Here is a 72,089-nt window from a genome sequence, read left to right on the forward strand (position 1 = left end):
TCGACTTAGAAAGAAAACTGAACTAGAGAGGAAGATTCAGGAAGTCAAGGCAAAAACGAAAAATCTGAGGGCAGCACACTAAAACAGACATAGAGAGACAATGCAAAAAGCTGGAGATCTATAGCAATGTAGGCGTGGGTAACGGACCGTTGTAACGATGTGACCCCAATATGAGTATGATCGTACAGCTTTATTAGTCAGCAAAACAAGGTTTATATAGCAAAACTATTACAGCATCTGAATGGTTAAAACCCCAACCCATATATAGGCAAAACTACAGCAACTCGTTGTGATTGGTGCAGAGCTGCATCTCGAAGTGAAAACAGTACTGTGGCAGGAAACAACAACGTGGCAGGAAGGAAGTGACAGTGTGGCAGGAAACGGTGACGTTCCCCCTGCTCCAGTGTCCTGAGCTCGTCGCTCTGCCTTCCCAGCAGGGTTCCATGTCAGCCGCTCCCAAGGCTCACTTCCGGATCGGAACTTGGGTTGCTCAACGCACCAAACTATGTCCCCTCTCGTCCAGCCAGGACTCCACAATTCCCCCTTCTTGTTTTTGAGCAAGCCAGGTTTGCTTCGTCATCTTGGAGAGAGCCTTTTTAAGACAGCTAAAGCAAATACATATTATAACTCCAACAGCAAGTAACACGATACATATGCGCAAAATTTCTATAATTAAACCGTTAAGCCAAGCGGGCAGATTACCAAAGAGCGAGGTGAGAAATCCATCAAAAAATCCCTGGCTTTGTTGTATTTGATTGGCGTGCTGTTCAAGCCATTAAAATTGCTTGTGGATGGACTTATTATGATCGGAGAAGTTCATACAGCACATGCTTTCGAAATCCTCACAATCATGTCCCTGGGCCAGCAGTAAAAAATCAATTGCGGCTCTATTTTGCAATACCGCATGTCGTAGACTACTCTGATCTTCTAGCAGGGATTGCAAGACTTTTGTGGTAACACTGGCTTGCTTCTCTGCCCAGCGTTCCGTGTTTGCCACTCTACTTCTGTAGCAGTGTTCCGTGTTCGCTACTTTCAAGGTCTGTCTCCGTTACCAAGCCTGGGTTGCTCAACAGCACCAAACTATGTCCCCTCACGTCCAGCCAGGACTCCACAATTCCCCTTTTTTGTTTTTTGAGCAAGCCAGGTATGGTTGATGAGGTTGTTGATGATGATGAGAGCTGACATTAATTTTGGTCTTCAGCTTGCTACCACTCTTTCAGAGGCCCACACAAACTACAATACTAACAGTATAAGAACACAAATGCTAGTTGAAGACATAGAGATGTGAAGTGCATACCACAACCTGCTGGATATAAAGAAAGATTAAATTAACTTGAGAATGATTCATACTGATGGTAAATCTGTTACCTAGCATATTGGTGTAGATTGATTTACTTGTATTCAATTTTCTTGCTGGATTTACTTGTATCCAATTTTCTTCCTGTGTGGATGGTGGGACTAAAGTACCGCTTGACCACAACATATCATTATTGTCAATGGGAGGGAATGCATCTCACCACGTCAGGCATCGAAATAGCAGTGTATCGATAGTATGAGTGCAGTAAATTTGCACTTGGGTTATAGGTATACTTATCATATATACAAACATCCATAACATTTAGTATTGGCTATCGATATTAATTACCTAGGTTAAGATCAATGTACCTAGAACTACGACTCATGAACTATATAGGCTAAAATTAATGTACATAAAAGCATAAAGCTGCAAACATCACCACATCTATTCCCTGCTGCATCAAATGCTTCCGAAGTTTTGATAAATCAGAGTCCAAATACAACAATCTAAAGTCAAAAACCAGAAATAGTCAATACCTGCAGAACTTACCAAACCAAAAGACACAAAACAGTTACTTAGTCCAGACAAATCCGTTAGATCACAGAAACCAAATAAATCCATCAGATCACAGAAATACAAACACGGTAACATAAAATCACACGTTCATGGTCGCGACCACACACACACACAGGCACACCAAGTTTTCAGCATAAATCCAAATATTGCAAAGACAGGACTTACAATAATATTCAACATTTACCAGACAAATTCCCAAGCTTCAGTTTCAGGAAGAGTACTCTCTTTTCAATTTTGGATTAGAAAGGACACTTTCCCTTCTCGTCAGGGATATAGCTCAATGCTGTGAAGCTTTTACTATGACTAACAAATAGGCAACAAAAAACAATACTGGAAGAATGCCTTTGCCTTATTAATGGTTCGTGCTCAGAACATTTTGCTCCAGTGATCAGAGGTTCTCCCCGAGAATCCCTCGGTGCCGGCTGGAGGTCCTGCAATCCCTCGGACCATTGAAGTTCAAGAGCAGCGTCCTACCTGGGTACCCAAAATCTATTACTAGAAAACAGCAAAATAATTAACTTCCTAAAACTTAATGTTGGAGTTCTAGAAAGCAGGCATTCTTTACTGCAGTACTGAACGCACAGGGAATAGTTCTACTCAAATGTGTGTACCGAAAAGACACTCTTACTAGATATTTATGCCATGTTAACATACATAATCATTACATTTCTGCAAAGTACTTATCATTCTCCAGTTCTCCCCCCCCCCTTTTTTTTTGTTTTTTTAATATTAATGTCTTTTGTACATGCATATTGGCACCTCTAGGCAGTTGTCAGGAGCCCTCAGGTGAAGGTTTATACTTTTCCTCACGGTGTCTGCTAGTTGGCCTTTGCTCTTGTGCAGACGCAGTTCTAAAATCGTGTATACCGTGTCCTCCAAGAGTGCTTCGTTATACAAAAGCTGTTGTGGGAGATAATTGCCAAATATGCAAGGAATGTATTAATTGGTGTGGGTGGTGCACCCACTGCAGTCATCAGAGTACTTGCTTTTGCTGTAATTTTTTCAGTGTTCCCTGTGTAATAGGATCATCCAGAGTGGATCTCTTCTGCTTCCATGTCAGAGGTTGCTCCCTGAGAGTGAGTGTGGTCACCTCTGGCATCGGATTCTGTATTACGTTCTTTCAGCTCATGATATAGCTTCACATATTTTGCTGGTAAACATCAAGGGCCTGTTGAAAGAAGAACACACACATACCCTCTTCCCCACGTTATTAGTTCTATAGGACTTGTCCATTGTGATTCCCCAAATTCTTTATACCATACTTTTGGTCGAACCACAAATGGAGGGACCATCCCGAATTGACGGTCAGCTGCTGTTGTAAATAATTGATCATCAGAACGATTTTAAAAATTAAGTACATTAACTGTTCCTGTGGGGTAACACTGCCCATAGGATTCCCCCTTTTTTGTTTATTTAGCATAGCTTTGAGGGTCCCGTGGACACTTTCGACAATGGCTTGTGCAGTAGAAGAATGTTGTATACCTGTAACACGTTGTATACTCCAGTCCTGTAGGAAAACAGAAATTGTCCTTTTCTCCCGTATGTGCCGTGGCTACCAGAAATCCTGAGAAAGTATCCACACTAACATGTACACAATGCAGTCGACCAAATGTTGATATATGTGGAACATCACTTTGCCACAACTCATCAGCTCGTAAACCACGAGGGTTCCCTCCTGCACACGATGGTACGGGTGTAATACATTGACAATCAGGGCATGCATGAACATTTTTTGTAGCTTGCCCCTGGGGCAAAGCAAATTGTTTATGCAAGGAAGAGGCGTTTTGATGAAAGAAGTCATGAGATAATCGGGCTTGCTTGAAACCGTGTGGCAGTACTGCTGCCATTGTCAATTTATCTGCTACAACTTTTTCTTCAGTTATTGGTTTTAGTAGAGTAGTATGTAACTATATATGCATTATAAAATATACACGTACACGATTTTCTAATTTCAATAGCAATTTCATCTGCAATGCATTGAACAATACTCACAACATGCAGAATCTGTGACAACATTGAGTGGTTCAGTCGAAAACAATTGAAAAAAAGTGCAAGGCCGCTGATAGCTTAAAAATTTGTGTGGATCCTTCAATGACTAAAATAGATGATTGTTAATCTGATGAATTTGTTTGTTTCCAAAACACTATTCGTGCTCCTTTAATAGGAACAGAAACACGTTGTTTTTTTCGCTGCAATGAAATTTGAGAAAGGGAATGTAACAGCTTATTTTGTGGAAGGGTATAACGTATGTTATTTAAATAATCAGCTAGAGCGGCTTGCAGTGATAAGGATTCACTGTTTAAAGCGACAAAGTCATCTTTAGCCAGCAGCAGGCAAATAATATCAACTTGCTGACAGTGATTCCAACCTTGTGCTATTAAGGACACTATGATGTGTACCTTTGAAGTCAATGTTTTCATGGGCGTATGAGACAAAGAGATTCATTCCAGAGTCTTCAACTGCTGCGTGTTAACACACCACTGATCGAAAAGAGGGTAAGGCTGTAAAACAAAACCTTCATAAATGATATAAAAATTTGTTGGCAATTCGACATTAATTCTGAAGGTAAAGGCAATTGCAATTCTATCTGAAATCTTTTGTAAAACAGTTTTTGCTTTTGTTATTGATCTTCGGGAAAATAATAAATTTGAGTCCCTTTTAACAAAGTAGAGGGGACAAATCTTCAGCTGTAAAGTCAATATTTTCACCTTTCAGCAGAGTGAATAACATCATCTAGGTAGACCATCTGAACCCTGGAAAGATAATAAAGTCCAGCTGTTTGTTCACAAGGAATTCTACTGCAGTAATTGAATTGTATACATTTTTTTGTAACCAAGTCCTTGAATGTCAGAAAGATGGTTCTCGCCGTGCCGCTTCTGGGCTGGCCAGGACGGGCCGGCGCGCTGGGATCCAGGGAAGGGGTTGGGGGGGGGGTGGAGTGAGAGAGAACCACGCCGCCGGTTGCCCGGGGAGGGCCATGTGCCCCACCAGGTGTAAGGTTTGCTGACCCGTTCGATGCGGTGGCTGCTGGCGCGGCGGCTGTACAGCGTCTGAGGGACTGTGCATTTTTATGTTGGAATTCACCTCGTTTTGATCTCAGGTCGGGTACGCCAATTGCTGTCGAGAGACCCTGTCGTGCACTTTTGGGATGCCGGATTTTTACACCCCACTTCCCATTTCTCTGGATTCAAAGGATCGTCAGGTTTTGGCAGATTTACTTCCCACATTTCTCATGTTCGGTAGGAATTTCGTCGTATGTAGGGTTAAATTTCAACAGACTGCTGCTCTGTCCTTGCTTTTGAGATAAGGACAGAGGTATAGCAGCTGCTTCTAAGATAGTCTCTGTAAGTTTTAGAGCATTTAAAGCTGTATGCACTGATTTCCAAGTAATGATTTTCTCAGGGATTTTAAACTGCAAGGCTTTGTTCTTTCAAACTTCACTGTAAAAAAGTTTTTAATGGAGCCTTCGCTCCTTTTTTCGGTGACTGTCCCATTCTCCAGTGAGCCGGAGGCGGGGCGCAGACCCGATTACTGCTCAGGGTCTGTTGGACCCAGCCCCTGCTCACGGCTTTTTTCAGGTGCTACATTTGCAACAAAAGGACTTTTCTGAATGACTCTGGCCACTTTTTTTCTCTGCTAACACATTTTTTAACGCTTCATAAACCAAACGCCAAGTTGTTAATACTCGGCTCGCATTCACGTCACGCCTTGAAGTATGTTTAAAAGGTAAATCTCCTAACACCTTCCAAGTTAAAATACCAAAAACACGCGGTGATTCCACGGGCACTCCATTACTTCTGAGTCAGGCTAACAACAGCTCGAAAAACAGGGGCTAATTATCGCTCTTCTTTGTTGCCAACCTGTATGCACAGAGTCCACGATTCTCTGCCACACATCCAAGTCGAACAACTCATCTATTTCCTGATTTTTTGCACTCGCTGGTATTGTGATTACCCCCCTTACAGTTCACACGCCACTTTAGCTATCCCTCTCCACCGTACCCCCGACCCTCCCCTGGTTCCCAACCCCCCGTTCCATGGCACGGCGCAAGGTGGGGCTGGAAGAGAAAATGGGTTATATGGGTTAGGGACTGGTGGCTCCGTCAGCAAAGTATCCGTAACCTTCTCATCTGTACAACGAGTCACTGGAGTCCTTGGAGACGGCGGCGTAGGCAGAGTAAGTGGAGGATACCGCGGTATAGGATTCGGGGACATGGGACAATCGGAAGGGGCAGCGGCGGCACCCGGCCAACCTGCGGGCGGTGGCGCCTCAGCGAATCCCTCTCCGCGGCACGATGGCGGTGGTGGTGACTCTGGCAGTGGGGGTGGAAAACCCTGTGCCAGTGGGTCTCGCCGCGCGTACTGCTTTTCCTGGACCGCAGGTTTCCCTTCCTCCACGGGCTGCTGACTCGGACCCCCTCCTGCTTTCAAAGATGGCATAAGGAGGCTAGGACCCTGAAACAGCAGAGTTGTTGCCAAGCAGGTCCCTCCCTCGGGTGTTAATGTAGCGAAAGCAGAAGTAACAGCTTAAGTCCTTTCTCGGTGCAGCAGCAACAGAAACTTCAAGGTAGCTGAGTCATATTGTAACCATCTCATGGAGAGGATGGGTTGGAGGAGCTTAACCACTGCTGACTCTTCCTATATCAGTGTGGACCCCATCTCCTCCCCGGCCCAATCAACTTCACGAGTTGCTTTGCCGTTGCGTCTATTCCTCTCTTAGAGAGCATACCGACAAGCAACGTTGCCGCAGCCTCTATCTCCATGCTTGTGACCCCGGCCTCCACGTTCAATTTTAGCTGCGCCAGGCAGCACCAGTGGGGCTCGTTTACTCCCTGGGATGTGGCCGACCGTGTCTGCCCTGCGACGCTGCACCCAGGCAACACCACTCCCAGCCGTTGTTTTCCCACTCCCCTCCTCTAGCTGCTTACCACAGACTCAGAGATTCTGCAGGAAGATGAATCATTTTTTGCCGCAGGAAACTAAACCATCCTCTGCTACCAGTTGTTGGAGTGGGAGACGGACCCGGAGTAACAATGAAATCTCAATGTGAGTATGGTCGTTCTCCTTTATTAGTCAGCAAAACAAGGTTTATATAGCAAAGCAGTTACAGCCTCTGATTGTTTAGTTATCTTAACCATATATAGTCAAAATAGCTACAACTCGCTGTGATTGGTGCAGAGCTGCATCTCGATGCGGAAGTGACGATAAGGCAGGAAGCAACAACGTGGCAGTCCCCCTGCTCCAGTGTTCCGTGTTTGCCACTCTACTTCTGTAGCAGTGTTCCGTGTTCGCTACTTTCAAGGTCTGTCTCCGTTACCAAGCCTGGGTTGCTCAACAGCACCAAACTATGTCCCCTCTCGTCCAGCCAGGACTCCACACACGCTGCGACTTCTTCGGTCTCGTCTGGCGCAGGCAACGGGAGTTCTTGCTTCTCGCTCTTCTGATACTCGGAGATCTCCTCTTTGAGCTGTTCATCCTTCAAAAGGAAAACATTTGCTTGTATTTTTGGTGAAGGTTCATCTTGCTGTCTTAGAGAATTAAGATTCCCCTCAAATTCGCTGTAGATACGCCGCAGATTTATTAATATTAACCACTCAGCTTGAGGGATCGGTTGAGATCATGCGGCTGCTCCAACCGGGCGGCCTCAGACTATTCAGAGAGCTAAAAGCAGTAAAAGGGGGAACGCTGCTATGTTCAAGGGTAAGCGATTTTTCTCCATTTATTTCAATTACTGATCACGCACATGTCGTACATTCCCTTTTACCGAACAGGACTGGGTGCAGAGGGGTAGACAATCACTCTTTCTGAGGATGCCTTTTGGCCTTTGCTGTTATCAATGGGATCAATAGAATACTGTTATTAGCAGGTAACTGTTCACGTCACACACTCACTCACTCACTCACACACTCACTCACACTCGCTCTTGGCTACCAGTCGGAGCAGCAGCCGGGAAGCAAACCCCAGCCATCGACTCACAAGCACGGGGTCGTACCGCAGTGACTTCTGGCCGGGTGTGTTGGTGAAGCCCCGCAGAGGGTGCTCACCTTCACCAGATGCAGGTACCATCCCGTGCTCTTCAAGCATGGCCAGCAGCACCCATGGGTGCCAGCTGAGACTCACGCAGTCGATGCCACGGACCTCACATGGGTTCAGCAGAACACTGCCGTCCCCACTTTATCATTTTTCACAGATTTAGCAGCACTGCTAGTCTCTGAAGCTACCAGCCCTCGCAAAGCGTTCACAGGCCACCTTCTCAGCACGCATTTTTCCTTTCTTCAGCCTCGTGCTATGCCTCCACCCACACCCACAGGCGCCTGGCGAGCCCGCTCACGCCACGCAGATGCCGAATCCTGCAGGGTTAAGGTTCAGTACACCAACTGGTGGAGCACATGGCAGGGATGGGGTCGGTCTCCCACAGACCACCAAGCCAGAGCCAGCCGGCCAGCCTGCTCCTCACCCTGCTGTCCGGAACTCACCGGCAGCAAAAAGACCTCAGGATGCAGAACTTCTGTGTCTCCTAACAAAGTAGAGTTTCAGCTTCTACATACTAAAAATGGTGGGTTTCTAACTTCTGTGCCAACAGTTAAACCTCATTCCTAAGGAATAAAGGTAATTTGCTTTTAGCTTAACAACGTGGTTGGTTGGAAGCAGTCTCACTCTGGCTGCATTTTTTTTCTGTACAGAGAAAACAATATCTTACACTTCTCTGCAAATTTTTTGTGTCTATGTATTTCTCTCTTTATATGTAATAAAAACATAGGTATACACACAAAAGTGTATGTATACATAGCGACCGAAAGAAGCAGTGTGCTAAAGCAAATACAATGTTATCTGGAATTAAAAAAAAGTAAACTGAGCAGTACGAACTAAATTACATAATGTTTTTGCAGACCCAGAAACTGTCCTGCAAATACAAGCTTTGAGATTACAGACGCGCTTAGAGGCTATGCTAAGGAAGAACCAGCAACTTCTTTCAACGGAAGGAACAGAACTACATACTCAAATTTTTAAATCCTCAAATGTGAATAAATTATATTCAAGAAAGTAAGTTTTCAATATTATCATAAAGAGATGGGCATGGTACTGTCAGAGATACTACTTGATTTAAAAATATTCATTTTGATCCGAGAGAACAGCATGACAGCTGCTGAGCTATCTGTGCTGGGGCAGCATATGTAATTATAGGCTGCCGGCAACCAATTACAGGCTGCTGAAGGACTGATATAAAGAATTGGAGTTAAGAACAGACACCAAATTTGTGCCAAATGACACTTTTTAATGGGAAACAGACTGTTGTGTTCATTCACTGTTGGCAATCTCAGTAAGGAACTATCTTGTTGATAGAGACTACTGCATTTAGAGAATCCTAAATTCATTATGTCAAACATTAATGGTAATGACAGTCACTTAAGAAAGCCAACACAAAATGAAAAGGAATAAGTTTATCTGCTACTGAGCAAATCAACGCAGCCACAATAAAAAGCCAAAGAGGTAGAGAAGTATCAAAACATAAGCATAAATTAAAAATTGTTTAAAAATGGCTAGGTATTGGGGTTTAGACTAACTTATTTGTTGTCTTTAATAACAGTCCGTAGGAAAAGATAGGAATGTTGCGTACTCTGTTTGCTCGCTTAAATGTGTGCAGACGTTGGCCAGTAAGAGCAAGCACCGAGCCGATACTGCTCGCGTCTTTCAGGACTCTGCTGCAAGCCCTAAAGCACATACGCAGTGTGAGCCCGCGCAGCCCCCTCCGTTTGGCGAGGCATCGAACCCTTCCTGCACCAGAGGATGCTCTGAGAGCCGCCTTTTTTCAGGGCTGCAGTAACAGCAGCTGCCTTAAAGCACTCTTTGGATAATTATTCTGCCCATTTCCCAAAGTCTGTTACTCCATGAGTCACACAACATCAGAACCGCAACTCTGGAAAGACTTACTGCAGAAAAAGAGAGGGGAAATCAGAGCGGCGAGGCAGGTGAAGGAGCGAGGCGGAATGTCCAGAGCCAGCCCGGGGCTGTCGGCCACGCAAAGGCTCCTTGGTGCCGCAGGAGACCCGGCAGCGGGAGATGGCTACTCACCAAATCAAGGAATGCTTTCCTTTCCAAGTCAGGTGCTTGGACCCATGCTTGCAGCGCCAGGATTTCCTTGTCCAGTCTGCTGTTGTGTTCCATGGCCTTCTGTAACTCAATTTTGTCTGTACAGAACAGGAAAAACACCTGGTCACCAGCCCTGGTCTGGACTTTGACCTCCACCAAGCTCAGAGAGGAATAAGGGTTCACAGGAATAAGGGTTCCAAAATTGCACTGCCCTTATGCACAGGTGTACGCGTGCGACAGCAGAGAGAGGAGTTCCCCAGACGTATGGGAACATCTTCTCTTATTCAAATGGTAGAGGTTTATGTTTCTGGAGATCCAGGCTCAATAGCAGTGCTCTGTTTATTACAGCGGTCCCTCCATAGTTATTCCAGAGACTCAGTTTACCTCTAGAATATGGAAAATGCCTCACCTCGGATATTTAGGTATTGGTTTCACAAACAGCTAGGGTAAGTTTTGAAAAGCCCAAACAGCCATATTTCTTATTTTCATCACAAATTTCATAATTTGCTGCAAACCAAAACACAGTCACAGTTCATGTATCAGTGCTGTGCTAGCACCTATGTTTACGAAATGGCCAGTACAGTAAAAATTGTGGTTGTATACCAACCCTCCAAGCCTGAATCAACAAACATCTGCAACCATCACACCAGTTAATGCAGACTATCCCGTATTTCGAGTGCAAAAAATAGGAAAAGATGTATTAGGAGCAGACTGACAGAAATTTGTCCGCATATACACTGGTATCCTAATCCTAAGCAGAACTAGCAAGAAGACAGTTTTCCTTATAGAAACGGTGAACAAAGATTTTTCCCTTTTCAGCTTCATGCTGGGCACAGGAAATTTCAGCTTAAATTTGACTTTTATTCAGACACAAATAAAAACATACCTTCTTTCTTGGTCCCAATCTGGCAAAAAAAAACAAAAACACAACCCCAAACCTCTGTTTCAAACAAGGATTTTGATATTGGATTTTCAGTTTTGTTATTTAAAATAAAAGGCAAGGAATGCCTCCTACCGAAGCGTTCATTTTGCTGAAGAGCCTGTTTACCGCTGCAGAAAGCCTTGCTAAAATTCTGGATCTTCTCTGCATGTTGACACCGTGACTTAGCGCTCGCTCTCCGCTCGCTCACCCCTTCCTCCCGGTGCTCAGGCGCTTGCAGGGCTGAGCACGGGGCCGGTTCTACAAGGATAACAGAGTTTTGCTGTGTTCAGGTTTGGAAGGGACCTCTGTGGATCATCTAGTCCAACCCCTCTGCCGAAGAAGGGTCACCTAGACCAGGCTGCACAGGACTGCGTCCAGGCAGGTCTTGAATATCTCCAGAGAAGGAGACTCCACAGCCTCCCTGGGCAGCCTGTTCCAGGACTCCGTCACCCTCAGAGGGAAGAAGTTCTTCCTCATGTTCAGACGGAACTTCCTCTGCTTCAGTTTGTGCCCGTTTGCCCCTTGTCCTGTCGCTGGGCACCACTGGAAAGAGTCTGACCACGTCCTCCTGACACCCACCCTGCAGATACTTAGAGGCATTTCTAAGGTCCCCTCGCAGCCTTCTCTTCTTCAGGCTGAACAAGCCCAGCTCTCTCAGCCTCTCCTCGTAGGAGAGAAGCTCCAGTCCCCTCATCATCCTCGTAGCCCTCCGCTGGACTCTCTCCAGTAGCTCTTCATCTCTCTTGAAATGGACACAGCACTGCAGATGGGGCCTCACTAGGGCAGTGTACATGGGAAGGAGAACCTCCCTGGACCTGCTGGCCACACTCCTCCTAATACACCCCAGGAGACCATTGGCCTTCTTGGCAGCCAGGGCACACTGCTGGCTCATGGTCAACCTGTCGTCCACCAGGCCACCTAGGTCCCTCTCCACAGAGATGCTCTCCAGCAGCTCAGCCCCAAGCCTGTACTGATGCATGGGGTTGTTCCTCCCCAGGTGCAGGACCCTGCATTTGCCCTTGTTGAACCTTATCAGGTTCCTCTCTGCCCAGCTTTCCAGCCTGTCCAGGTCACGCTTAATGGCAGCACAGCCTGACGGTGTATCCATCACTCCTCCCAGTTTGGTGTCATTAGCAAACTTGCTGAGCGTACACTCTAACTCTTCATCCAGGTCATTGATGAAGAAGTTAAACAAGACTGGGCCCAGTACTGACCCCTGGGGGACACCACTAGTGACCGGCCTCCAACTAGACTCAGCACCGCTGATGACAACCCTCTGAGTTCTGCCATTCAGCCAGTTCCCAATCCACCTCACCGAACACTCATCCAGCCCACACTTCCTGAGCTACCCTAGGAGGATGTTCTGGGAGACTGTGTCGAAAGTCTTGCTGAAGTCTAGGTAGACAACATCCACGGCTCTCTCCTCATCTACCCAGCCAGTCATGCCATCGTAAAAAGCTATCAGACTGGTCAGGCATGATTTCCCCTTGGTGAATCCATGCTGACTACTCCTGATAACCTTCTTTTCCTCCACTGAATCAGTGTCCCCGAGTGGAGGCTCTCTTCCCAGCCAAGGTCAGCCCAGCGCAGTGTCCCTGCGGGCAGGGACAGAGGACAGGCCATCCCCCAGCGTCATGACGGGGCGCTCAGTGCCCAGGGAGGGACTGCAGCTCCCAGCATGCCCCGGCGTGGGGGAGAGGCACTGCAGCTCTCAGCATGCCCCGGGGTGGGGGAGAGGGACTGCAGCTCCCAGCATGCCCCGGGGCCGGGGACTACAGCTCCCAGCATCCCCCGTGCCCTGCCCAGGCCACTGCCGCCCAGCCCACTCCCAGCCCAGGCCCCGGGCCCTCTTCCAGGCCGCTCTCCATGGAGCCCCCGCCCTGCCCGAGCCCCAGGCCCCCGGCCCCGCAGCATGGAGCAACTCCGTGCAGGGCTCGGCTGCCCCGGCCCCAGGGAGAGCCCCCGGGGACGCCCGCCCTGCCCGGGACCGGCACCGGGCCTCCCCCAGACCCCCCTAGCTGGCCCCCGGCCTGACCCCCGGCCCCCACACCCACGCTGAGGAGAGTCCCGCAGGCCGAGCTGGCCTCCCCCGAGCTGGGACGGCGACCGTGGCCCCTCCAGCAGAGCGGAGACCCCCTCGCTGGAGAGGCAGGCGGGGGGCAGCTGCCAGGGCTCTGCTGTCCCCAGCCATGGAGCCTTGCTGAGCCCCATGCTGTGGGGGCTCACGCAGGGACGCCATGGGAAAGCACGGGAGGATCGGGGCAGACAAACCATTCTGACAAGCTTCCAGGAGTATTGAGTTCCCCTCTAATAGCTGCTGTTGCAAGCGCCACAGTCAGGCGGTGTTGGCCTGCGAGGGCACGTCCTGGGCTTTATTCTGCTTTTGCCAAGGAGCAGGAGATGTATGTGCAGGGAGGATCCCCAGCAGATGCAGTTTCATCTTCACGACCGCACACAACAGATGAACCCACCCAAATGGCATCTGCTTACACTTCAGAGACCTGAGGCCCCCTTGCACTCAAGTGCCCCGTTTTCCCAGGAAGCTCAGCAGAGGGCTTTTCTGGAGCACAAGGTTTTGCACCAGCTTCTGCCTTCCTCCCCACCAAAGCACAGGATCGTCTGTCTTTGAGCAGACAAAGCTCCGCTATCGAAGCCAGGCCAAGAAATTCTCTCAGCACAGCACGGGTCCATCCTTCCCAGGTGGACATAAGTAGAATTTGTCCTGCCAGAACACCTTCTGTGCCCACCCACCTTATGCAGATAAAGCCTCAAAAGCAAATCAGCGCTTTGGGAGCTCAAGACTCCAGAGGAGCAAGGGTCCTGAAATCGGTTCAATTCTTCAAGCCCACCTGACCACTGAAGAGCCACATCTGGAGCTGCTTACCTGAGCCCGATGGGTTTCCGCTCTGTGCCCTGGTCTGGGCCAGACTCTCTGCCTTGCCACTGAAGCATCCGCACCGCGGGTCCTGAGGCCTCTTAGCAACGGCTTCTGCTAACATCTCATTAGCCCTGTGAAAAAGGCAGGAGCATGCAAGAACGGCTGTTACTCATCGTGGCACAAAGGTGTTCCCCAAGGGTGATGCTGCGCTGTTGGACTCATGCACACAAACTTCCCAGACACCCAAAGGTACTGCTTCTCAGGCTCTTCTGAGCAACCTGTCTTATATCTTCCCTTGTAGGACCTTTCCTTGAAGGTGGTAGGGACTGCAGGCTCCCTCCCTCCCCCTGCTGTAAACTCCAACCGACGATGCACCGCCATAACGGCAGCTGAACAAAGTCCTGTTGCCTCACAGACTCCTCTTGTGTCCCCTCTGCCTTTCCAAGTGCGTCTATCCTAAGGTGGAGCAGAAGAGCAGCAGAAATGAAGCTCCTCTTTTCCACCACCATGCAGCAAGGAGAGACGGCTACAAAAAACTGTTTGAAGAAAAAGAACCAAAATGTCCTGCAGACAGGCCTGATTTGTTGTGTTACTTCAGGGTCAGTAAAGAGAAAGGCAAACAGGCCTCCGTAATGGGAGAGCCCAAGGCGTGCTCTTCTGAGAAGTACGCCGTCTTGAGCGTACGCATCCTGCTGACCAGATCCAAGAAAGGGAAGTGGGGTGGAAAAGCCACGAAGAAGAGGGTCGTATTCCCATAACGTGGGGGAAAAACAGAAGACATTTGGACTTACTTTTTTAATGTCTTTGTAAAGCATCTTCTAATTTCCTGGTCCACCAGATAACATTTCTCCCAACTTTTAAGTTCAACCTGCGCACGTGCCATTTGCAGTGCGCTCTTCTCCTGCAAGCTCTGTGCTCTCTCCAGCTCCGATTCCAGAGCGCTCACTTTCTGCTCCAGCAGTTTTCTCCAGGAGGCGTCAGTGGTGCAGATCTCCTCTCTTCTGGCTGGAGTGGCTGCCTGTGTCTAAAGCAGAAGGCGCAACTTCAAGAAACAGGAAGAAAAAGACAACGCCCCCGGCTCTCAAAAAGCCTGCTCTTCCTGTCATTTGTACACAAAAGCTGGTATTAAACAGCCTAAAGCGCTGCATGGACAGGGAGAAGGAAAAGGCGGCATCTTTCTCATGAAGACAGGTCCCACCACACGCACAGAGGCACTTTGATGCAGCCTTTTGCAGCTCCCCATCTTGCCCACCAAGATGCCAGGTGACCACAAGAACACCATGTGCCCAACAAAATAAATGGTGCGTCCCTATGAAGATGCCAGATGGACACCACAAGAAGTGCTGGGTGCCCACCAAGATACCAGGTGGCCACCAAAACACCAGGTGTAAATTAAAAGAATCTCGAGGTGCCCACCAAGGTGCCAGGTGGCCACCAAATTAAATACTGGGTGGTGAAGGTAATACCAGGGCGCCACCTGGTGAAACACTCGGGGTAAGCATTTAGGTGGCCATCAAGATAAAGTCTAGGTGCCCACCAAGATGCCACCTGGCCACCAAATTAAACGCTTGCTGCTCATCAGTATTCCAGGTGGCAACCAATACGCCAGGGGCCCACGAAAGGAAATGCCAGGTGGCCACCAAAACACAATGTGGCCACCTAAACTAATGCTGCGTGCGCACAAAGATGCCAGGTGGTCACTATAACGCCATGTGCTCACCCAGATAAATGCCAGATGCCCACCAAGATGTCAGGTGGCCACCAAAGAGTCATGTGCCCAGGAAAATCAACACTGGGTGCCCACCAAGATGCCAGGTGCCCACCAAAATGCCACATGCCCACCAAAAGAAAGGCTGGGTCCTTACCAAATGTTGGTGCTCTCCAAAATAGATGCTGGGTGCCCAGCAAGATGCCAGGTGGCACCCAAAATGCCACATGCCCACCAAAAGATACACTGGGTGCCCAGCAAGATGCTGGGTGGCAAACTAGATGTCACATACCCAGCAAAATAAACAGTGTGTGCGCACATAGATGCCAGGTGGCCACGAAAAAGCCATGTGTCCACCAAATAAAGGCTGGTTGCCTGTCAAGATGCTATGTGGGCATCAAAAGAAACGCTGGGTGCCCACCAAGATGCCAGGTGTCCACCAAAAGAAATAGCACGTGCCCATCAAGATGACACGTGGCCAGCAAAAGACATGTCAGCTGCCCACCAAAAGAAATCCTGCATGCCCACAAAAACGCCATGTGGCCACCAAAACACCACATGCCCACAAGAATAAGCGATGGGTGCCCAGCAAACAAAATGCCAGGTGCCCACCAAAAGAAACGGTGGGTGCCAACCAAGATGCCAGGTGGCCAGCAAAATAAAAGCTGGCTGCATAGCAAGATGCCAGGTGCCTCCGAAAAGAAATGCCAGCTGCCCACCAAAATGCAACCTGCCAACCAAAATAAATACCACGTGCCCAACAAAAGAAAACCTGGCTGCCCACCAAAACACCATGTGGCCACCAAAACACCACATGGCGACTAAAACATCACATGCCCTCAAGAATAAATGATGGGTGCCCAGCAAACGAAATGCCAAGTGCCCAACAAAACGCCAAGTGCCCACCAATAGAAATGGTGGGTGCCAACCATGATGGCTGGTGTCCACCAAAATAAATGCTGGCTGCGCACCGAGACGCCAGGTGGCCACAAAAATACCACGTGCCCACCAAAACTAGTGCCGAGTGCCCACCAAGATGCCAGGTGGCCACCAGAATGCCATGTGGCCACCAAAAGAAGTGCCAGGTGCCCACCAAGATGCTGCGTGCCCACCAAAGGGAACACCGGCTGCTCACCAAGATGCCAGGTGACCACCAAAATGCCATGTGTCTGCCAAGAGAAACACCGGGTGCCCACCAAGACGCCATGTGCCCACCCAAAAGAAATGCTGGGTGCCCAACAAGATGCAGGGTGCTCAGCAAAATAAAGCTGGGTGCCCACCAAGATGCCAGGTGACCACAAGAACACCACGTGCCCAACAAAATAAATGGTGCGTCCCTATGAAGATGCCAGATGGACACCACAAGAAGTGCTGGGTGCCCACCAAGATACCAGGTGGCCACCAAAACACCAGGTGTAAATTAAAAGAATCTCGAGGTGCCCACCAAGGTGCCAGGTGGCCACCAAATTAAATACTGGGTGGTGAAGGTAATACCAGGGCGCCACCTGGTGAAACACTCGGGGTAAGCATTTAGGTGGCCATCAAGATAAAGTCTAGGTGCCCACCAAGATGCCACCTGGCCACCAAATTAAACGCTTGCTGCTCATCAGTATTCCAGGTGGCAACCAATACGCCAGGGGCCCACGAAAGGAAATGCCAGGTGGCCACCAAAACACAATGTGGCCACCTAAACTAATGCTGCGTGCGCACAAAGATGCCAGGTGGTCACTATAACGCCATGTGCTCACCCAGATAAATGCCAGATGCCCACCAAGATGTCAGGTGGCCACCAAATAGTCATGTGCCCAGGAAAATCAACACTGGGTGCCCACCAAGATGCCAGGTGCCCACCAAAATGCCACATGCCCACCAAAAGAAAGGCTGGGTCCTTACCAAATGTTGGTGCTCTCCAAAATAGATGCTGGGTGCCCAGCAAGATGCCAGGTGGCACCCAAAATGCCACATGCCCACCAAAAGATAAACTGGGTGCCCAGCAAGATGCTGGGTGGCAAACTAGATGTCACATACCCAGCAAAATAAACAGTGTGTGCGCACATAGATGCCAGGTGGCCACGAAAAAGCCATGTGTCCACCAAATAAAGGCTGGTTGCCTGTCAAGATGCTATGTGGGCATCAAAAGAAACGCTGGGTGCCCACCAAGATTCCAGGTGGCCACCAAAAGAAATTGCACGTGCCCATCAAGATGACAAGTGGCCAGCAAAAGACATGTCAGCTGCCCACCAAAAGAAATCCTGCATGCCCACAAAAACGCCATGTGGCCACCAAAACACCACATGCCCACAAGAATAAGCGATGGGTGCCCAGCAAACAAAATGCCAGGTGCCCACCAAAAGAAACGGTGGGTGCCAACCAAGATGCCAGGTGGCCAGAAAAAATAAAAGCTGGCTGTATAGCAAGATGCCAGGTGCCCACGAAAAGAAATGCCAGCTGCCCACCAAAATGCAACCTGCCAACCAAAATACATGCCACGTGCCCAACAAAAGAAAACCTGGCTGCCCACCAAAACACCATGTGGCCACCAAAACACCACATGGCGACTAAAACATCACATGCCCTCAAGAATAAATGATGGGTGCCCAGCAAACGAAATGCCAAGTGCCCAACAAAACGCCAAGTGCCCACCAATAGAAATGGTGGGTGCCAACCATGATGGCTGGTGTCCACCAAAATAAACGCTGGCTGCGCACCGAGACGCCAGGTGGCCACAAAAATACCACGTGCCCACCAAAACTAGTGCCGAGTGCCCACCAAGATGCCAGGTGGCCACCAAAATGCCATGTGGCCACCAAAAGAAGTGCCAGGTGTCCACCAAGATGCTGCGTGCCCACCAAAAGGAACACCGGCTGCTCACCAAGATGCCAGGTGACCACCAAAATGCCATGTGTCTGCCAAGAGAAACACCGGGTGCCCACCAAGACGCCATGTGCCCACCCAAAAGAAATGCTGGGTGCCCAACAAGATGCAGGGTGCTCAGCAAAATAAAGCTGGGTGCCCACCAAGATGCCAGGTGACCACAAGAACACCATGTGCCCAACAAAATAAATTTTGCGTCCCTATGAAGATGCCAGATGGACACCACAAGAAGTGCTGGGTGCCCACCAAGATACCAGGTGGCCACCAAAACACCAGGTGTAAATTAAAAGAATCTCGAGGTGCCCACCAAGGTGCCAGGTGGCCACCAAATTAAATACTGGGTGGTGAAGGTAATACCAGGGTGCCACCTGGTGAAACACTCGGGGTAAGCATTTAGGTGGCCATCAAGATAAAGTCTAGGTGCCCACCAAGATGCCACCTGGCCACCAAATTAAACGCTTGCTGCTCATCAGTATTCCAGGTGGCAACCAATACGCCAGGGGCCCACGAAAGGAAATGCCAGGTGGCCACCAAAACACAATGTGGCCACCTAAACTAATGCTGCGTGCGCACAAAGATGCCAGGTGGTCACTATAACGCCATGTGCTCACCCAGATAAATGCCAGATGCCCACCAAGATGTCAGGTGGCCACCAAAGAGTCATGTGCCCAGGAAAATCAACACTGGGTGCCCACCAAGATGCCAGGTGCCCACCAAAATGCCACATGCCCACCAAAAGAAAGGCTGGGTCCTTACCAAATGTTGGTGCTCTCCAAAATAGATGCTGGGTGCCCAGCAAGATGCCAGGTGGCACCCAAAATGCCACATGCCCACCAAAAGCTACACTGGGTGCCCAGCAAGATGCTGGGTGGCAAACTAGATGTCACATACCCAGCAAAATAAACAGTGTGTGCGCACATAGATGCCAGGTGGCCACGAAAAAGCCATGTGTCCACCAAATAAAGGCTGGTTGCCTGTCAAGATGCTATGTGGGCATCAAAAGAAACGCTGGGTGCCCACCAAGATGCCAGGTGGCACCAAAAGAAATTGCACGTGCCCATCAAGATGACACGTGGCCAGCAAAAGACATGTCAGCTGCCCACCAAAAGAAATCCTGCATGCCCACAAAAACGCCATGTGGCCACCAAAACACCACATGCCCACAAGAATAAGCGATGGGTGCCCAGCAAACAAAATGCCAGGTGCCCACCAAAAGAAACGGTGGGTGCCAACCAAGATGCCAGGTGGCCAGCAAAATAAAAGCTGGCTGCATAGCAAGATGCCAGGTGCCCACGAAAAGAAATGCCAGCTGCCCACCAAAATGCAACCTGCCAACCAAAATACATGCCACGTGCCCAACAAAAGAAAACCTGGCTGCCCACCAAAACACCATGTGGCCACCAAAACACCACATGGCGACTAAAACATCACATGCCCACAAGAATAAATGATGGGTGCCCAGCAAACGAAATGCCAAGTGCCCAACAAAACGCCAAGTGCCCACCAATAGAAATGGTGGGTGCCAACCATGATGGCTGGTGTCCACCAAAATAAACGCTGGCTGCGCACCGAGACGCCAGGTGGCCACAAAAATACCACGTGCCCACCAAAACTAGTGCCGAGTGCCCACCAAGATGCCAGGTGGCCACCAAAATGCCATGTGGCCACCAAAAGAAGTGCCAGGTGTCCACCAAGATGCTGCGTGCCCACCAAAAGGAACACCGGCTGCTCACCAAGATGCCAGGTGACCACCAAAATGCCATGTGTCTGCCAAGAGAAACACCGGGTGCCCACCAAGACGCCATGTGCCCACCCAAAAGAAATGCTGGGTGCCCAACAAGATGCAGGGTGCTCAGCAAAATAAAGCTGGGTGCCCACCAAGATGCCAGGTGACCACAAGAACACCACGTGCCCAACAAAATAAATGGTGCGTCCCTATGAAGATGCCAGATGGACACCACAAGAAGTGCTGGGTGCCCACCAAGATACCAGGTGGCCACCAAAACACCAGGTGTAAATTAAAAGAATCTCGAGGTGCCCACCAAGGTGCCAGGTGGCCACCAAATTAAATACTGGGTGGTGAAGGTAATACCAGGGCGCCACCTGGTGAAACACTCGGGGTAAGCATTTAGGTGGCCATCAAGATAAAGTCTAGGTGCTCACCAAGATGCCAGCTGGCCACCAAATTAAACGCTTGCTGCTCATCAGTATTCCAGGTGGCAACCAATACGCCAGGGGCCCACGAAAGGAAATGCCAGGTGGCCACCAAAACACAATGTGGCCACCTAAACTAATGATGCGTGCGCACAAAGATGCCAGGTGGTCACTATAACGCCATGTGCTCACCCAGATAAATGCCAGATGCCCACCAAGATGTCAGGTGGCCACCAAAGAGTCATGTGCCCAGGAAAATCAACACTGGGTGCCCACCAAGGTGCCAGGTGCCCACCAAAATGCCACATGCACACCAAAAGAAAGGCTGGGTCCTTACCAAATGTTGGTGCTCTCCAAAATAGATGCTGGGTGCCCAGCAAGATGCCAGGTGGCACCCAAAATGCCACATGCCCACCAAAAGATACACTGGGTGCCCAGCAAGATGCTGGGTGGCAAACTAGATGTCACATACCCAGCAAAATAAACAGTGTGTGCGCACATAGATGCCAGGTGGCCACGAAAAAGCCATGTGTCCACCAAATAAAGGCTGGTTGCCTGTCAAGATGCTATGTGGGCATCAAAAGAAACGCTGGGTGCCCACCAAGATGCCAGGTGTCCACCAAAAGAAATTGCACGTGCCCATCAAGATGACACGTGGCCAGCAAAAGACATGTCAGCTGCCCACCAAAAGAAATCCTGCATGCCCACAAAAACGCCATGTGGCCACCAAAACACCACATGCCCACAAGAATAAGCGATGGGTGCCCAGCAAACAAAATGCCAGGTGCCCACCAAAAGAAACGGTGGGTGCCAACCAAGATGCCAGGTGGCCAGCAAAATAAAAGCTGGCTGCATAGCAAGATGCCAGGTGCCCACGAAAAGAAATGCCAACTGCCCACCAAAATGCAACCTGCCAACCAAAATAAATGCCACGTGCCCAACAAAAGAAAACCTGGCTGCCCACCAAAACACCATGTGGCCACCAAAACACCACATGGTGACTAAAACATCACATGCCCTCAAGAATAAATGATGGGTGCCCAGCAAACGAAATGCCAAGTGCCCAACAAAACGCCAAGTGCCCACCAATAGAAATGGTGGGTGCCAACCATGATGGCTGGTGTCCACCAAAATAAACGCTGGCTGCGCACCGAGACGCCAGGTGGCCACAAAAATACCACGTGCCCACCAAAACTAGTGCCGAGTGCCCACCAAGATGCCAGGTGGCCACCAAAAGAAGTGCCAGGTGCCCACCAAGATGCTGCGTGCCCACCAAAAGGAACACCGGCTGCTCACCAAGATGCCAGGTGACCACCAAAATGCCATGTGTCTGCCAAGAGAAACACCGGGTGCCCACCAAGACGCCATGTGCCCACACAAAAGAAATGCTGGGTGCCCAACAAGATGCAGGGTGCTCAGCAAAATAAAGCTGGGTGCCCACCAAGATGCCAGGTGACCACAAGAACACCATGTGCCCAACAAAATAAATGGTGCGTCCCTATGAAGATGCCAGATGGACACCACAAGAAGTGCTGGGTGCCCACCAAGATACCAGGTGGCCACCAAAACACCAGGTGTAAATTAAAAGAATCTCGAGGTGCCCACCAAGGTGCCAGGTGGCCACCAAATTAAATACTGGGTGGTGAAGGTAATACCAGGGCGCCACCTGGTGAAACACTCGGGGTAAGCATTTAGGTGGCCATCAAGATAAAGTCTAGGTGCCCACCAAGATGCCACCTGGCCACCAAATTAAACGCTTGCTGCTCATCAGTATTCCAGGTGGCAACCAATACGCCAGGGGCCCACGAAAGGAAATGCCAGGTGGCCACCAAAACACAATGTGGCCACCTAAACTAATGCTGCGTGCGCACAAAGATGCCAGGTGGTCACTATAACGCCATGTGCTCACCCAGATAAATGCCAGATGCCCACCAAGATGTCAGGTGGCCACCAAATAGTCATGTGCCCAGGAAAATCAACACTGGGTGCCCACCAAGGTGCCAGGTGCCCACCAAAATGCCACATGCACACCAAAAGAAAGGCTGAGTCCTTACCAAATGTTGGTGCTCTCCAAAATAGATGCTGGGTGCCCAGCAAGATGCCAGGTGGCACCCAAAATGCCACATGCCCACCAAAAGCTACACTGGGTGCCCAGCAAGATGCTGGGTGGCAAACTAGATGTCACATACCCAGCAAAATAAACAGTGTGTGCGCACATAGATGCCAGGTGGCCACGAAAAAGCCATGTGTCCACCAAATAAAGGCTGGTTGTCTGTCAAGATGCTATGTGGGCATCAAAAGAAACGCTGGGTGCCCACCAAGATGCCAGGTGGCACCAAAAGAAATTGCACGTGCCCATCAAGATGACACGTGGCCAGCAAAAGACATGTCAGCTGCCCACCAAAAGAAATCCTGCATGCCCACAAAAACGCCATGTGGCCACCAAAACACCACATGCCCACAAGAATAAGCGATGGGTGCCCAGCAAACAAAATGCCAGGTGCCCACCAAAAGAAACGGTGGGTGCCAACCAAGATGCCAGGTGGCCAGCAAAATAAAAGCTGGCTGCATAGCAAGATGCCAGGTGCCCACGAAAAGAAATGCCAGCTGCCCACCAAAATGCAACCTGCCAACCAAAATAAATACCACGTGCCCAACAAAAGAAAACCTGGCTGCCCACCAAAACACCATGTGGCCACCAAAACACCACATGGCGACTAAAACATCACATGCCCTCAAGAATAAATGATGGGTGCCCAGCAAACGAAATGCCAAGTGCCCAACAAAACGCCAAGTGCCCACCAATAGAAATGGTGGGTGCCAACCATGATGGCTGGTGTCCACCAAAATAAACGCTGGCCGCGCACCGAGAAGCCAGGTGGCCACAAAAATACCACGTGCCCACCAAAACTAGTGCCGAGTGCCCACCAAGATGCCAGGTGGCCACCAAAATGCCATGTGGCCACCAAAAGAAGTGCCAGGTGCCCACCAAGATGCTGCGTGCCCACCAAAAGGAACACCGGCTGCTCACCAAGATGCCAGGTGACCACCAAAATGCCATGTGTCTGCCAAGAGAAACACCGGGTGCCCACCAAGACGCCATGTGCCCACCCAAAAGAAATGCTGGGTGCCCAACAAGATGCAGGGTGCTCAGCAAAATAAAGCTGGGTGCCCACCAAGATGCCAGGTGACCACAAGAACACCATGTGCCCAACAAAATAAATGGTGCGTCCCTATGAAGATGCCAGATGGACACCACAAGAAGTGCTGGGTGCCCACCAAGATACCAGGTGGCCACCAAAACACCAGGTGTAAATTAAAAGAATCTCGAGGTGCCCACCAAGGTGCCAGGTGGCCACCAAATTAAATACTGGGTGGTGAAGGTAATACCAGGGCGCCACCTGGTGAAACACTCGGGGTAAGCATTTAGGTGGCCATCAAGATAAAGTCTAGGTGCCCACCAAGATGCCACCTGGCCACCAAATTAAACGCTTGCTGCTCATCAGTATTCCAGGTGGCAACCAATACGCCAGGGGCCCACGAAAGGAAATGCCAGGTGGCCACCAAAACACAATGTGGCCACCTAAACTAATGCTGCGTGCGCACAAAGATGCCAGGTGGTCACTATAACGCCATGTGCTCACCCAGATAAATGCCAGATGCCCACCAAGATGTCAGGTGGCCACCAAATAGTCATGTGCCCAGGAAAATCAACACTGGGTGCCCACCAAGATGCCAGGTGCCCACCAAAATGCCACATGCCCACCAAAAGAAAGGCTGGGTCCTTACCAAATGTTGGTGCTCTCCAAAATAGATGCTGGGTGCCCAGCAAGATGCCAGGTGGCACCCAAAATGCCACATGCCCACCAAAAGATACACTGGGTGCCCAGCAAGATGCTGGGTGGCAAACTAGATGTCACATACCCAGCAAAATAAACAGTGTGTGCGCACATAGATGCCAGGTGGCCACGAAAAAGCCATGTGTCCACCAAATACAGGCTGGTTGCCTGTCAAGATGCTATGTGGGCATCAAAAGAAACGCTGGGTGCCCACCAAGATGCCAGGTGTCCACCAAAAGAAATTGCACGTGCCCATCAAGATGACACGTGGCCAGCAAAAGACATGTCAGCTGCCCACCAAAAGAAATCCTGCATGCCCACAAAAACGCCATGTGGCCACCAAAACACCACATGCCCACAAGAATAAGCGATGGGTGCCCAGCAAACAAAATGCCAGGTGCCCACCAAAAGAAACGGTGGGTGCCAACCAAGATGCCAGGTGGCCAGCAAAATAAAAGCTGGCTGCATAGCAAGATGCCAGGTGCCCACGAAAAGAAATGCCAGCTGCCCACCAAAATGCAACCTGCCAACCAAAATAAATGCCACGTGCCCAACAAAAGAAAACCTGGCTGCCCACCAAAACACCATGTGGCCACCAAAACACCACATGGCGACTAAAACATCACATGCACACAAGAATAAATGATGGGTGCCCAGCAAACGAAATGCCAAGTGCCAAACAAAATGCCAGGTTCCCACCAATAGAAATGGTGGGTGCCAACCATGATGGCTGGTGTCCACCAAAATAAACGCTGGCCGCGCACCGAGAAGCCAGGTGGCCACAAAAATACCACGTGCCCACCAAAACTAGTGCCGAGTGCCCACCAAGATGCCAGGTGGCCACCAAAATGCCATGTGGCCACCAAAAGAAGTGCCAGGTGCCCACCAAGATGCTGCGTGCCCACCAAAAGGAACACCGGCTGCTCACCAAGATGCCAGGTGACCACCAAAATGCCATGTGTCTGCCAAGAGAAACACCGGGTGCCCACCAAGACGCCATGTGCCCACCCAAAAGAAATGCTGGGTGCCCAACAAGATGCAGGGTGCTCAGCAAAATAAAGCTGGGTGCCCACCAAGATGCCAGGTGACCACAAGAACACCATGTGCCCAACAAAATAAATGGTGCGTCCCTATGAAGATGCCAGATGGACACCACAAGAAGTGCTGGGTGCCCACCAAGATACCAGGTGGCCACCAAAACACCAGGTGTAAATTAAAAGAATCTCGAGGTGCCCACCAAGGTGCCAGGTGGCCACCAAATTAAATACTGGGTGGTGAAGGTAATACCAGGGCGCCACCTGGTGAAACACTCGGGGTAAGCATTTAGGTGGCCATCAAGATGAAGTCTAGGTGCCCACCAAGATGCCAGCTGGCCACCAAATTAAACGCTTGCTGCTCATCAGTATTCCAGGTGGCAACCAATACGCCAGGGGCCCACGAAAGGAAATGCCAGGTGGCCACCAAAACACAATGTGGCCACCTAAACTAATGCTGCGTGCGCACAAAGATGCCAGGTGGTCACTATAACGCCATGTGCTCACCCAGATAAATGCCAGATGCCCACCAAGATGTCAGGTGGCCACCAAATAGTCATGTGCCCAGGAAAATCAACACTGGGTGCCCACCAAGATGCCAGGTGCCCACCAAAATGCCACATGCCCACCAAAAGAAAGGCTGGGTCCTTACCAAATGTCGGTGCTCTCCAAAATAGATGCTGGGTGCCCAGCAAGATGCCAGGTGGCACCCAAAATGCCACATGCCCACCAAAAGATACACTGGGTGCCCAGCAAGATGCTGGGTGGCAAACTAGATGTCACATACCCAGCAAAATAAACAGTGTGTGCGCACATAGATGCCAGGTGGCCACGAAAAAGCCATGTGTCCACCAAATACAGGCTGGTTGCCTGTCAAGATGCTATGTGGGCATCAAAAGAAACGCTGGTTGCCCACCAAGATGCCAGGTGTCCACCAAAAGAAATTGCACGTGCCCATCAAGATGACACGTGGCCAGCAAAAGACATGTCAGCTGCCCACCAAAAGAAATCCTGCATGCCCACAAAAACGCCATGTGGCCACCAAAACACCACATGCCCACAAGAATAAGCGATGGGTGCCCAGCAAACAAAATGCCAGGTGCCCACCAAAAGAAACGGTGGGTGCCAACCAAGATGCCAGGTGGCCAGCAAAATAAAAGCTGGCTGCATAGCAAGATGCCAGGTGCCCACGAAAAGAAATGCCAGCTGCCCACCAAAATGCAACCTGCCAACCAAAATAAATGCCACGTGCCCAACAAAAGAAAACCTGGCTGCCCACCAAAACACCATGTGGCCACCAAAACACCACATGGCGACTAAAACATCACATGCACACAAGAATAAATGATGGGTGCCCAGCAAACGAAATGCCAAGTGCCAAACAAAATGCCAGGTTCCCACCAATAGAAATGGTGGGTGCCAACCATGATGGCTGGTGTCCACCAAAATAAACGCTGGCCGCGCACCGAGAAGCCAGGTGGCCACAAAAATACCACGTGCCCACCAAAACTAGTGCCGAGTGCCCACCAAGATGCCAGGTGCCCACCAAGATGCTGCGTGCCCACCAAAAGGAACACCGGCTGCTCACCAAGATGCCAGGTGACCACCAAAATGCCATGTGTCTGCCAAGAGAAACACCGGGTGCCCACCAAGACGCCATGTGCCCACCCAAAAGAAATGCTGGGTGCCCAACAAGATGCAGGGTGCTCAGCAAAATAAAGCTGGGTGCCCACCAAGATGCCAGGTGACCACAAGAACACCATGTGCCCAACAAAATAAATGGTGCGTCCCTATGAAGATGCCAGATGGACACCACAAGAAGTGCTGGGTGCCCACCAAGATACCAGGTGGCCACCAAAACACCAGGTGTAAATTAAAAGAATCTCGAGGTGTCCACCAAGGTGCCAGGTGGCCACCAAATTAAATACTGGGTGGTGAAGGTAATACCAGGGCGCCACCTGGTGAAACACTCGGGGTAAGCATTTAGGTGGCCATCAAGATGAAGTCTAGGTGCCCACCAAGATGCCAGCTGGCCACCAAATTAAACGCTTGCTGCTCATCAGTATTCCAGGTGGCAACCAATACGCCAGGGGCCCACGAAAGGAAATGCCAGGTGGCCACCAAAACACAATGTGGCCACCTAAACTAATGCTGCGTGCGCACAAAGATGCCAGGTGGTCACTATAACGCCATGTGCTCACCCAGATAAATGCCAGATGCCCACCAAGATGTCAGGTGGCCACCAAATAGTCATGTGCCCAGGAAAATCAACACTGGGTGCCCACCAAGATGCCAGGTGCCCACCAAAATGCCACATGCCCACCAAAAGAAAGGCTGGGTCCTTACCAAATGTCGGTGCTCTCCAAAATAGATGCTGGGTGCCCAGCAAGATGCCAGGTGGCACCCAAAATGCCACATGCCCACCAAAAGATACACTGGGTGCCCAGCAAGATGCTGGGTGGCAAACTAGATGTCACATACCCAGCAAAATAAACAGTGTGTGCGCACATAGATGCCAGGTGGCCACGAAAAAGCCATGTGTCCACCAAATACAGGCTGGTTGCCTGTCAAGATGCTATGTGGGCATCAAAAGAAACGCTGGGTGCCCACCAAGATGCCAGGTGTCCACCAAAAGAAATTGCACGTGCCCATCAAGATGACACGTGGCCAGCAAAAGACATGTCAGCTGCCCACCAAAAGAAATCCTGCATGCCCACAAAAACGCCATGTGGCCACCAAAACACCACATGCCCACAAGAATAAGCGATGGGTGCCCAGCAAACAAAATGCCAGGTGCCCACCAAAAGAAACGGTGGGTGCCAACCAAGATGCCAGGTGGCCAGCAAAATAAAAGCTGGCTGCATAGCAAGATGCCAGGTGCCCACGAAAAGAAATGCCAGCTGCCCACCAAAATGCAACCTGCCAACCAAAATAAATGCCACGTGCCCAACAAAAGAAAACCTGGCTGCCCACCAAAACACCATGTGGCCACCAAAACACCACATGGCGACTAAAACATCACATGCACACAAGAATAAATGATGGGTGCCCAGCAAACGAAATGCCAAGTGCCAAACAAAATGCCAGGTTCCCACCAATAGAAATGGTGGGTGCCAACCATGATGGCTGGTGTCCACCAAAATAAACGCTGGCTGCGCACCGAGACGCCAGGTGGCCACAAAAATACCACATGCCCACCAAAACTAGTGCCGAGTGCCCACCAAGATGCCAGGTGGCCACCAAAATGCCATGTGGCCACCAAAAGAAGTGCCAGGTGCCCACCAAGATGCTGCGTGCCCACCAAAAGGAACACCGGCTGCTCACCAAGATGCCAGGTGACCACCAAAATGCCATGTGTCTGCCAAGAGAAACACCGGGTGCCCACCAAGACGCCATGTGCCCACCCAAAAGAAATGCTGGGTGCCCAACAAGATGCAGGGTGCTCAGCAAAATAAAGCTGGGTGCCCACCAAGATGCCAGGTGACCACAAGAACACCATGTGCCCAACAAAATAAATGGTGCGTCCCTATGAAGATGCCAGATGGACACCACAAGAAGTGCTGGGTGCCCACCAAGATACCAGGTGGCCACCAAAACACCAGGTGTAAATTAAAAGAATCTCGAGGTGCCCACCAAGGTGCCAGGTGGCCACCAAATTAAATACTGGGTGGTGAAGGTAATACCAGGGCGCCACCTGGTGAAACACTCGGGGTAAGCATTTAGGTGGCCATCAAGATAAAGTCTAGGTGCCCACCAAGATGCCACCTGGCCACCAAATTAAACGCTTGCTGCTCATCAGTATTCCAGGTGGCAACCAATACGCCAGGGGCCCACGAAAGGAAATGCCAGGTGGCCACCAAAACACAATGTGGCCACCTAAACTAATGCTGCGTGCGCACAAAGATGCCAGGTGGTCACTATAACGCCATGTGCTCACCCAGATAAATGCCAGATGCCCACCAAGATGTCAGGTGGCCACCAAAGAGTCATGTGCCCAGGAAAATCAACACTGGGTGCCCACCAAGATGCCAGGTGCCCACCAAAATGCCACATGCCCACCAAAAGAAAGGCTGGGTCCTTACCAAATGTTGGTGCTCTCCAAAATAGATGCTGGGTGCCCAGCAAGATGCCAGGTGGCACCCAAAATGCCACATGCCCACCAAAAGATACACTGGGTGCCCAGCAAGATGCTGGGTGGCAAACTAGATGTCACATACCCAGCAAAATAAACAGTGTGTGCGCACATAGATGCCAGGTGGCCACGAAAAAGCCATGTGTCCACCAAATACAGGCTGGTTGCCTGTCAAGATGCTATGTGGGCATCAAAAGAAACGCTGGGTGCCCACCAAGATGCCAGGTGTCCACCAAAAGAAATTGCACGTGCCCATCAAGATGACACGTGGCCAGCAAAAGACATGTCAGCTGCCCACCAAAAGAAATCCTGCATGCCCACAAAAACGCCATGTGGCCACCAAAACACCACATGCCCACAAGAATAAGCGATGGGTGCCCAGCAAACAAAATGCCAGGTGCCCACCAAAAGAAACGGTGGGTGCCAACCAAGATGCCAGGTGGCCAGCAAAATAAAAGCTGGCTGCATAGCAAGATGCCAGGTGCCCACGAAAAGAAATGCCAGCTGCCCACCAAAATGCAACCTGCCAACCAAAATAAATGCCACGTGCCCAACAAAAGAAAACCTAGCTGCCCACCAAAACACCATGTGGCCACCAAAACACCACATGGCGACTAAAACATCACATGCCTTCAAGAATAAATGATGGGTGCCCAGCAAACGAAATGCCAAGTGCCCAACAAAACGCCAGGTTCCCACCAATAGAAATGGTGGGTGCCAACCATGATGGCTGGTGTCCACCAAAATAAACGCTGGCTGCGCACCGAGACGCCAGGTGGCCACAAAAATACCACATGCCCACCAAAACTAGTGCCGAGTGCCCACCAAGATGCCAGGTGGCCACCAAAATGCCATGTGGCCACCAAAAGAAGTGCCAGGTGCCCACCAAGATGCTGCATGCCCACCAAAAGGAACACCGGCTGCTCACCAAGATGCCAGGTGACCACCAAAATGCCATGTGTCTGCCAAGAGAAACACCGGGTGCCCACCAAGACGCCATGTGCCCACCCAAAAGAAATGCTGGGTGCCCAACAAGATGCAGGGTGCTCAGCAAAATAAAGCTGGGTGCCCACCAAGATGCCAGGTGACCACAAGAACACCATGTGCCCAACAAAATAAATGGTGCGTCCCTATGAAGATGCCAGATGGACACCACAAGAAGTGCTGGGTGCCCACCAAGATACCAGGTGGCCACCAAAACACCAGGTGTAAATTAAAAGAATCTCGAGGTGCCCACCAAGGTGCCAGGTGGCCACCAAATTAAATACTGGGTGGTGAAGGTAATACCAGGGCGCCACCTGGTGAAACACTCGGGGTAAGCATTTAGGTGGCCATCAAGATAAAGTCTAGGTGCCCACCAAGATGCCAGCTGGCCACCAAATTAAACGCTTGCTGCTCATCAGTATTCCAGGTGGCAACCAATACGCCAGGGGCCCACGAAAGGAAATGCCAGGTGGCCACCAAAACACAATGTGGCCACCTAAACTAATGCTGCGTGCGCACAAAGATGCCAGGTGGTCACTATAACGCCATGTGCTCACCCAGATAAATGCCAGATGCCCACCAAGATGTCAGGTGGCCACCAAATAGTCATGTGCCCAGGAAAATCAACACTGGGTGCCCACCAAGATGCCAGGTGCTCACCAAAATGCCACATGCCCACCAAAAGAAAGGCTGGGTCCTTACCAAATGTTGGTGCTCTCCAAAATAGATGCTGGGTGCCCAGCAAGATGCCAGGTGGCACCCAAAATGCCACATGCCCACCAAAAGATACACTGGGTGCCCAGCAAGATGCTGGGTGGCAAACTAGATGTCACATACCCAGCAAAATAAACAGTGTGTGCGCACATAGATGCCAGGTGGCCACGAAAAAGCCATGTGTCCACCAAATAAAGGCTGGTTGCCTGTCAAGATGCTATGTGGGCATCAAAAGAAACGCTGGGTGCCCACCAAGATGCCAGGTGTCCACCAAAAGAAATTGCACGTGCCCATCAAGATGACACGTGGCCAGCAAAAGACATGTCAGCTGCCCACCAAAAGAAATCCTGCATGCCCACAAAAACGCCATGTGGCCACCACAACACCACATGCCCACAAGAATAAGCGATGGGTGCCCAGCAAACAAAATGCCAGGTGCCCACCAAAAGAAACGGTGGGTGCCAACCAAGATGCCAGGTGGCCAGCAAAATAAAAGCTGGCTGCATAGCAAGATGCCAGGTGCCCACGAAAAGAAATGCCAGCTGCCCACCAAAATGCAACCTGCCAACCAAAATAAATGCCACGTGCCCAACAAAAGAAAACCTGGCTGCCCACCAAAACACCATGTGGCCACCAAAACACCACATGGCGACTAAAACATCACATGCCCTCAAGAATAAATGATGGGTGCCCAGCAAACGAAATGCCAAGTGCCCAACAAAACGCCAAGTGCCCACCAATAGAAATGGTGGGTGCCAACCATGATGGCTGGTGTCCACCAAAATAAACGCTGGCCGCGCACCGAGAAGCCAGGTGGCCACAAAAATACCACGTGCCCACCAAAACTAGTGCCGAGTGCCCACCAAGATGCCAGGTGGCCACCAAAATGCCATGTGGCCACCAAAAGAAGTGCCAGGTGCCCACCAAGATGCTGCGTGCCCACCAAAAGGAACACCGGCTGCTCACCAAGATGCCAGGTGACCACCAAAATGCCATGTGTCTGCCAAGAGAAACACCGGGTGCCCACCAAGACGCCATGTGCCCACCCAAAAGAAATGCTGGGTGCCCAACAAGATGCAGGGTGCTCAGCAAAATAAAGCTGGGTGCCCACCAAGATGCCAGGTGACCACAAGAACACCATGTGCCCAACAAAATAAATGGTGCGTCCCTATGAAGATGCCAGATGGACACCACAAGAAGTGCTGGGTGCCCACCAAGATACCAGGTGGCCACCAAAACACCAGGTGTAAATTAAAAGAATCTCGAGGTGCCCACCAAGGTGCCAGGTGGCCACCAAATTAAATACTGGGTGGTGAAGGTAATACCAGGGCGCCACCTGGTGAAACACTCGGGGTAAGCATTTAGGTGGCCATCAAGATAAAGTCTAGGTGCCCACCAAGATGCCAGCTGGCCACCAAATTAAACGCTTGCTGCTCATCAGTATTCCAGGTGGCAACCAATACGCCAGGGGCCCACGAAAGGAAATGCCAGGTGGCCACCAAAACACAATGTGACCACCTAAACTAATGCTGCGTGCGCACAAAGATGCCAGGTGGTCACTATAACGCCATGTGCTCACCCAGATAAATGCCAGATGCCCACCAAGATGTCAGGTGGCCACCAAAGAGTCATGTGCCCAGGAAAATCAACACTGGGTGCCCACCAAGATGCCAGGTGCCCACCAAAATGCCACATGCCCACCAAAAGAAAGGCTGGGTCCTTACCAAATGTTGGTGCTCTCCAAAATAGATGCTGGGTGCCCAGCAAGATGCCAGGTGGCACCCAAAATGCCACATGCCCACCAAAAGATACACTGGGTGCCCAGCAAGATGCTGGGTGGCAAACTAGATGTCACATACCCAGCAAAATAAACAGTGTGTGCGCACATAGATGCCAGGTGGCCACGAAAAAGCCATGTGTCCACCAAATAAAGGCTGGTTGCCTGTCAAGATGCTATGTGGGCATCAAAAGAAACGCTGGGTGCCCACCAAGATGCCAGGTGTCCACCAAAAGAAATTGCACGTGCCCATCAAGATGACACGTGGCCAGCAAAAGACATGTCAGCTGCCCACCAAAAGAAATCCTGCATGCCCACAAAAACGCCATGTGGCCACCAAAACACCACATGCCCACAAGAATAAGCGATGGGTGCCCAGCAAACAAAATGCCAGGTGCCCACCAAAAGAAACGGTGGGTGCCAACCAAGATGCCAGGTGGCCAGCAAAATAAAAGCTGGCTGCATAGCAAGATGCCAGGTGCCCACGAAAAGAAATGCCAGCTGCCCACCAAAATGCAACCTGCCAACCAAAATAAATGCCACGTGCCCAACAAAAGAAAACCTAGCTGCCCACCAAAACACCATGTGGCCACCAAAACACCACATGGCGACTAAAACATTACATGCCTTCAAGAATAAATGATGGGTGCCCAGCAAACGAAATGCCAAGTGCCCAACAAAACGCCAGGTTCCCACCAATAGAAATGGTGGGTGCCAACCATGATGGCTGGTGTCCACCAAAATAAACGCTGGCTGCGCACCGAGACGCCAGGTGGCCACAAAAATACCACATGCCCACCAAAACTAGTGCCGAGTGCCCACCAAGATGCCAGGTGGCCACCAAAATGCCATGTGGCCACCAAAAGAAGTGCCAGGTGCCCACCAAGATGCTGCGTGCCCACCAAAAGGAACATCGGCTGCTCACCAAGATGCCAGGTGACCACCAAAATGCCATGTGTCTGCCAAGAGAAACACCGGGTGCCCACCAAGACGCCATGTGCCCACCCAAAAGAAATGCTGGGTGCCCAACAAGATGCAGGGTGCTCAGCAAAATAAAGCTGGGTGCCCACCAAGATGCCAGGTGACCACAAGAACACCATGTGCCCAACAAAATAAATGGTGCGTCCCTATGAAGATGCCAGATGGACACCACAAGAAGTGCTGGGTGCCCACCAAGATACCAGGTGGCCACCAAAACACCAGGTGTAAATTAAAAGAATCTCGAGGTGCCCACCAAGGTGCCAGGTGGCCACCAAATTAAATACTGGGTGGTGAAGGTAATACCAGGGCGCCACCTGGTGAAACACTCGGGGTAAGCATTTAGGTGGCCATCAAGATAAAGTCTAGGTGCCCACCAAGATGCCAGCTGGCCACCAAATTAAACGCTTGCTGCTCATCAGTATTCCAGGTGGCAACCAATACGCCAGGGGCCCACGAAAGGAAATGCCAGGTGGCCAGCAAAACACAATGTGGCCACCTAAACTAATGCTGCGTGCGCACAAAGATGCCAGGTGGTCACTATAACGCCATGTGCTCACCCAGATAAATGCCAGATGCCCACCAAGATGTCAGGTGGCCACCAAATAGTCATGTGCCCAGGAAAATCAACACTGGGTGCCCACCAAGATGCCAGGTGCTCACCAAAATGCCACATGCCCACCAAAAGAAAGGCTGGGTCCTTACCAAATGTTGGTGCTCTCCAAAATAGATGCTGGGTGCCCAGCAAGATGCCAGGTGGCACCCAAAATGCCACATGCCCACCAAAAGATACACTGGGTGCCCAGCAAGATGCTGGGTGGCAAACTAGATGTCACATACCCAGCAAAATAAACAGTGTGTGCGCACATAGATGCCAGGTGGCCACGAAAAAGCCATGTGTCCACCAAATAAAGGCTGGTTGCCTGTCAAGATGCTATGTGGGCATCAAAAGAAACGCTGGGTGCCCACCAAGATGCCAGGTGTCCACCAAAAGAAATTGCACGTGCCCATCAAGATGACACGTGGCCAGCAAAAGACATGTCAGCTGCCCACCAAAAGAAATCCTGCATGCCCACAAAAACGCCATGTGGCCACCACAACACCACATGCCCACAAGAATAAGCGATGGGTGCCCAGCAAACAAAATGCCAGGTGCCCACCAAAAGAAACGGTGGGTGCCAACCAAGATGCCAGGTGGCCAGCAAAATAAAAGCTGGCTGCATAGCAAGATGCCAGGTGCCCACGAAAAGAAATGCCAGCTGCCCACCAAAATGCAACCTGCCAACCAAAATAAATGCCACGTGCCCAACAAAAGAAAACCTGGCTGCCCACCAAAACACCATGTGGCCACCAAAACACCACATGGCGACTAAAACATTACATGCCCTCAAGAATAAATGATGGGTGCCCAGCAAACGAAATGCCAAGTGCCCAACAAAACGCCAAGTGCCCACCAATAGAAATGGTGGGTGCCAACCATGATGGCTGGTGTCCACCAAAATAAACGCTGGCCGCGCACCGAGACGCCAGGTGGCCACAAAAATACCACGTGCCCACCAAAACTAGTGCCGAGTGCTCACCAAGATGCCAGGTGGCCACCAAAATGCCATGTGGCCACCAAAAGAAGTGCCAGGTGCCCACCAAGATGCTGCGTGCCCACCTAAAGGAACACCGGCTGCTCACCAAGATGCCAGGTGACCACCAAAATGCCATGTGTCTGCCAAGAGAAACACCGGGTGCCCACCAAGACGCCATGTGCCCACCCAAAAGAAATGCTGGGTGCCCAACAAGATGCAGGGTGCTCAGCAAAATAAAGCTGGGTGCCCACCAAGATGCCAGGTGACCACAAGAACACCATGTGCCCAACAAAATAAATGGTGCGTCCCTATGAAGATGCCAGATGGACACCACAAGAAGTGCTGGGTGCCCACCAAGATACCAGGTGGCCACCAAAACACCAGGTGTAAATTAAAAGAATCTCGAGGTGCCCACCAAGGTGCCAGGTGGCCACCAAATTAAATACTGGGTGGTGAAGGTAATACCAGGGCGCCACCTGGTGAAACACTCGGGGTAAGCATTTAGGTGGCCATCAAGATAAAGTCTAGGTGCCCACCAAGATGCCAGCTGGCCACCAAATTAAACGCTTGCTGCTCATCAGTATTCCAGGTGGCAACCAATACGCCAGGGGCCCACGAAAGGAAATGCCAGGTGGCCACCAAAACACAATGTGGCCACCTAAACTAATGCTGCGTGCGCACAAAGATGCCAGGTGGTCACTATAACGCCATGTGCTCACCCAGATAAATGCCAGATGCCCACCAAGATGTCAGGTGGCCACCAAATAGTCATGTGCCCAGGAAAATCAACACTGGGTGCCCACCAAGATGCCAGGTGCTCACCAAAATGCCACATGCCCACCAAAAGAAAGGCTGGGTCCTTACCAAATGTTGGTGCTCTCCAAAATAGATGCTGGGTGCCCAGCAAGATGCCAGGTGGCACCCAAAATGCCACATGCCCACCAAAAGATACACTGGGTGCCCAGCAAGATGCTGGGTGGCAAACTAGATGTCACATACCCAGCAAAATAAACAGTGTGTGCGCACATAGATGCCAGGTGGCCACGAAAAAGCCATGTGTCCACCAAATAAAGGCTGGTTGCCTGTCAAGATGCTATGTGGGCATCAAAAGAAACGCTGGGTGCCCACCAAGATGCCAGGTGGCCACCAAAAGAAATTGCACGTGCCCATCAAGATGACACGTGGCCAGCAAAAGACATGTCAGCTGCCCACCAAAAGAAATCCTGCATGCCCACAAAAACGCCATGTGGCCACCACAACACCACATGCCCACAAGAATAAGCGATGGGTGCCCAGCAAACAAAATGCCAGGTGCCCACCAAAAGAAACGTGGGTGCCAACCAAGATGCCAGGTGGCCAGCAAAATAAAAGCTGGCTGCATAGCAAGATGCCAGGTGCCCACGAAAAGAAATGCCAGCTGCCCACCAAAATGCAACCTGCCAACCAAAATAAATGCCACGTGCCCAACAAAAGAAAACCTGGCTGCCCACCAAAACACCATGTGGCCACCAAAACACCACATGGCGACTAAAACATTACATGCCCTCAAGAATAAATGATGGGTGCCCAGCAAACGAAATGCCAAGTGCCCAACAAAACGCCAAGTGCCCACCAATAGAAATGGTGGGTGCCAACCATGATGGCTGGTGTCCACCAAAATAAACGCTGGCCGCGCACCGAGACGCCAGGTGGCCACAAAAATACCACGTGCCCACCAAAACTAGTGCCGAGTGCTCACCAAGATGCCAGGTGGCCACCAAAATGCCATGTGGCCACCAAAAGAAGTGCCAGGTGCCCACCAAGATGCTGCGTGCCCACCAAAAGGAACACCGGCTGCTCACCAAGATGCCAGGTGACCACCAAAATGCCATGTGTCTGCCAAGAGAAACACCGGGTGCCCACCAAGACGCCATGTGCCCACCCAAAAGAAATGCTGGGTGCCCAACAAGATGCAGGGTGCTCAGCAAAATAAAGCTGGGTGCCCACCAAGATGCCAGGTGACCACAAGAACACCATGTGCCCAACAAAATAAATGGTGCGTCCCTATGAAGACGCCAGATGGACACCACAAGAAGTGCTGGGTGCCCACCAAGATACCAGGTGGCCACCAAAACACCAGGTGTAAATTAAAAGAATCTCGAGGTGCCCACCAAGGTGCCAGGTGGCCACCAAATTAAATACTGGGTGGTGAAGGTAATACCAGGGCGCCACCTGGTGAAACACTCGGGGTAAGCATTTAGGTGGCCATCAAGATAAAGTCTAGGTGCCCACCAAGATGCCAGCTGGCCACCAAATTAAACGCTTGCTGCTCATCAGTATTCCAGGTGGCAACCAATACGCCAGGGGCCCACGAAAGGAAATGCCAGGTGGCCACCAAAACACAATGTGGCCACCTAAACTAATGCTGCGTGCGCACAAAGATGCCAGGTGGTCACTATAACGCCATGTGCTCACCCAGATAAATGCCAGATGCCCACCAAGATGTCAGGTGGCCACCAAATAGTCATGTGCCCAGGAAAATCAACACTGGGTGCCCACCAAGATGCCAGGTGCTCACCAAAATGCCACATGCCCACCAAAAGAAAGGCTGGGTCCTTACCAAATGTTGGTGCTCTCCAAAATAGATGCTGGGTGCCCAGCAAGATGCCAGGTGGCACCCAAAATGCCACATGCCCACCAAAAGATACACTGGGTGCCCAGCAAGATGCTGGGTGGCAAACTAGACGTCACATACCCAGCAAAATAAACAGTGTGTGCGCACATAGATGCCAGGTGGCCACGAAAAAGCCATGTGTCCACCAAATAAAGGCTGGTTGCCTGTCAAGATGCTATGTGGGCATCAAAAGAAACGCTGGGTGCCCACCAAGATGCCAGGTGTCCACCAAAAGAAATTGCACGTGCCCATCAAGATGACACGTGGCCAGCAAAAGACATGTCAGCTGCCCACCAAAAGAAATCCTGCATGCCCACAAAAACGCCATGTGGCCACCACAACACCACATGCCCACAAGAATAAGCGATGGGTGCCCAGCAAACAAAATGCCAGGTGCCCACCAAAAGAAACGGTGGGTGCCAACCAAGATGCCAGGTGGCCAGCAAAATAAAAGCTGGCTGCATAGCAAGATGCCAGGTGCCCACGAAAAGAAATGCCAGCTGCCCACCAAAATGCAACCTGCCAACCAAAATAAATGCCACGTGCCCAACAAAAGAAAACCTGGCTGCCCACCAAAACACCATGTGGCCACCAAAACACCACATGGCGACTAAAACATTACATGCCCTCAAGAATAAATGATGGGTGCCCAGCAAACGAAATGCCAAGTGCCCAACAAAACGCCAAGTGCCCACCAATAGAAATGGTGGGTGCCAACCATGATGGCTGGTGTCCACCAAAATAAACGCTGGCCGCGCACCGAGACGCCAGGTGGCCACAAAAATACCACGTGCCCACCAAAACTAGTGCCGAGTGCTCACCAAGATGCCAGGTGGCCACCAAAATGCCATGTGGCCACCAAAAGAAGTGCCAGGTGCCCACCAAGATGCTGCGTGCCCACCAAAAGGAACACCGGCTGCTCACCAAGATGCCAGGTGACCACCAAAATGCCATGTGTCTGCCAAGAGAAACACCGGGTGCCCACCAAGACGCCATGTGCCCACCCAAAAGAAATGCTGGGTGCCCAACAAGATGCAGGGTGCTCAGCAAAATAAAGCTGGGTGCCCACCAAGATGCCAGGTGACCACAAGAACACCATGTGCCCAACAAAATAAATGGTGCGTCCCTATGAAGACGCCAGATGGACACCACAAGAAGTGCTGGGTGCCCACCAAGATACCAGGTGGCCACCAAAACACCAGGTGTAAATTAAAAGAATCTCGAGGTGCCCACCAAGGTGCCAGGTGGCCACCAAATTAAATACTGGGTGGTGAAGGTAATACCAGGGCGCCACCTGGTGAAACACTCGGGGTAAGCATTTAGGTGGCCATCAAGATAAAGCCTAGGTGCCCACCAAGATGCCAGCTGGCCACCAAATTAAACGCTTGCTGCTCATCAGTATTCCAGGTGGCAACCAATACGCCAGGGGCCCACGAAAGGAAATGCCAGGTGGCCACCAAAACACAATGTGGCCACCTAAACTAATGCTGCGTGCGCACAAAGATGCCAGGTGGTCACTATAACGCCATGTGCTCACCCAGATAAATGCCAGATGCCCACCAAGATGTCAGGTGGCCACCAAATAGTCATGTGCCCAGGAAAATCAACACTGGGTGCCCACCAAGATGCCAGGTGCCCACCAAAATGCCACATGCACACCAAAAGAAAGGCTGGGTCCTTACCAAATGTTGGTGCTCTCCAAAATAGATGCTGGGTGCCCAGCAAGATGCCAGGTGGCACCCAAAATGCCACATGCCCACCAAAAGATACACTGGGTGCCCAGCAAGATGCTGGGTGGCAAACTAGATGTCACATACCCAGCAAAATAAACAGTGTGTGCGCACATAGAAGCCAGGTGGCCACGAAAAAGCCATGTGTCCACCAAATACAGGCTGGTTGCCTGTCAAGATGCTATGTGGGCATCAAAAGAAACGCTGGGTGCCCACCAAGATGCCAGGTGTCCACCAAAAGAAATTGCACGTGCCCATCAAGATGACACGTGGCCAGCAAAAGACATGTCAGCTGCCCACCAAAAGAAATCCTGCATGCCCACAAAAACGCCATGTGGCCACCAAAACACCACATGCCCACAAGAATAAGCGATGGGTGCCCAGCAAACAAAATGCCAGGTGCCCACCAAAAGAAACGGTGGGTGCCAACCAAGATGCCAGGTGGCCAGCAAAATAAAAGCTGGCTGCATAGCAAGATGCCAGGTGCCCACGAAAAGAAATGCCAGCTGCCCACCAAAATGCAACCTGCCAACCAAAATAAATGCCACGTGCCCAACAAAAGAAAACCTGGCTGCCCACCAAAACACCATGTGGCCACCAAAACACCACATGGCGACTAAAACATCACATGCCCTCAAGAATAAATGATGGGTGCCCAGCAAACGAAATGCCAAGTGCCAAACAAAACGCCAAGTGCCCACCAATAGAAATGGTGGGTGCCAACCATGATGGCTGGTGTCCACCAAAATAAACGCTGGCCGCGCACCGAGACGCCAGGTGGCCACAAAAATACCACGTGCCCACCAAAACTAGTGCCGAGTGCTCACCAAGATGCCAGGTGGCCACCAAAATGCCATGTGGCCACCAAAAGAAGTGCCAGGTGCCCACCAAGATGCTGCGTGCCCACCTAAAGGAACACCGGCTGCTCACCAAGATGCCAGGTGACCACCAAAATGCCATGTGTCTGCCAAGAGAAACACCGGGTGCCCACCAAGACGCCATGTGCCCACCCAAAAGAAATGCTGGGTGCCCAACAAGATGCAGGGTGCTCAGCAAAATAAAGCTGGGTGCCCACCAAGATGCCAGGTGACCACAAGAACACCATGTGCCCAACAAAATAAATGGTGCGTCCCTATGAAGATGCCAGATGGACACCACAAGAAGTGCTGGGTGCCCACCAAGATGCCAGGTGGCCACCAAAACACCAGGTGTAAATTAAAAGAATCTCGAGGTGCCCACCAAGGTGCCAGGTGGCCACCAAATTAAATACTGGGTGGTGAAGGTAATACCAGGGCGCCACCTGGTGAAACACTCGGGGTAAGCATTTAGGTGGCCATCAAGATAAAGCCTAGGTGCCCACCAAGATGCCAGCTGGCCACCAAATTAAACGCTTGCTGCTCATCAGTATTCCAGGTGGCAACCAATACGCCAGGGGCCCACGAAAGGAAATGCCAGGTGGCCACCAAAACACAATGTGGCCACCTAAACTAATGCTGCGTGCGCACAAAGATGCCAGGTGGTCACTATAACGCCATGTGCTCACCCAGATAAATGCCAGATGCCCACCAAGATGTCAGGTGGCCACCAAATAGTCATGTGCCCAGGAAAATCAACACTGGGTGCCCACCAAGATGCCAGGTGCCCACCAAAATGCCACATGCCCACCAAAAGAAAGGCTGGGTCCTTACCAAATGTTGGTGCTCTCCAAAATAGATGCTGGGTGCCCAGCAAGATGCCAGGTGGCACCCAAAATGCCACATGCCCACCAAAAGATACACTGGGTGCCCAGCAAGATGCTGGGTGGCAAACTAGATGTCACATACCCAGCAAAATAAACAGTGTGTGCGCACATAGAAGCCAGGTGGCCACGAAAAAGCCATGTGTCCACCAAATACAGGCTGGTTGCCTGTCAAGATGCTATGTGGGCATCAAAAGAAACGCTGGGTGCCCACCAAGATGCCAGGTGTCCACCAAAAGAAATTGCACGTGCCCATCAAGATGACACGTGGCCAGCAAAAGACATGTCAGCTGCCCACCAAAAGAAATCCTGCATGCCCACAAAAACGCCATGTGGCCACCAAAACACCACATGCCCACAAGAATAAGCGATGGGTGCCCAGCAAACAAAATGCCAGGTGCCCACCAAAAGAAACGGTGGGTGCCAACCAAGATGCCAGGTGGCCAGCAAAATAAAAGCTGGCTGCATAGCAAGATGCCAGGTGCCCACGAAAAGAAATGCCAGCTGCCCACCAAAATGCAACCTGCCAACCAAAATAAATGCCACGTGCCCAACAAAAGAAAACCTGGCTGCCCACCAAAACACCATGTGGCCACCAAAACACCACATGGCGACTAAAACATCACATGCCCTCAAGAATAAATGATGGGTGCCCAGCAAACGAAATGCCAAGTGCCAAACAAAACGCCAAGTGCCCACCAATAGAAATGGTGGGTGCCAACCATGATGGCTGGTGTCCACCAAAATAAACGCTGGCCGCGCACCGAGACGCCAGGTGGCCACAAAAATACCACGTGCCCACCAAAACTAGTGCCGAGTGCTCACCAAGATGCCAGGTGGCCACCAAAATGCCATGTGGCCACCAAAAGAAGTGCCAGGTGCCCACCAAGATGCTGCGTGCCCACCTAAAGGAACACCGGCTGCTCACCAAGATGCCAGGTGACCACCAAAATGCCATGTGTCTGCCAAGAGAAACACCGGGTGCCCACCAAGACGCCATGTGCCCACACAAAAGAAATGCTGGGTGCCCAACAAGATGCAGGGTGCTCAGCAAAATAAAGCTGGGTGCCCACCAAGATGCCAGGTGACCACAAGAACACCATGTGCCCAACAAAATAAATGGTGCGTCCCTATGAAGATGCCAGATGGACACCACAAGAAGTGCTGGGTGCCCACCAAGATGCCAGGTGGCCACCAAAACACCAGGTGTAAATTAAAAGAATCTCGAGGTGCCCACCAAGGTGCCAGGTGGCCACCAAATTAAATACTGGGTGGTGAAGGTAATACCAGGGCGCCACCTGGTGAAACACTCGGGGTAAGCATTTAGGTGGCCATCAAGATAAAGTCTAGGTGCCCACCAAGATGCCAGCTGGCCACCAAATTAAACGCTTGCTGCTCATCAGTATTCCAGGTGGCAACCAGTACGCCAGGGGCCCACGAAAGGAAATGCCAGGTGGCCACCAAAACACAATGTGGCCACCTAAACTAATGCTGCGTGCGCACAAAGATGCCAGGTGGTCACTATAACGCCATGTGCTCACCCAGATAAATGCCAGATGCCCACCAAGATGTCAGGTGGCCACCAAATAGTCATGTGCCCAGGAAAATCAACACTGGGTGCCCACCAAGATGCCAGGTGCCCACCAAAATGCCACATGCCCACCAAAAGAAAGGCTGGGTCCTTACCAAATGTTGGTGCTCTCCAAAATAGATGCTGGGTGCCCAGCAAGATGCCAGGTGGCACCCAAAATGCCACATGCCCACCAAAAGATACACTGGGTGCCCAGCAAGATGCTGGGTGGCAAACTAGATGTCACATACCCAGCAAAATAAACAGTGTGTGCGCACATAGATGCCAGGTGGCCACGAAAAAGCCATGTGTCCACCAAATAAAGGCTGGTTGCCTGTCAAGATGCTATGTGGGCATCAAAAGAAACGCTGGGTGCCCACCAAGATGCCAGGTGTCCACCAAAAGAAATTGCACGTGCCCATCAAGATGACACGTGGCCAGCAAAAGACATGTCAGCTGCCCACCAAAAGAAATCCTGCATGCCCACAAAAATGCCATGTGGCCACCAAAACACCACATGCCCACAAGAATAAGCGATGGGTGCCCAGCAAACAAAATGCCAGGTGCCCACCAAAAGAAACGGTGGGTGCCAACCAAGATGCCAGGTGGCCAGCAAAATAAAAGCTGGCTGCATAGCAAGATGCCAGGTGCCCACGAAAAGAAATGCCAGCTGCCCACCAAAATGCAACCTGCCAACCAAAATAAATGCCACGTGCCCAACAAAAGAAAACGTGCCTGCCCACCAAAACACCATGTGGCCACCAAAACACCACATGGCGACTAAAACATTACATGCCCACAAGAATAAATGATGGGTGCCCAGCAAACGAAATGTCAAGTGCCCAACAAAACGCCAAGTGCCCACCAATAGAAATGGTGGGTGCCAACCATGATGGCTGGTGTCCACCAAAATAAACGCTGGCCGCGCACCGAGACGCCAGGTGGCCACAAAAATACCACGTGCCCACCAAAACTAGTGCCGAGTGCCCACCAAGATGCCAGGTGGCCACCAAAATGCCAAGTGGCCACCAAAAGAAGTGCCAGGTGCCCACCAAGATGCTGCGTGCCCACCTAAAGGAACACCGGCTGCTCACCAAGATGCCAGGTGACCACCAAAATGCCATGTGTCTGCCAAGAGAAACACCGGGTGCCCACCAAGACGCCATGTGCCCACCCAAAAGAAATGCTGGGTGCCCAACAAGATGCAGGGTGCTCAGCAAAATAAAGCTGGGTGCCCACCAAGATGCCAGGTGACCACAAGAACACCATGTGCCCAACAAAATAAATGGTGCGTCCCTATGAAGATGCCAGATGGACACCACAAGAAGTGCTGGGTGCCCACCAAGATACCAGGTGGCCACCAAAACACCAGGTGTAAATTAAAAGAATCTCGAGGTGCCCACCAAGGTGCCAGGTGGCCACCAAATTAAATACTGGGTGGTGAAGGTAATGCCAGGGCGCCACCTGGTGAAACACTCGGGGTAAGCATTTAGGTGGCCATCAAGGTAAAGACTAGGTGCCCACCAAGATGCCACCTGGCCACCAAATTAAACACTTGCTGCTCATCACTATTCCAGGTGGCAACCAATACGCCAGGGGCCCACGAAAGGAAATGCCAGGTGGCCACCAAAACACAATGTGGCCACCTAAACTAATGCTGCGTGCGCACAAAGATGCCAGGTGGTCACTATAACGCCATGTGCTCACCCAGATAAATGCCAGATGCCCACCAAGATGTCAGGTGGCCACCAAATAGTCATGTGCCCAGGAAAATCAACACTGGGTGCCCACCAAGATGCCAGGTGCCCACCAAAATGCCACATACACACCAAAAGAAAGGCTGGGTCCTTACCAAATGTTGGTGCTCTCCAAAATAGATGCTGGGTGCCCAGCAAGATGCCAGGTGGCACCCAAAATGCCACATGCCCACCAAAAGATACACTGGGTGCCCAGCAAGATGCTGGGTGGCAAACTAGATGTCACATACCCAGCAAAATAAACAGTGTGTGCGCACATAGATGCCAGGTGGCCACGAAAAAGCCATGTGTCCACCAAATAAAGGCTGGTTGCCTGTCAAGATGCTATGTGGGCATCAAAAGAAACGCTGGGTGCCCACCAAGATGCCAGGTGTCCACCAAAAGAAATTGCACGTGCCCATCAAGATGACACGTGGCCAGCAAAAGACATGTCAGCTGCCCACCAAAAGAAATCCTGCATGCCCACAAAAACGCCATGTGGCCACCAAAACACCACATGCCCACAAGAATAAGCGATGGGTGCCCAGCAAACAAAATGCCAGGTGCCCACCAAAAGAAACGGTGGGTGCCAACCAAGATGCCAGGTGGCCAGCAAAATAAAAGCTGGCTGCATAGCAAGATGCCAGGTGCCCACGAAAAGAAATGCCAGCTGCCCACCAAAATGCAACCTGCCAACCAAAATAAATGCCACGTGCCCAACAAAAGAAAACCTGGCTGCCCACCAAAACACCATGTGGCCACCAAAACACCACATGGCGACTAAAACATCACATGCCCTCAAGAATAAATGATGGGTGCCCAGCAAACGAAATGCCAAGTGCCCAACAAAACGCCAAGTGCCCACCAATAGAAATGGTGGGTGCCAACCATGATGGCTGGTGTCCACCAAAATAAACGCTGGCTGCGCACCGAGACCCCATGTGGCCACAAAAATACCACGTGCCCACCAAAACTAGTGCCGAGTGCCCACCAAGATGTCAGGTGGCCACCAAAATGCCATGTGGCCACCAAAAGAAGTGCCAGGTGCCCACCAAGATGCTGCGTGCCCACCAAAAGGAACACCGGCTGCTCACCAAGATGCCAGGTGACCACCAAAATGCCATGTGTCTGCCAAGAGAAACACCGGGTGCCCACCAAGACGCCATGTGCCCACACAAAAGAAATGCTGGGTGCCCAACAAGATGCAGGGTGCTCAGCAAAATAAAGCTGGGTGCCCACCAAGATGCCAGGTGACCACAAGAACACCATGTGCCCAACAAAATAAATGGTGCATCCCTATGAAGATGCCAGATGGACACCACAAGAAGTGCTGGGTGCCCACCAAGATACCAGGTGGCCACCAAAACACCAGGTGTAAATTAAAAGAATCTCGAGGTGCCCACCAAGGTGCCAGGTGGCCACCAAATTAAATACTGGGTGGTGAAGGTAATACCAGGGCGCCACCTGGTGAAACACTCGGGGTAAGCATTTAGGTGGCCATCAAGATAAAGTCTAGGTGCCCACCAAGATGCCAGCTGGCCACCAAATTAAACGCTTGCTGCTCATCAGTATTCCAGGTGGCAACCAATACGCCAGGGGCCCACGAAAGGAAATGCCAGGTGGCCACCAAAACACAATGTGGCCACCTAAACTAATGCTGCGTGCGCACAAAGATGCCAGGTGGTCACTATAACGCCATGTGCTCACCCAGATAAATGCCAGATGCCCACCAAGATGTCAGGTGGCCACCAAATAGTCATGTGCCCAGGAAAATCAACACTGGGTGCCCACCAAGATGCCAGGTGCCCACCAAAATGCCACATGCCCACCAAAAGAAAGGCTGGGTCCTTACCAAATGTTGGTGCTCTCCAAAACAGATGCTGGGTGCCCAGCAAGATGCCAGGTGGCACCCAAAATGCCACATGCCCACCAAAAGATACACTGGGTGCCCAGCAAGATGCTGGGTGGCAAACTAGATGTCACATACCCAGCAAAATAAACAGTGTGTGCGCACATAGATGCCAGGTGGCCACGAAAAAGCCATGTGTCCACCAAATAAAGGCTGGTTGCCTGTCAAGATGCTATGTGGGCATCAAAAGAAACGCTGGGTGCCCACCAAGATGCCAGGTGTCCACCAAAAGAAATTGCACGTGCCCATCAAGATGACACGTGGCCAGCAAAAGACATGTCAGCTGCCCACCAAAAGAAATCCTGCATGCCCACAAAAATGCCATGTGGCCACCAAAACACCACATGCCCACAAGAATAAGCGATGGGTGCCCAGCAAACAAAATGCCAGGTGCCCACCAAAAGAAACGGTGGGTGCCAACCAAGATGCCAGGTGGCCAGCAAAATAAAAGCTGGCTGCATAGCAAGATGCCAGGTGCCCACGAAAAGAAATGCCAGCTGCCCACCAAAATGCAACCTGCCAACCAAAATAAATGCCACGTGCCCAACAAAAGAAAACGTGCCTGCCCACCAAAACACCATGTGGCCACCAAAACACCACATGGCGACTAAAACATTACATGCCCACAAGAATAAATGATGGGTGCCCAGCAAACGAAATGTCAAGTGCCCAACAAAACGCCAAGTGCCCACCAATAGAAATGGTGGGTGCCAACCATGATGGCTGGTGTCCACCAAAATAAACGCTGGCTGCGCACCGAGACGCCAGGTGGCCACAAAAATACCACGTGCCCACCAAAACTAGTGCCGAGTGCCCACCAAGATGCCAGGTGGCCACCAAAATGCCAAGTGGCCACCAAAAGAAGTGCCAGGTGCCCACCAAGATGCTGCGTGCCCACCTAAAGGAACACCGGCTGCTCACCAAGATGCCAGGTGACCACCAAAATGCCATGTGTCTGCCAAGAGAAACACCGGGTGCCCACCAAGACGCCATGTGCCCACCCAAAAGAAATGCTGGGTGCCCAACAAGATGCAGGGTGCTCAGCAAAATAAAGCTGGGTGCCCACCAAGATGCCAGGTGACCACAAGAACACCATGTGCCCAACAAAATAAATGGTGCGTCCCTATGAAGATGCCAGATGGACACCACAAGAAGTGCTGGGTGCCCACCAAGATACCAGGTGGCCACCAAAACACCAGGTGTAAATTAAAAGAATCTCGAGGTGCCCACCAAGGTGCCAGGTGGCCACCAAATTAAATACTGGGTGGTGAAGGTAATGCCAGGGCGCCACCTGGTGAAACACTCGGGGTAAGCATTTAGGTGGCCATCAAGGTAAAGACTAGGTGCCCACCAAGATGCCACCTGGCCACCAAATTAAACACTTGCTGCTCATCACTATTCCAGGTGGCAACCAATACGCCAGGGGCCCACGAAAGGAAATGCCAGGTGGCCACCAAAACACAATGTGGCCACCTAAACTAATGCTGCGTGCGCACAAAGATGCCAGGTGGTCACTATAACGCCATGTGCTCACCCAGATAAATGCCAGATGCCCACCAAGATGTCAGGTGGCCACCAAATAGTCATGTGCCCAGGAAAATCAACACTGGGTGCCCACCAAGATGCCAGGTGCCCACCAAAATGCCACATGCACACCAAAAGAAAGGCTGGGTCCTTACCAAATGTTGGTGCTCTCCAAAATAGATGCTGGGTGCCCAGCAAGATGCCAGGTGGCACCCAAAATGCCACATGCCCACCAAAAGATACACTGGGTGCCCAGCAAGATGCTGGGTGGCAAACTAGATGTCACATACCCAGCAAAATAAACAGTGTGTGCGCACATAGATGCCAGGTGGCCACGAAAAAGCCATGTGTCCACCAAATAAAGGCTGGTTGCCTGTCAAGATGCTATGTGGGCATCAAAAGAAACGCTGGGTGCCCACCAAGATGCCAGGTGTCCACCAAAAGAAATTGCACATGCCCATCAAGATGACACGTGGCCAGCAAAAGACATGTCAGCTGCCCACCAAAAGAAATCCTGCATGCCCACAAAAACGCCATGTGGCCACCAAAACACCACATGCCCACAAGAATAAGCGATGGGTGCCCAGCAAACAAAATGCCAGGTGCCCACCAAAAGAAACGGTGGGTGCCAACCAAGATGCCAGGTGGCCAGCAAAATAAAAGCTGGCTGCATAGCAAGATGCCAGGTGCCCACGAAAAGAAATGCCAGCTGCCCACCAAAATGCAACCTGCCAACCAAAATAAATGCCACGTGCCCAACAAAAGAAAACGTGCCTGCCCACCAAAACACCATGTGGCCACCAAAACACCACATGGCGACTAAAACATTACATGCCCACAAGAATAAATGATGGGTGCCCAGCAAACGAAATGTCAAGTGCCCAACAAAACGCCAAGTGCCCACCAATAGAAATGGTGGGTGCCAACCATGATGGCTGGTGTCCACCAAAATAAACGCTGGCTGCGCACCGAGACGCCAGGTGGCCACAAAAATACCACGTGCCCACCAAAACTAGTGCCGAGTGCCCACCAAGATGCCAGGTGGCCACCAAAATGCCAAGTGGCCACCAAAAGAAGTGCCAGGTGCCCACCAAGATGCTGCGTGTCCACCTAAAGGAACACCGGCTGCTCACCAAGATGCCAGGTGACCACCAAAATGCCATGTGTCTGCCAAGAGAAACACCAGGTGCCCACCAAGACGCCATGTGCCCACCCAAAAGAAATGCTGGGTGCCCAACAAGATGCAGGGTGCTCAGCAAAATAAAGCTGGGTGCCCACCAAGATGCCAGGTGACCACAAGAACACCATGTGCCCAACAAAATAAATGGTGCGTCCCTATGAAGATGCCAGATGGACACCACAAGAAGTGCTGGGTGCCCACCAAGATACCAGGTGGCCACCAAAACACCAGGTGTAAATTAAAAGAATCTCGAGGTGCCCACCAAGGTGCCAGGTGGCCACCAAATTAAATACTGGGTGGTGAAGGTAATGCCAGGGCGCCACCTGGTGAAACACTCGGGGTAAGCATTTAGGTGGCCATCAAGGTAAAGACTAGGTGCCCACCAAGATGCCACCTGGCCACCAAATTAAACACTTGCTGCTCATCACTATTCCAGGTGGCAACCAATACGCCAGGGGCCCACGAAAGGAAATGCCAGGTGGCCACCAAAACACAATGTGGCCACCTAAACTAATGCTGCGTGCGCACAAAGATGCCAGGTGGTCACTATAACGCCATGTGCTCACCCAGATAAATGCCAGATGCCCACCAAGATGTCAGGTGGCCACCAAATAGTCATGTGCCCAGGAAAATCAACACTGGGTGCCCACCAAGATGCCAGGTGCCCACCAAAATGCCACATGCCCACCAAAAGAAAGGCTGGGTCCTTACCAAATGTTGGTGCTCTCCAAAATAGATGCTGGGTGCCCAGCAAGATGCCAGGTGGCACCCAAAATGCCACATGCCCACCAAAAGATACACTGGGTGCCCAGCAAGATGCTGGGTGGCAAACTAGATGTCACATACCCAGCAAAATAAACAGTGTGTGCGCACATAGATGCCAGGTGGCCACGAAAAAGCCATGTGTCCACCAAATAAAGGCTGGTTGCCTGTCAAGATGCTATGTGGGCATCAAAAGAAACGCTGGGTGCCCACCAAGATGCCAGGTGTCCACCAAAAGAAATTGCACATGCCCATCAAGATGACACGTGGCCAGCAAAAGACATGTCAGCTGCCCACCAAAAGAAATCCTGCATGCCCACAAAAACGCCATGTGGCCACCAAAACACCACATGCCCACAAGAATAAGCGATGGGTGCCCAGCAAACAAAATGCCAGGTGCCCACCAAAAGAAACGGTGGGTGCCAACCAAGATGCCAGGTGGCCAGCAAAATAAAAGCTGGCTGCATAGCAAGATGCCAGGTGCCCACGAAAAGAAATGCCAGCTGCCCACCAAAATGCAACCTGCCAACCAAAATAAATGCCACGTGCCCAACAAAAGAAAACCTGGCTGCCCACCAAAACACCATGTGGCCACCAAAACACCACATGGCGACTAAAACATTACATGCCCTCAAGAATAAATGATGGGTGCCCAGCAAACGAAATGCCAAGTGCCCAACAAAACGCCAAGTGCCCACCAATAGAAATGGTGGGTGCCAACCATGATGGCTGGTGTCCACCAAAATAAACGCTGGCTGCGCACCGAGACGCCAGGTGGCCACAAAAATACCACATGCCCACCAAAACTAGTGCCGAGTGCCCACCAAGATGCCAGGTGGCCACCAAAATGCCAGGTGGCCACCAAAAGAAGTGCCAGGTGCCCACCAAGATGCTGCGTGCCCACCTAAAGGAACACCGGCTGCTCACCAAGATGCCAGGTGACCACCAAAATGCCATGTGTCTGCCAAGAGAAACACCGGGTGCCCACCAAGACGCCATGTGCCCACCCAAAAGAAATGCTGGGTGCCCAACAAGATGCAGGGTGCTCACCAAAATAAAGCTGGGTGCCCACCAAGATGCCAGGTGACCACAAGAACACCATGTGCCCAACAAAATAAATGGTGCGTCCCTATGAAGATGCCAGATGGACACCACAAGAAGTGCTGGGTGCCCACCAAGATACCAGGTGGCCACCAAAACACCAGGTGTAAATTAAAAGAATCTCGAGGTGCCCACCAAGGTGCCAGGTGGCCACCAAATTAAATACTGGGTGGTGAAGGTAATGCCAGGGCGCCACCTGGTGAAACACTCGGGGTAAGCATTTAGGTGGCCATCAAGATAAAGTCTAGGTGCCCACCAAGATGCCAGCTGGCCACCAAAAGAAACGCTTGCTGCTCATCAGTATTCCAGGTGGCAACCAATACGCCAGGGGCCCACGAAAGGAAATGCCAGGTGGCCACCAAAACACAATGTGGCCACCTAAACTAATGCTGCGTGCGCACAAAGATGCCAGGTGGTCACTATAACGCCATGTGCTCACCCAGATAAATGCCAGATGCCCACCAAGATGTCAGGTGGCCACCAAAGAGTCATGTGCCCAGGAAAATCAACACTGGGTGCCCACCAAGATGCCAGGTGCCCACCAAAATGCCACATGCCCACCAAAAGAAAGGCTGGGTCCTTACCAAATGTTGGTGCTCTCCAAAATAGATGCTGGGTGCCCAGCAAGATGCCAGGTGGCACCCAAAATGCCACATGCCCACCAAAAGATACACTGGGTGCCCAGCAAGATGCTGGGTGGCAAACTAGATGCCACATACCCAGCAAAATAAACAGTGTGTGCGCACATAGATGCCAGGTGGCCACGAAAAAGCCATGTGTCCACCAAATAAAGGCTGGTTGCCTGTCAAGATGCTATGTGGGCATCAAAAGAAACGCTGGGTGCCCACCAAGATGCCAGGTGTCCACCAAAAGAAATTGCACGTGCCCATCAAGATGACACGTGGCCAGCAAAAGACATGTCAGCTGCCCACCAAAAGAAATCCTGCATGCCCACAAAAACGCCATGTGGCCACCGAAACACCACATGCCCACAAGAATAAGCGATGGGTGCCCAGCAAACAAAATGCCAGGTGCCCACCAAAAGAAACGGTGGGTGCCAACCAAGATGCCAGGTGGCCAGCAAAATAAAAGCTGGCTGCATAGCAAGATGCCAGGTGCCCACAAAAAGAAATGCCAGCTGCCCACCAAAATGCAACCTGCCAACCAAAATAAATGCCACGTGCCCAACAAAAGAAAACCTGGCTGCCCACCAAAACACCATGTGGCCACCAAAACACCACATGGCGACTAAAACATTACATGCCCACAAGAATAAATGATGGGTGCCCAGCAAACGAAATGCCAAGTGCCCAACAAAACGCCAAGTGCCCACCAATAGAAATGGTGGGTACCAACCATGATGGCTGGTGTCCACCAAAATAAACGCTGGCTGCGCACCGAGACGCCAGGTGGCCACAAAAATACCACGTGCCCACCAAAACTAGTGCCGAGTGCCCACCAAGATGCCAGGTGGCCACCAAAATGCCATGTGGCCACCAAAAGAAGTGCCAGGTGCCCACCAAGATGCTGCGTGCCCACCAAAAGGAACACCGGCTGCTCACCAAGATGCCAGGTGACCACCAAAATGCCATGTGTCTGCCAAGAGAAACACCGGGTGCCCACCAAGACGCCATGTGCCCACCCAAAAGAAATGCTGGGTGCCCAACAAGATGCAGGGTGCTCAGCAAAATAAAGCTGGGTGCCCACCAAGATGCCAGGTGACCACAAGAACACCATGTGCCCAACAAAATAAATGGTGCGTCCCTATGAAGATGCCAGATGGACACCACAAGAAGTGCTGGGTGCCCACCAAGATACCAGGTGGCCACCAAAACACCAGGTGTAAATTAAAAGAATCTCGAGGTGCCCACCAAGGTGCCAGGTGGCCACCAAATTAAATACTGGGTGGTGAAGGTAATGCCAGGGCGCCACCTGGTGAAACACTCGGGGTAAGCATTTAGGTGGCCATCAAGATAAAGTCTAGGTGCCCACCAAGATGCCACCTGGCCACCAAATTAAACGCTTGCTGCTCATCAGTATTCCAGGTGGCAACCAATACGCCAAGGGCCCACGAAAGGAAATGCCAGGTGGCCACCAAAACACTATGTGGCCACCTAAACTAATGCTGCGTGCGCACAAAGATGCCAGGTGGTCACTATAACGCCATGTGCTCACCCAGATAAATGCCAGATGCCCACCAAGATGTCAGGTGGCCACCAAATAGTCATGTGCCCAGGAAAATCAACACTGGGTGCCCACCAAGGTGCCAGGTGCCCACCAAAATGCCACATGCACACCAAAAGAAAGGCTGGGTCCTTACCAAATGTTGGTGCTCTCCAAAATAGATGCTGGGTGCCCAGCAAGATGCCAGGTGGCACCCAAAATGCCACATGCCCACCAAAAGATACACTGGGTGCCCAGCAAGATGCTGGGTGGCAAACTAGATGTCACATACCCAGCAAAATAAACAGTGTGTGCGCACATAGATGCCAGGTGGCCACGAAAAAGCCGTGTGTCCACCAAATAAAGGCTGGTTGCCTGTCAAGATGCTATGTGGGCATCAAAAGAAACGCTGGGTGCCCACCAAGATGCCAGGTGTCCACCAAAAGAAATTGCATGTGCCCATCAAGATGACACGTGGCCAGCAAAAGACATGTCAGCTGCCCACCAAAAGAAATCCTGCATGCCCACAAAAACGCCATGTGGCCACCAAAACACCACATGCCCACAAGAATAAGCGATGGGTGCCCAGCAAACAAAATGCCAGGTGCCCACCAAAAGAAACGGTGGGTGCCAACCAAGATGCCAGGTGGCCAGCAAAATAAAAGCTGGCTGCATAGCAAGATGCCAGGTGCCCACGAAAAGAAATGCCAGCTGCCCACCAAAATGCAACCTGCCAACCAAAATAAATGCCACGTGCCCAACAAAAGAAAACCTGGCTGCCCACCAAAACACCATGTGGCCACCAAAACACCACACGGCGACTAAAACATTACATGCCCACAAGAATAAATGATGGGTGCCCAGCAAACGAAATGCCAAGTGCCCAACAAAACGCCAAGTGCCCACCAATAGAAATGGTGGGTGCCAACCATGATGGCTGGTGTCCACCAAAATAAACGCTGGCTGCGCACCGAGACGCCAGGTGGCCACCAAAATACCACGTGCCCACCAAAACTAGTGCCGAGTGCCCACCAAGATGCCAGGTGGCCACCAAAATGCCAGGTGGCCACCAAAAGAAGTGCCAGGTGCCCACCAAGATGCTGCGTGCCCACCAAAAGGAACACCGGCTGCTCACCAAGATGCCAGGTGACCACCAAAATGCCATGTGTCTGCCAAGAGAAACACCGGGTGCCCACCAAGACGCCATGTGCCCACCCAAAAGAAATGCTGGGTGCCCAACAAGATGCAGGGTGCTCAGCAAAATAAAGCTGGGTTCCCACCAAGATGCCAGGTGACCACAAGAACACCATGTGCCCAACAAAATAAATGGTGCGTCCCTATGAAGGTGCCAGATGGACACCACAAGAAGTGCTGGGTGCCCACCAAGATACCAGGTGGCCACCAAAACACCAGGTGTAAATTAAAAGAATCTCGAGGTGCCCACCAAGGTGCCAGGTGGCCACCAAATTAAATACTGGGTGGTGAAGGTAATGCCAGGGCGCCACCTGGTGAAACACTCGGGGTAAGCATTTAGGTGGCCATCAAGATAAAGTCTAGGTGCCCACCAAGATGCCACCTGGCCACCAAATTAAACGCTTGCTGCTCATCAGTATTCCAGGTGGCAACCAATACGCCAGGGGCCCACGAAAGGAAATGCCAGGTGGCCAGCAAAACACAATGTGGCCACCTAAACTAATGCTGCGTGCGCACAAAGATGCCAGGTGGTCACTATAACGCCATGTGCTCACCCAGATAAATGCCAGATGCCCACCAAGATGTCAGGTGGCCACCAAATAGTCATGTGCCCAGGAAAATCAACACTGGGTGCCCACCAAGATGCCAGGTGCCCACCAAAATGCCACATGCCCACCAAAAGAAAGGCTGGGTCCTTACCAAATGTTGGTGCTCTCCAAAATAGATGCTGGGTGCCCAGCAAGATGCCAGGTGGCACCCAAAATGCCACATGCCCACCAAAAGATACACTGGGTGCCCAGCAAGATGCTGGGTGGCAAACTAGATGTCACATACCCAGCAAAATAAACAGTGTGTGCGCACATAGATGCCAGGTGGCCACGAAAAAGCCATGTGTCCACCAAATAAAGGCTGGTTGCCTGTCAAGATGCTATGTGGGCATCAAAAGAAACGCTGGGTGCCCACCAAGATGCCAGGTGTCCACCAAAAGAAATTGCACGTGCCCATCAAGATGGCACGTGGCCAGCAAAAGACATGTCAGCTGCCCACCAAAAGAAATCCTGCATGCCCACAAAAACGCCATGTGGCCACCACAACACCACATGCCCACAAGAATAAGCGATGGGTGCCCAGCAAACAAAATGCCAGGTGCCCACCAAAAGAAACGGTGGGTGCCAACCAAGATGCCAGGTGGCCAGCAAAATAAAAGCTGGCTGCATAGCAAGATGCCAGGTGCCCACGAAAAGAAATGCCAGCTGCCCACCAAAATGCAACCTGCCAACCAAAATAAATGCCACGTGCCCAACAAAAGAAAACCTGGCTGCCCACCAAAACACCATGTGGCCACCAAAACACCACATGGCGACTAAAACATTACATGCCCTCAAGAATAAATGATGGGTGCCCAGCAAACGAAATGCCAAGTGCCCAACAAAACGCCAAGTGCCCACCAATAGAAATGGTGGGTGCCAACCATGATGGCTGGTGTCCACCAAAATAAACGCTGGCTGCGCACCGAGACGCCAGGTGGCCACAAAAATACCACGTGCCCACCAAAACTAGTGCCGAGTGCCCACCAAGATGCCAGGTGGCCACCAAAATGCCATGTGGCCACAAAAAGAAGTGCCAGGTGCCCACCAAGATGCTGCGTGCCCACCAAAAGGAACACCGGCTGCTCACCAAGATGCCAGGTGACCACCAAAATGCCATGTGTCTGCCAAGAGAAACACCGGGTGCCCACCAAGACGCCATGTGCCCACCCAAAAGAAATGCTGGGTGCCCAACAAGATGCAGGGTGCTCAGCAAAATAAAGCTGGGTGCCCACCAAGATGCCAGGTGACCACAAGAACACCATGTGCCCAACAAAATAAATGGTGCGTCCCTATGAAGATGCCAGATGGACACCACAAGAAGTGCTGGGTGCCCACCAAGATACCAGGTGGCCATCAAAACACCAGGTGTAAATTAAAAGAATCTCGAGGTGCCCACCAAGGTGCCAGGTGGCCACCAAATTAAATACTGGGTGGTGAAGGTAATACCAGGGCGCCACCTGGTGAAACACTCGGGGTAAGCATTTAGGTGGCCATCAAGATAAAGACTAGGTGCCCACCAAGATGCCACCTGGCCACCAAATTAAACGCTTGCTGCTCATCAGTATTCCAGGTGGCAACCAATACGCCAGGGGCCCACGAAAGGAAATGCCAGGTGGCCAGCAAAACACAATGTGGCCATCTAAACTAATGCTGCGTGCGCACAAAGATGCCAGGTGGTCACTATAACGCCATGTGCTCACCCAGATAAATGCCAGATGCCCACCAAGATGTCAGGTGGCCACCAAATAGTCATGTGCCCAGGAAAATCAACACTGGGTGCCCACCAAGATGCCAGGTGCCCACCAAAATGCCACATGCCCACCAAAAGAAAGGCTGGGTCCTTACCAAATGTTGGTGCTCTCCAAAATAGATGCTGGGTGCCCAGCAAGATGCCAGGTGGCACCCAAAATGCCACATGCCCACCAAAAGATACACTGGGTGCCCAGCAAGATGCTGGGTGGCAAACTAGATGCCACATACCCAGCAAAATAAACAGTGTGTGCGCACATAGATGCCAGGTGGCCACGAAAAAGCCATGTGTCCACCAAATAAAGGCTGGTTGCCTGTCAAGATGCTATGTGGGCATCAAAAGAAACGCTGGGTGCCCACCAAGACGCCAGGTGTCCACCAAAAGAAATTGCACGTGCCCATCAAGATGACACGTGGCCAGCAAAAGACATGTCAGCTGCCCACCAAAAGAAATCCTGCATGCCCACAAAAACGCCATGTGGCCACCAAAACACCACATGCCCACAAGAATAAGCGATGGGTGCCCAGCAAACAAAATGCCAGGTGCCCACCAAAAGAAACGGTGGGTGCCAACCAAGATGCCAGGTGGCCAGCAAAATAAAAGCTGGCTGCATAGCAAGATGCCAGGTGCCCACGAAAAGAAATGCCAGCTGCCCACCAAAATGCAACCTGCCAACCAAAATAAATGCCACGTGCCCAACAAAAGAAAACGTGCCTGCCCACCAAAACACCATGTGGCCACCAAAACACCACACGGCGACTAAAACATTACATGCCCTCAAGAATAAATGATGGGTGCCCAGCAAACGAAATGCCAAGTGCCCAACAAAACGCCAAGTGCCCACCAATAGAAATGGTGGGTGCCAACCATGATGGCTGGTGTCCACCAAAATAAACGCTGGCTGCGCACCGAGACGCCAGGTGGCCACAAAAATACCACATGCCCACCAAAACTAGTGCCGAGTGCCCACCAAGATGCCAGGTGGCCACCAAAATGCCAGGTGGCCACCAAAAGAAGTGCCAGGTGCCCACCAAGATGCTGCGTGCCCACCAAAAGGAACACCGGCTGCTCACCAAGATGCCAGGTGACCACCAAAATGCCATGTGTCTGCCAAGAGAAACACCGGGTGCCCACCAAGACGCCATGTGCCCACCCAAAAGAAATGCTGGGTGCCCAACAAGATGCAGGGTGCTCAGCAAAATAAAGCTGGGTGCCCACCAAGATGCCAGGTGACCACAAGAACACCATGTGCCCAACAAAATAAATGGTGCGTCCCTATGAAGATGCCAGATGGACACCACAAGAAGTGCTGGGTGCCCACCAAGATACCAGGTGGCCACCAAAACACCAGGTGTAAATTAAAAGAATCTCGAGGTGCCCACCAAGGTGCCAGGTGGCCACCAAATTAAATATTGGGTGGTGAAGGTAATGCCAGGGCGCCACCTGGTGATACACTCGGGGTAAGCATTTAGGTGGCCATCAAGATAAAGACTAGGTGCCCACCAAGATGCCACCTGGCCACCAAGTTAAACGCTTGCTGCTCATCAGTATTCCAGGTGGCAACCAATACGCCAGGGGCCCACGAAAGGAAATGCCAGGTGGCCAGCAAAACACAATGTGGCCATCTAAACTAATGCTGCGTGCGCACAAAGATGCCAGGTGGTCACTATAACGCCATGTGCTCACCCAGATAAATGCCAGATGCCCACCAAGATGTCAGGTGGCCACCAAAGAGTCATGTGCCCAGGAAAATCAACACTGGGTGCCCACCAAGATGCCAGGTGCCCACCAAAATGCCACATGCCCACCAAAAGAAAGGCTGGGTCCTTACCAAATGTTGGTGCTCTCCAAAATAGATGCTGGGTGCCCAGCAAGATGCCAGGTGGCACCCAAAATGCCACATGCCCACCAAAAGATACACTGGGTGCCCAGCAAGATGCTGGGTGGCAAACTAGATGTCACATACCCAGCAAAATAAACAGTGTGTGCGCACATAGATGCCAGGTGGCCACGAAAAAGCCATGTGTCCACCAAATAAAGGCTGGTTGCCTGTCAAGATGCTATGTGGGCATCAAAAGAAACGCTGGGTGCCCACCAAGATGCCAGGTGTCCACCAAAAGAAATTGCACGTGCCCATCAAGATGACACGTGGCCAGCAAAAGACATGTCAGCTGCCCACCAAAAGAAATCCTGCATGCCCACAAAAACGCCATGTGGCCACCAAAACACCACATGCCCACAAGAATAAGCGATGGGTGCCCAGCAAACAAAATGCCAGGTGCCCACCAAAAGAAACGGTGGGTGCCAACCAAGATGCCAGGTGGCCAGCAAAATAAAAGCTGGCTGCATAGCAAGATGCCAGGTGCCCACGAAAAGAAATGCCAGCTGCCCACCAAAATGCAACCTGCCAACCAAAATAAATGCCACGTGCCCAACAAAAGAAAACGTGCCTGCCCACCAAAACACCATGTGGCCACCAAAACACCACACGGCGACTAAAACATTACATGCCCTCAAGAATAAATGATGGGTGCCCAGCAAACGAAATGCCAAGTGCCCAACAAAACGCCAAGTGCCCACCAATAGAAATGGTGGGTGCCAACCATGATGGCTGGTGTCCACCAAAATAAACGCTGGCTGCGCACCGAGACGCCAGGTGGCCACAAAAATACCACGTGCCCACCAAAACTAGTGCCGAGTGCCCACCAAGATGCCAGGTGGCCACCAAAATGCCAGGTGGCCACCAAAAGAAGTGCCAGGTGCCCACCAAGATGCTGCGTGCCCACCAAAAGGAACACCGGCTGCTCACCAAGATGCCAGGTGACCACCAAAATGCCATGTGTCTGCCAAGAGAAACACCGGGTGCCCACCAAGACGCCATGTGCCCACCCAAAAGAAATGCTGGGTGCCCAACAAGATGCAGGGTGCTCAGCAAAATAAAGCTGGGTGCCCACCAAGATGCCAGGTGACCACAAGAACACCATGTGCCCAACAAAATAAATGGTGCGTCCCTATGAAGATGCCAGATGGACACCACAAGAAGTGCTGGGTGCCCACCAAGATACCAGGTGGCCACCAAAACACCAGGTGTAAATTAAAAGAATCTCGAGGTGCCCACCAAGGTGCCAGGTGGCCACCAAATTAAATATTGGGTGGTGAAGGTAATGCCAGGGCGCCACCTGGTGATACACTCGGGGTAAGCATTTAGGTGGCCATCAAGATAAAGACTAGGTGCCCACCAAGATGCCACCTGGCCACCAAGTTAAACGCTTGCTGCTCATCAGTATTCCAGGTGGCAACCAATACGCCAGGGGCCCACGAAAGGAAATGCCAGGTGGCCAGCAAAACACAATGTGGCCACCTAAACTAATGCTGCGTGCGCACAAAGATGCCAGGTGGTCACTATAACGCCATGTGCTCACCCAGATAAATGCCAGATGCCCACCAAGATGTCAGGTGGCCACCAAATAGTCATGTGCCCAGGAAAATCAACACTGGGTGCCCACCAAGATGCCAGGTGCCCACCAAAATGCCACATGCCCACCAAAAGAAAGGCTGGGTCCTTACCAAATGTTGGTGCTCTCCAAAATAGATGCTGGGTGCCCAGCAAGATGCCAGGTGGCACCCAAAATGCCACATGCCCACCAAAAGATACACTGGGTGCCCAGCAAGATGCTGGGTGGCAAACTAGATGTCACATACCCAGCAAAATAAACAGTGTGTGCGCACATAGATGCCAGGTGGCCACGAAAAAGCCATGTGTCCACCAAATAAAGGCTGGTTGCCTGTCAAGATGCTATGTGGGCATCAAAAGAAACGCTGGGTGCCCACCAAGATGCCAGGTGGCCACCAAAAGAAATTGCACATGCCCATCAAGATGACACGTGGCCAGCAAAAGACATGTCAGCTGCCCACCAAAAGAAATCCTGCATGCCCACAAAAACGCCATGTGGCCACCAAAACACCACATGCCCACAAGAATAAGCGATGGGTGCCCAGCAAACAAAATGCCAGGTGCCCACCAAAAGAAACGGTGGGTGCCAACCAAGATGCCAGGTGGCCAGCAAAATAAAAGCTGGCTGCATAGCAAGATGCCAGGTGCCCACGAAAAGAAATGCCAGCTGCCCACCAAAATGCAACCTGCCAACCAAAATAAATGCCACGTGCCCAACAAAAGAAAACCTGGCTGCCCACCAAAACACCATGTGGCCACCAAAACACCACATGGCGACTAAAACATTACATGCCCTCAAGAATAAATGATGGGTGCCCAGCAAACGAAATGCCAAGTGCCCAACAAAACGCCAAGTGCCCACCAATAGAAATGGTGGGTGCCAACCATGATGGCTGGTGTCCACCAAAATAAACGCTGGTTGCGCACCGAGACGCCAGGTGGCCACAAAAATACCACATGCCCACCAAAACTAGTGCCGAGTGCACACCAAGATGCCAGGTGGCCACCAAAATGCCAGGTGGCCACCAAAAGAAGTGCCAGGTGCCCACCAAGATGCTGCGTGCCCACCAAGAGGAACACCGGCTGCTCACCAAGATGCCAGGTGACCACCAAAATGCCATGTGTCTGCCAAGAGAAACACCGGGTGCCCACCAAGACGCCATGTGCCCACCCAAAAGAAATGCTGGGTGCCCAACAAGATGCAGGGTGCTCAGCAAAATAAAGCTGGGTGCCCACCAAGATGCCAGGTGACCACAAGAACACCATGTGCCCAACAAAATAAATGGTGCGTCCCTATGAAGATGCCAGATGGACACCACAAGAAGTGCTGGGTGCCCACCAAGATACCAGGTGGCCACCAAAACACCAGGTGTAAATTAAAAGAATCTCGAGGTGCCCACCAAGGTGCCAGGTGGCCACCAAATTAAATATTGGGTGGTGAAGGTAATGCCAGGGCGCCACCTGGTGATACACTCGGGGTAAGCATTTAGGTGGCCATCAAGATAAAGTCTAGGTGCCCACCAAGATGCCACCTGGCCACCAAATTAAACGCTTGCTGCTCATCAGTATTCCAGGTGGCAACCAATACGCCAGGGGCCCACGAAAGGAAATGCCAGGTGGCCACCAAAACACAATGTGGCCACCTAAACTAATGCTGCGTGCGCACAAAGATGCCAGGTGGTCACTATAACGCCATGTGCTCACCCAGATAAATGCCAGATGCCCACCAAGATGTCAGGTGGCCACCAAAGAGTCATGTGCCCAGGAAAATCAACACTGGGTGCCCACCAAGGTGCCAGGTGCCCACCAAAATGCCACATGCACACCAAAAGAAAGGCTGGGTCCTTACCAAATGTTGGTGCTCTCCAAAATAGATGCTGGGTGCCCAGCAAGATGCCAGGTGGCACCCAAAATGCCACATGCCCACCAAAAGATACACTGGGTGCCCAGCAAGATGCTGGGTGGCAAACTAGATGTCACATACCCAGCAAAATAAACAGTGTGTGCGCACATAGATGCCAGGTGGCCACGAAAAAGCCGTGTGTCCACCAAATAAAGGCTGGTTGCCTGTCAAGATGCTATGTGGGCATCAAAAGAAACGCTGGGTGCCCACCAAGATGCCAGGTGTCCACCAAAAGAAATTGCACGTGCCCATCAAGATGACACGTGGCCAGCAAAAGACATGTCAGCTGCCCACCAAAAGAAATCCTGCATGCCCACAAAAACGCCATGTGGCCACCAAAACACCACATGCCCACAAGAATAAGCGATGGGTGCCCAGCAAACAAAATGCCAGGTGCCCACCAAAAGAAACGGTGGGTGCCAACCAAGATGCCAGGTGGCCAGCAAAATAAAAGCTGGCTGCATAGCAAGATGCCAGGTGCCCATGAAAAGAAATGCCAGCTGCCCACCAAAATGCAACCTGCCAACCAAAATAAATGCCACGTGCCCAACAAAATAAAATGTGCCTGCCCACCAAAACACCATGTGGCCACCAAAACACCACACGGCGACTAAAACATTACATGCCCTCAAGAATAAATGATGGGTGCCCAGCAAACGAAATGCCAAGTGCCCAACAAAACGCCAAGTGCCCACCAATAGAAATGGTGGGTGCCAACCATGATGGCTGGTGTCCACCAAAATAAACGCTGGCTGCGCACCGAGACGCCAGGTGGCCACAAAAATACCACGTGCCCACCAAAACTAGTGCCGAGTGCCCACCAAGATGCCAGGTGGCCACCAAAATGCCATGTGGCCACCAAAAGAAGTGCCAGGTGCCCACCAAGATGCTGCGTGCCCACCAAAAGGAACACCGGCTGCTCACCAAGATGCCAGGTGACCACCAAAATGCCATGTGTCTGCCAAGAGAAACACCGGGTGCCCACCAAGACGCCATGTGCCCACCCAAAAGAAATGCTGGGTGCCCAACAAGATGCAGGGTGCTCAGCAAAATAAAGCTGGGTGCCCACCAAGATGCCAGGTGACCACAAGAACACCATGTGCCCAACAAAATAAATGGTGCGTCCCTATGAAGATGCCAGATGGACACCACAAGAAGTGCTGGGTGCCCACCAAGATACCAGGTGGCCACCAAAACACCAGGTGTAAATTAAAAGAATCTCGAGGTGCCCACCAAGGTGCCAGGTGGCCACCAAATTAAATATTGGGTGGTGAAGGTAATGCCAGGGCGCCACCTGGTGATACACTCGGGGTAAGCATTTAGGTGGCCATCAAGATAAAGACTAGGTGCCCACCAAGATGCCACCTGGCCACCAAGTTAAACGCTTGCTGCTCATCAGTATTCCAGGTGGCAACCAATACGCCAGGGGCCCACGAAAGGAAATGCCAGGTGGCCACCAAAACACAATGTGGCCACCTAAACTAATGCTGCGTGCGCACAAAGATGCCAGGTGGTCACTATAACGCCATGTGCTCACCCAGATAAATGCCAGATGCCCACCAAGATGTCAGGTGGCCACCAAATAGTCATGTGCCCAGGAAAATCAACACTGGGTGCCCACCAAGGTGCCAGGTGCCCACCAAAATGCCACATGCCCACCAAAAGAAAGGCTGGGTCCTTACCAAATGTTGGTGCTCTCCAAAATAGATGCTGGGTGCCCAGCAAGATGCCAGGTGGCACCCAAAATGCCACATGCCCACCAAAAGATACACTGGGTGCCCAGCAAGATGCTGGGTGGCAAACTAGATGTCACATACCCAGCAAAATAAACAGTGTGTGCGCACATAGATGCCAGGTGGCCACGAAAAAGCCATGTGTCCACCAAATAAAGGCTGGTTGCCTGTCAAGATGCTATGTGGGCATCAAAAGAAACGCTGGGTGCCCACCAAGATGCCAGGTGTCCACCAAAAGAAATTGCACGTGCCCATCAAGATGACACGTGGCCAGCAAAAGACATGTCAGCTGCCCACCAAAAGAAATCCTGCATGCCCACAAAAACGCCATGTGGCCACCAAAACACCACATGCCCACAAGAATAAGCGATGGGTGCCCAGCAAACAAAATGCCAGGTGCCCACCAAAAGAAACGGTGGGTGCCAACCAAGATGCCAGGTGGCCAGCAAAATAAAAGCTGGCTGCATAGCAAGATGCCAGGTGCCCACGAAAAGAAATGCCAGCTGCCCACCAAAATGCAACCTGCCAACCAAAATAAATGCCACGTGCCCAACAAAAGAAAACCTGGCTGCCCACCAAAACACCATGTGGCCACCAAAACACCACATGGCGACTAAAACATCACATGCCCACAAGAATAAATGATGGGTGCCCAGCAAACGAAATGCCAAGTGCCCAACAAAACGCCAACTGCCCACCAATAGAAATGGTGGGTGCCAACCATGATGGCTGGTGTCCACCAAAATAAATGCTGGCTGCGCACCGAGACGCCAGGTGGCCACAAAAATACCACATGCCCACCAAAACTAGTGCCGAGTGCCCACCAAGATGCCAGGTGGCCACCAAAATGCCAGGTGGCCACCAAAAGAAGTGCCAGGTGCCCACCAAGATGCTGCGTGCCCACCAAAAGGAACACCGGCTGCTCACCAAGATGCCAGGTGACCACCAAAATGCCATGTGTCTGCCAAGAGAAACACCGGGTGCCCACCAAGACGCCATGTGCCCACCCAAAAGAAATGCTGGGTGCCCAACAAGATGCAGGGTGCTCAGCAAAATAAAGCTGGGTGCCCACCAAGATGCCAGGTGACCACAAGAACACCATGTGCCCAACAAAATAAATGGTGCGTCCCTATGAAGATGCCAGATGGACACCACAAGAAGTGCTGTGTGCCCACCAAGATACCAGGTGGCCACCAAAACACCAGGTGTAAATTAAAAGAATCTCGAGGTGCCCACCAAGGTGCCAGGTGGCCACCAAATTAAATACTGGGTGGTGAAGGTAATACCAGGGCGCCACCTGGTGAAACACTCGGGGTAAGCATTTAGGTGGCCATCAAGATAAAGACTAGGTGCCCACCAAGATGCCACCTGGCCACCAAATTAAACGCTTGCTGCTCATCTGTATTCCAGGTGGCAACCAATACGCCAGGGGCCCACGAAAGGAAATGCCAGGTGGCCACCAAAACACAATGTGGCCACCTAAACTAATGCTGCGTGCGCACAAAGATGCCAGGTGGTCACTATAACGCCATGTGCTCACCCAGATAAATGCCAGATGCCCACCAAGATGTCAGGTGGCCACCAAATAGTCATGTGCCCAGGAAAATCAACACTGGGTGCCCACCAAGATGCCAGGTGCCCACCAAAATGCCACATGCCCACCAAAAGAAAGGCTGGGTCCTTACCAAATGTTGGTGCTCTCCAAAATAGATGCTGGGTGCCCAGCAAGATGCCAGGTGGCACCCAAAATGCCACATGCCCACCAAAAGATACACTGGGTGCCCAGCAAGATGCTGGGTGGCAAAGTAGATGTCACATACCCAGCAAAATAAACAGTGTGTGCGCACATAGATGCCAGGTGGCCACGAAAAAGCCATGTGTCCACCAAATAAAGGCTGGTTGCCTGTCAAGATGCTATGTGGGCATCAAAAGAAACGCTGGGTGCCCACCAAGATGCCAGGTGTCCACCAAAAGAAATTGCACGTGCCCATCAAGATGACACGTGGCCAGCAAAAGACATGTCAGCTGCCCACCAAAAGAAATCCTGCATGCCCACAAAAACGCCATGTGGCCACCAAAACACCACATGCCCACAAGAATAAGCGATGGGTGCCCAGCAAACAAAATGCCAGGTGCCCACCAAAAGAAACGGTGGGTGCCAACCAAGATGCCAGGTGGCCAGCAAAATAAAAGCTGGCTGCATAGCAAGATGCCAGGTGCCCACGAAAAGAAATGCCAGCTGCCCACCAAAATGCAACCTGCCAACCAAAATAAATGCCACGTGCCCAACAAAAGAAAACCTGGCTGCCCACCAAAACACCATGTGGCCACCAAAACACCACATGGCGACTAAAACATCACATGCCCACAAGAATAAATGATGGGTGCCCAGCAAACGAAATGCCAAGTGCCCAACAAAACGCCAAGTGCCCACCAATAGAAATGGTGGGTGCCAACCATGATGGCTGGTGTCCACCAAAATAAACGCTGGCTGCGCACCGAGACGCCAGGTGGCCACAAAAATACCACGTGCCCACCAAAACTAGTGCCGAGTGCCCACCAAGATGCCAGGTGGCCACCAAAATGCCAGGTGGCCACCAAAAGAAGTGCCAGGTGCCCACCAAGATGCTGCGTGCCCACCAAAAGGAACACCGGCTGCTCACCAAGATGCCAGGTGACCACCAAAATGCCATGTGTCTGCCAAGAGAAACACCGGGTGCCCACCAAGACGCCATGTGCCCACCCAAAAGAAATGCTGGGTGCCCAACAAGATGCAGGGTGCTCAGCAAAATAAAGCTGGGTGCCCACCAAGATGCCAGGTGACCACAAGAACACCATGTGCCCAACAAAATAAATGGTGCGTCCCTATGAAGATGCCAGATGGACACCACAAGAAGTGCTGTGTGCCCACCAAGATACCAGGTGGCCACCAAAACACCAGGTGTAAATTAAAAGAATCTCGAGGTGCCCACCAAGGTGCCAGGTGGCCACCAAATTAAATACTGGGTGGTGAAGGTAATGCCAGGGCGCCACCTGGTGATACACTCGGGGTAAGCATTTAGGTGGCCATCAAGATGAAGTCTAGGTGCCCACCAAGATGCCACCTGGCCACAAAAAGAAACGCTTGCTGCTCATCAGTATTCCAGGTGGCAACCAGTACGCCAGGGGCCCACGAAAGGAAATGCCAGGTGGCCACCAAAACACAATGTGGCCACCTAAACTAATGCTGCGTGCGCACAAAGATGCCAGGTGGTCACTATAACGCCATGTGCTCACCCAGATAAATGCCAGATGCCCACCAAGATGTCAGGTGGCCACCAAAGAGTCATGTGCCCAGGAAAATCAACACTGGGTGCCCACCAAGGTGCCAGGTGCCCACCAAAATGCCACATGCCCACCAAAAGAAAGGCTGGGTCCTTACCAAATGTTGGTGCTCTCCAAAATAGATGCTGGGTGCCCAGCAAGATGCCAGGTGGCACCCAAAATGCCACATGCCCACCAAAAGATACACTGGGTGCCCAGCAAGATGCTGGGTGGCAAACTAGATGTCACATACCCAGCAAAATAAACAGTGTGTGCGCACATAGATGCCAGGTGGCCACGAAAAAGCCATGTGTCCACCAAATAAAGGCTGGTTGCCTGTCAAGATGCTATGTGGGCATCAAAAGAAACGCTGGGTGCCCACCAAGATGCCAGGTGTCCACCAAAAGAAATTGCACGTGCCCATCAAGATGACACGTGGCCAGCAAAAGACATGTCAGCTGCCCACCAAAAGAAATCCTGCATGCCCACAAAAACGCCATGTGGCCACCAAAACACCACATGCCCACAAGAATAAGCGATGGGTGCCCAGCAAACAAAATGCCAGGTGCCCACCAAAAGAAACGGTGGGTGCCAACCAAGATGCCAGGTGGCCAGCAAAATAAAAGCTGGCTGCATAGCAAGATGCCAGGTGCCCACGAAAAGAAATGCCAGCTGCCCACCAAAATGCAACCTGCCAACCAAAATAAATGCCACGTGCCCAACAAAAGAAAACCTGGCTGCCCACCAAAACACCATGTGGCCACCAAAACACCACACGGCGACTAAAACATTACATGCCCTCAAGAATAAATGATGGGTGCCCAGCAAACGAAATGCCAAGTGCCCAACAAAACGCCAAGTGCCCACCAATAGAAATGGTGGGTGCCAACCATGATGGCTGGTGTCCACCAAAACAAACGCTGGCTGCGCACCGAGACGCCAGGTGGCCACAAAAATACCACATGCCCACCAAAACTAGTGCCGAGTGCCCACCAAGATGCCAGGTGGCCACCAAAATGCCATGTGGCCACCAAAAGAAGTGCCAGGTGCCCACCAAGATGCTGCGTGCCCACCAAAAGGAACACCGGCTGCTCACCAAGATGCCAGGTGACCACCAAAATGCCATGTGTCTGCCAAGAGAAACACCGGGTGCCCACCAAGACGCCATGTGCCCACCCAAAAGAAATGCTGGGTGCCCAACAAGATGCAGGGTGCTCAGCAAAATAAAGCTGGGTGCCCACCAAGATGCCAGGTGACCACAAGAACACCATGTGCCCAACAAAATAAATGGTGCGTCCCTATGAAGATGCCAGATGGACACCACAAGAAGTGCTGTGTGCCCACCAAGATACCAGGTGGCCACCAAAACACCAGGTGTAAATTAAAAGAATCTCGAGGTGCCCACCAAGGTGCCAGGTGGCCACCAAATTAAATACTGGGTGGTGAAGGTAATGCCAGGGCGCCACCTGGTGATACACTCGGGGTAAGCATTTAGGTGGCCATCAAGATGAAGTCTAGGTGCCCACCAAGATGCCACCTGGCCACAAAAAGAAACGCTTGCTGCTCATCAGTATTCCAGGTGGCAACCAGTACGCCAGGGGCCCACGAAAGGAAATGCCAGGTGGCCACCAAAACACAATGTGGCCACCTAAACTAATGCTGCGTGCGCACAAAGATGCCAGGTGGTCACTATAACGCCATGTGCTCACCCAGATAAATGCCAGATGCCCACCAAGATGTCAGGTGGCCACCAAAGAGTCATGTGCCCAGGAAAATCAACACTGGGTGCCCTGCAAGATGCCAGGTGCCCACCAAAATGCCACATGCCCACCAAAAGAAAGGCTGGGTCCTTACCAAATGTTGGTGCTCTCCAAAATAGATGCTGGGTGCCCAGCAAGATGCCAGGTGGCACCCAAAATGCCATATGCCCACCAAAAGATACACTGGGTGCCCAGCAAGATGCTGGGTGGCAAACTAGATGTCACATACCCAGCAAAATAAACAGTGTGTGCGCACATAGATGCCAGGTGGCCACGAAAAAGCCATGTGTCCACCAAATAAAGGCTGGTTGCCTGTCAAGATGCTATGTGGGCATCAAAAGAAACGCTGGGTGCCCACCAAGATGCCAGGTGGCCACCAAAAGAAATTGCACGTGCCCATCAAGATGACACGTGGCCAGCAAAAGACATGTCAGCTACCCACCAAAAGAAATCCTGCATGCCCACAAAAACGCCATGTGGCCACCAAAACACCACATGCCCACAAGAATAAGGGATGGGTGCCCAGCAAACAAAATGCCAGGTGCCCACCAAAAGAAACGGTGGGTGCCAACCAAGATGCCAGGTGGCCAGCAAAATAAAAGCTGGCTGCATAGCAAGATGCCAGGTGCCCACGAAAAGAAATGCCAGCTGCCCACCAAAATGCAACCTGCCAACCAAAATAAATGCCACGTGCCCAACAAAAGAAAACCTGGCTGCCCACCAAAACACCATGTGGCCACCAAAACACCACATGGCGACTAAAACATTACATGCCCACAAGAATAAATGATGGGTGCCCAGCAAACGAAATGCCAAGTGCCCAACAAAACGCCAAGTGCCCACCAATAGAAATGGTGGGTGCCAACCATGATGGCTGGTGTCCACCAAAATAAACGCTGGCTGAGCACCGAGACGCCAGGTGGCCACAAAAATACCACGTGCCCACCAAAACTAGTGCCGAGTGCCCACCAAGATGCCAGGTGGCCACCAAAATGCCATGTGGCCACCAAAAGAAGTGCCAGGTGCCCACCAAGATGCTGCGTGCCCACCAAAAGGAACACCGGCTGCTCACCAAGATGCCAGGTGACCACCAAAATGCCATGTGTCTGCCAAGAGAAACACCGGGTGCCCACCAAGACGCCATGTGCCCACCCAAAAGAAATGCTGGGTGCCCAACAAGATGCAGGGTGCTCAGCAAAATAAAGCTGGGTGCCCACCAAGATGCCAGGTGACCACAAGAACACCATGTGCCCAACAAAATAAATTTTGCGTCCCTATGAAGATGCCAGATGGACACCACAAGAAGTGCTGGGTGCCCACCAAGATACCAGGTGGCCACCAAAACACCAGGTGTAAATTAAAAGAATCTCGAGGTGCCCACCAAGGTGCCAGGTGGCCACCAAATTAAATACTGGGTGGTGAAGGTAATACCAGGGCGCCACCTGGTGAAACACTCGGGGTAAGCATTTAGGTGGCCGTCAAGATGAAGTCTAGGTGCCCACCAAGATGCCACCTGGCCACCAAAAGAAACGCTTGCTGCTCATCAGTATTCCAGGTGGCAACCAGTACGCCAGGGGCCCACGAAAGGAAATGCCAGGTGGCCACCAAAACACAATGTGGCCACCTAAACTAATGCTGCGTGCGCACAAAGATGCCAGGTGGTCACTATAACGCCATGTGCTCACCCAGATAAATGCCAGATGCCCACCAAGATGTCAGGTGGCCACCAAAGAGTCATGTGCCCAGGAAAATCAACACTGGGTGCCCACCAAGATGCCAGGTGCCCACCAAAATGCCACATGCCCACCAAAAGAAAGGCTGGGTCCTTACCAAATGTTGGTGCTCTCCAAAATAGATGCTGGGTGCCCAGCAAGATGCCAGGTGGCACCCAAAATGCCACATGCCCACCAAAAGATACACTGGGTGCCCAGCAAGATGCTGGGTGGCAAAGTAGATGTCACATACCCAGCAAAATAAACAGTGTGTGCGCACATAGATGCCAGGTGGCCACGAAAAAGCCATGTGTCCACCAAATAAAGGCTGGTTGCCTGTCAAGATGCTATGTGGGCATCAAAAGAAACGCTGGGTGCCCACCAAGATGCCAGGTGGCCACCAAAAGAAATTGCACATGCCCATCAAGATGACACGTGGCCAGCAAAAGACATGTCAGCTGCCCACCAAAAGAAATCCTGCATGCCCACAAAAACGCCATGTGGCCACCAAAACACCACATGCCCACAAGAATAAGCGATGGGTGCCCAGCAAACAAAATGCCAGGTGCCCACCAAAAGAAACGGTGGGTGCCAACCAAGATGCCAGGTGGCCAGCAAAATAAAAGCTGGCTGCATAGCAAGATGCCAGGTGCCCACGAAAAGAAATGCCAGCTGCCCACCAAAATGCAACCTGCCAACCAAAATAAATGCCACGTGCCCAACAAAAGAAAACCTGGCTGCCCACCAAAACACCATGTGGCCACCAAAACACCACATGGCGACTAAAACATTACATGCCCACAAGAATAAATGATGGGTGCCCAGCAAACGAAATGCCAAGTGCCCAACAAAACGCCAAGTGCCCACCAATAGAAATGGTGGGTGCCAACCATGATGGCTGGTGTCCACCAAAATAAACGCTGGCTGCGCACCGAGACGCCAGGTGGCCACAAAAATACCACGTGCCCACCAAAACTAGTGCCGAGTGCCCACCAAGATGCCAGGTGGCCACCAAAATGCCATGTGGCCACCAAAAGAAGTGCCAGGTGCCCACCAAGATGCTGCGTGCCCACCAAAAGGAACACCGGCT

This window comes from Opisthocomus hoazin, chromosome 10 (genome assembly GCF_030867145.1).
Source record: "Opisthocomus hoazin isolate bOpiHoa1 chromosome 10, bOpiHoa1.hap1, whole genome shotgun sequence".
NCBI classification, from domain to species: Eukaryota; Metazoa; Chordata; class Aves; order Opisthocomiformes; family Opisthocomidae; genus Opisthocomus; species Opisthocomus hoazin.